This window comes from Callospermophilus lateralis, chromosome 12 (assembly GCF_048772815.1).
Source record: "Callospermophilus lateralis isolate mCalLat2 chromosome 12, mCalLat2.hap1, whole genome shotgun sequence".
In the NCBI taxonomy this organism is placed as follows: domain Eukaryota; kingdom Metazoa; phylum Chordata; class Mammalia; order Rodentia; family Sciuridae; genus Callospermophilus; species Callospermophilus lateralis.
Window position 1 is genome coordinate 42,989,527 of NC_135316.1, and position 72,089 is coordinate 43,061,615.

At 37.7% G+C, this 72,089-nt stretch overlaps 1 protein-coding gene across 1 annotated transcript; it reads left to right on the forward strand.

Annotated features, from left to right (window-relative positions):
* The first annotated feature begins 8,327 nt into the window (after nucleotides 1–8,327).
* On the forward strand, nucleotides 8,328–38,887 carry Ednrb (endothelin receptor type B). The gene is made up of 8 exons (XM_076872346.1): nucleotides 8,328–8,525; nucleotides 9,325–9,857; nucleotides 32,042–32,154; nucleotides 32,284–32,488; nucleotides 34,030–34,179; nucleotides 34,570–34,703; nucleotides 35,243–35,351; nucleotides 37,137–38,887. The coding sequence occupies exons 2-8, from the start codon at nucleotides 9,372–9,374 to the stop codon at nucleotides 37,269–37,271; spliced, it is 1,332 nt and encodes a 443-aa protein (XP_076728461.1). The 5' UTR covers nucleotides 8,328–8,525; nucleotides 9,325–9,371; the 3' UTR covers nucleotides 37,272–38,887.
* The last annotated feature ends 33,202 nt before the right edge of the window (nucleotides 38,888–72,089 follow it).

The following is a 72,089-nucleotide window of genomic DNA, read 5'->3' on the forward strand; positions in this document are numbered from 1 at the left end:
TTGGGAAAAATATCAGGAAAACATATGTACAAAGTTCCTGATTGTCAAATTCACCTAAATGTCAGGTGTACTTTCTTGACAAATTGTCAAAAAGAGGAAATGTCTTAGATTTGTCTTGAGTGCTCCCCTTGTTTGCCCCTGCCCTAGTTCTTAGACACAGTCTTCCTCAGTCTTCACATTCCCAGTGGGTCTGCTCACATTCTTCTTGTGCAATCGATGGACTGCCCAAGACCTTCATCAATCTAGAACAAGGCAGGATAAAGTTCAAGCCAGCCCTCAACCTGCCTCAACTTGAAGATTTCTGAATTTACTCTAGCTCCCAGATCTAGTACCTAATGGTTCCATGCTCCCAAAGTGATCCTTGAACCTCAGATTTCTACTACCAGAAGTGAAGGACCTGGTAATTATGGATAACTACTCTACTGATAGAAAAATAGGTAGATAGATAGATAAACAGATAAATACACATTTATCTGTTTTTCCATATACACATACACCTATATGAATATATATGTATTTTAATCTGTATGAAGCCATATGAAGTAATACATATGTTAGTTGGATTTAGTCATTCCACAGCATATGTATACTTAGAACACTTATATGGTTAAAAAAAAATACAGATTTATCTGTTGATTAAAAAAAAAAAGTTATTGCCAAGCTGCCAGAAGAATAAAAGTCCAGAGAAATGACACTGTCATTTTGAAACCCCCTTTACTGCTCTCAGCCATTCACAATCTAGTTCTAGGCATAGGCAACTTATTTTTCCAGTCTTGAATACCTAGGAGGACAAAAGCCAGACACACAGGTGAGAACCCATGTAAATTTCCCCCATTTGGGGTTGAGACTGAAAAGTGTTGTCTCTTAAGACATAACATGGAATTTACCATATTAACTAAAAGGCAATGAGTTCTCATATCTACTGGAACCCTACTGTAAGACATCTGCCAGAAACAGCATGTATGAAGGATACCAACGGCTCCCACTTCAACAAAAGGTACCTATATACCAGTTTTGGACCAAGGCTCTCTGCTTTCCAGACCCAACCTGTGGTTTCTACTTACCAGCCTCAGCCCATCGCCCCAACAGGAGGTTTCTACTCACCAGCCATGGTCTGCTGACTGGGGCAAGGTCACTCACCTCCCTTGGGTACTGTCCTTCAGTCCTACAGTAATAGCCTTTAGAGTTCCTTTTTTGTTTTTAAATCTTCTTTCAGGATTTCTAGTAGGTAGATTCTAAGGTGGCCTCAAGTCATCCTCACCTCCTTGATATCATACCTTTTTTGTAATCCCCTCTTTGCAAGTGGCTAGCACCATGACTTAATTTTAATTAATAGAATATGGGAAAAGTGATAGGTTGCTGCCCTCTCATTCTCCAGCTTGCTCAGGGGGAATCCAGTTGTTGGTTGTGAGCTGTACTACAGAGAAACCCAATTAGAAAGAAAATAATGTCTGGCCAATAAGTTTAAAGAGCCTGCCACCATCCATATGAGCAGGCTGAGAAATGGATCTTCTGAAGCCACCTGAGAAATCTGAGCAGATGCTCCCTTATTCAAGCCTCAAGAAGACTGTAGTTCCAGTTGACCCCTGATTGCTAGCACCATTCAGCTAAGGAACACCTGGATTCCTGACCCATGGAAATTATGACATAGCCAAAGTTTGTTGCTCAAAATTGCTAAATTCTTTCTGTCTAGTACTGATCATTACCATATTCCACTCTACTATCTCTTTCCTGTCCAACCATGTCTGGAAATTTCCTCTCCAACACCATTTTCACCTCGCCTGACAGCCTTCTGGAGACTGTGGCCACAGTGGAATACATATTTTCTGGGCCTGTTTCACCCTGATGATTCTCTCTGCTTTCCAAATAGGAAAAGACTGCTCTTAAGGAAGGAGCATGAGCACACTTGTTAATGGTTATAGAATTTCAAACACAAGGTAGTCAAAGGGAAGGTATGCATTTGGGTAGTGGTCATAAGAAGGCTTCTCAGAAGTCCCCAAGCCTTATTGTATCATATAGCTGAGCATATTCCACCCCACCCCACAGGAATCCCTTCCCTCTGCAAGGAACAGAAAATTTTCTTTTCTTTATGTAAACTCCAGAGGAACTGTGATATTGCAATTTAGGATTTGTAATATTGCAATTTACATTAGAAATTATTTGTTTCTCTGCTTGTTCGCTTGCTATCAGTACTCTCCACTATATCAGACTAAGAATGAGGGAAGGGCACTAAAATAGTTATTTAAATCCAAATATACAGAGAAAGAGATGTGTCATGACATATTATAATTTAACTACTCATATTTTTCTATTCTTGATATTAAAAGCTACTTAAATTCTGAAAGATGGTTGGTTTTAAGTATAAACAATTTAATTGAAAAATGTCATTTTTTAAGAAAATGTGGAATTGAAAAATGGTGTAACTGCTATGGAAAATAGTATGGTAGATTCTCATATAATCCAGGACTTCCATTTCTGGGTATATATGCAGAAGAATCAAATGCATGGTCTCAAAGAGATATTTATACACCCATGTTCAAAGCAGCAGTATTCATAACAGCTAAGAGGCAGAAGAAACCCAAACTTTCTACTGATGGATGAATGGATAAACCAAATGAATGTAGTATATACAAACAATGGAAGATTATTTGGTCATAAAGAGGAGGAAATCCCATGAAATGGTGCCATGTGTGGAGGTACCTTAATAGCACTATGCTAAGTGAAATAAGACAATCACCAAAAGACCAAGACTTTATATAGTCTATTCAGCTAAGGAATACCTGGATTCCTGATCCATGGAAATTATGACATACCTAAAGTTTGTTGCTTAAAGTAGCTAAATTCTTTATGCCCAGGACTGACCATCACCATACTCCTCTCTACTATCTCCTTCCTGCCTGACCATTTCTGGAAAATTCTGCTCCAACACCATTTTCACCTTGCCTGAATGCCTTCTAGAGAATGTACAGAATGCCTTCTGTACAGAATGTAGACTATATATAGTCCACTTATATGAGGTATCTAAAATAGTAAGAATCTCAGAAACAAAATTTAAAACCATGAATGCAAGGGACTAGGTGCAGGGAGAAATAGGGAATTGTCCCTCAGTAGGTGGTTAGTGTTTGCAAGATGAAATATTTATGGTCTGGTGCACAACGGCATTGGTGTTCTTAACACTACTAGATGGCATACTTAAAAATGCTTAACATGCTAAATTCTCCATTTTTTAATTTAACCACAATAAAAAACAGTATCTACACTATGCCATTGTTCAAAGGATTACCACCTTTTGAGTTCTCTATTCCTGTATCCTGCCTCCTTCTCTGCAGGCTTCTTGGTACCTGTTACTTGGGCAGTTTCCCTCTCAAAAGCCTGCCTTGCATCGCTTGACTGCTCTCAGAGGAAGTAAGTCTACTGTGAATTTCCTGTGAGATTATTGGAGTACTTTCATTTGGATACCCAGCTGCTGATACAACCATTTCAGAACCCCTTTCTCTGCAGGTAGTGATAACTGTTTTTCCTAACAAGGCTAAACTAAAGAGAAGAGGCAATTTCCTGTGCATACATCACTAAGAGGGAGATCAAAAACCACCTTATGACTTTGGGCACACTTTGAAAGTCCCATAATTCCTCCTCTTGACAAAGGTGTGTTGTCACTCTGGACTAATCATTTTAGATTGGTCTGGAGAACACAGGGATCATCCATTGAACAGCAAATAAACTCTCATAAAAAATCCTGTTTCCTTTAAATTTTGGTCCCCTACAACAAAATCTCAAAACATGATTGGAAAGCTTTTTTTTTTTTTTTTTTTTTGGTGGGGAGGGCGGTACTGGGGATTGAACTCAAGGGCACTTGACCACTGAGCCACATCTCCAGCCCTAATTTGTATTTTATTAGGACAGGGTCTCACTGAGTCACTGAGTTGCTTAGTGCCTCGATAAATTGCTGAGGCTGGCTTTGAATTCATGATCCTCCTGCCTAGCCTCCTGAGCCGATGGGATTACAGGCATGTGCCACCATACCTGGCATGATTGGAAACTTTTATGTGAAAAGATTTTCATTACTAAAATTTAATAATTAGCAAAAATGACATAGAACTATCTCATTGATAAAATGTAATTGTTAAAAAGAAAAAGACTACATTGGGAATTCTCCTTTTTGGTGTCTTTTTGGATACTCTGTAGAATACTGCAAAGGATTCTTCTTTGGTTAAAAGACAGCAGCTCTCCTTTACTCCCCACTGGACAGTTAAGGTCCTAAGTTTCTCTTTTTCTTCTTTCTAACTTCCTTTAATTTTTCACATCTCTTTGGACACTCCATTTGCATATCAAGAGAATGGAAACAGGGAAAGGGGAAAATTAAAGAAAACAATTGCAGAAGAAAGGCATATACTCATCATAAATTATACCCTATATGAAGAATGCCTTACACAGATAGGATTGTGCTAACAAAGTTACGACAGTGTTTACTCCATGACTAAATGGCCTAAAAATAAATTATGCAAATATCATATGCATTGACCATTTATAGGTCAGACTTCCTGCTTATATTGGAATTTCTAATATATTTTTAATTGTGCCAAACACTTCTGTGAAAAGTTTTAAGTTTGTAGACCCAGTTATACTTATTTTCTTTTACTGAGATTTGTATAGAAAAATATGTCAGAAAATAAATACAAAATTACTTACATAAAAGGGGAGAAAATCATTACCCTTTAATTAAAGTAGACCATAAAGAAGCTGAACTATGCTGTTCAAGAGCTGAACTATGTTGTTTTTCTTTTCCACAGACAAAAAAGGAAGTGTGGCCTTCCTGATCCTCATATTCTCTACAAACAGAAAAAAAAAAAAAAAGCAATTATGCATGATTTCTAATTACTTTTAGGTCTATCATTACATTAGGGATATGGATTATAGGTACTATTAATTAGTCACGGATAAAATTCAAATCTTATATTTTCTCATTTTAAGCATACTTCTAATTTATGAGCCAGATTTTAATTACAGAAGTTGATAATGTACATAAAATAAATTGGTAAAGCAGAAATAATGTCTTAGTGAAAGGTTTAGTAGAAACCAAAATATTTTTAGCCAAATCCAAAACATTCAGATTTTGTGACTTGGCAAAAATAAATGCATTTTCAAAAAGCCCTTTAGCTATGGGTCATGGGGTTGTATACAATTGCCAAAGCTCTTCAAACTGTGTACTTAAGTCTTGTTCATATGAGCTGTACATAAATTATACTTTAATTTTTAAAAAAATTCCTTAGACATAAGGCCCACATAGCTATAGTCACCTAACATAAGAGAAAAATCCAAGAAATAGAAATGTTCCTGCTGTTTGCTATTGATTTGTGCAGTCACTTTAAATCTTTTTTATGCTCTCACTTCAACCACTGTTTGATCATTGGATCTGATCCTCAGGGAATGTGTGGAAAAGCAATTGAATCAACTCTCTCTGCATTTTTCACACACCTTGTCCCTCAGCATTCATGAATTAGCAAGTTCAAGGTAGGTTTAGAAAAGCACATTCGTATCAAGAGGATTACATGAAAGTATTAGCCTTTTTGTGGCTAAAAGGGCTTTTCTTTTTTCTCTTACCAGGGGAAAAGGCTTGCTTTGGTGAGCTCCCCACGGCAAGCCTCTTTGAGGAATGAATTCTGAAGTGCATTCAAGCCTGTCTTAGGACTTCCTGGTGAAAGTATTTGAGGGAGATACTGAGATGTTGTCCATCACCACTTTTCTCACTTTGGAAGGTAGTCTGAGTCAATTTGGAATTTTGACAGATTTCCTAGAACACTTTGAAAAAGGGTCTTCAGAAAAGCAACTTTGTAAACGACTCCACATTTATGTAGCACCCCCAAAGTAAAATTTTCAGAAATGCAAAATTAGTCTACAATCCACAAGTTTTCAGGAAAGACTTCTTAAACTTTGATACAATATTTGGCTTATATATACAAATGAAATTTGCAAAGTATTTAACTTCTATTGAATTTAAAAATAAAGTTGATTAGTAAGAAACTTTTAAACATAGGGTGAAAAACCTGGTGATACCAGTATTATCCAAGGCATGAGAATAGAATGTAAAAAGAAAAAGGAAGTTGGCCAAAGATTCTTCTGTTCCCACTGTTCTGTACTCTTTCAAGGTGAGTCTTTCAAGGTCAGTTTGTCAATCTGACTGATTAATTAGAGCAGGAAACAAGTTAATCCTTTCCCTTTTTTTATAAAAGGGAAAAATGATACCCAATTTCTTATGACTTGATAATGAGGATCAAAGTGTTAATTTTATGTGATCACTTTTACACTTTAAAGTAAAATTTTTAAGGTTAAACTTCAATGAACTATTATTAATTTATAAAACACTGCTTTCTCAAAAATAAGAAAAAAAAAAGATTTAGTCTCTGTAATTAAGTTAATCTAAACTATATTTTCCATAATCAGATAATGTAGATTCAAATCCTAGCTCCAAATCCTGGTCTCACAACTAGTCTTGTGATTTTAAGTGAATTTTTGAGACCCAATTTCACCATTTATCAAATCATGAAAAATAATATCCAGTTCAACAACTACTCTAAGGAAGTAAATGAGCTTCTGTGGATGAGGTGCCTAATATAGACGGTAGTTCCCATACTGAATGTTTTCAATTCCACATTAGAAATATATGTTTATCTTAAAATTATTTGGCTTTGTTCTTGAGTATCACAACCAGAACTGCTAAAAGTACAATTAAATAGTGTAAATGGGATTGTCAATCTGTGAACACATTTCTTTCTTTTTTTTTTTTTTGTAGAACACATTTCTTAAGCTCAACAAAAAAGAAATTAATTCACATTAAATGAATAATAATTCACAGAAGTCCCTATGATTGAGTGCTAAGTAGTGGTTAACAGTCAAAAAGCGCAATGAGAAAAGGGAAGAGGTAACTCAGTGAGGACTGGAAAGACCATCCTGGAAACAGTAGAGGACAGGTGAATAGAGGTGGTGATAAAGATGAGGGGGGAATGGGGAAGAGACAGCCACCCTACAAGGGTCTGATGTACGCAGACAAGGCTGGCCTAAAAAGGACAGGTACAAAACTGCCCTTGGTGGAGCCAACTGAGCAACATATTCATACACCAAATGCACCCATACAATCCCTTATCCACACAAGGCTGTATATTGCTGCTGGGCTCTGGTATGAAACAACTGAATGTTGACCTTGTTTTAACTGAGACAGGGAGGATAAGGGCTGTGTTCAAAGCAGCCAGATTTGGAATTACTACTCACAACCCCAGACCATATTTCTCATTCCTTCCACCTTACTCTAATCATGTTCTTAACCATATTTCACACTGAAAGTTCACCTTTTAAAGTAGAAATTGATTTTTCTACTTCTAGTTTTGCATAAAGCATTTCACAAGAGCCCCAAATCCAAGATTCTCCTTCCACTCATTCCATTACTTAGCTAGGAAGCCAAGAACAAGCCACCTAGTCTCTGGGCCAAACGGCTACATGGAAGGGTTCCTTTGGGGCCTGAAATTTCACAGATTCTGCAAGGACTTTTTTGAGAACAAAGGAATATCATCCACTGCACCTCACAGCCTGAATTTTAGACAGGATTAGGCAGATCTGTCAGTCACTATTATTTCCCTCTGTGCCATAAAAATGGAGCGTAAGGATGGCAGGCAGAATCCACTTTATTGCTCTGCCTGGTAAATAAATACTACGTTGAATTTGCATGATAGCTTTTCATATCTCCTATATGTATCAGATCCGTTACAGGTGCAATATCAAAATCCCTGAAACGGCCTGGCAGTGACACTTCAGGACTTCAGAGAGAAAGAATTGTGCTAAACAAAAAGAGAGAGCCTTTTCTGGTGCAACGAGGGCCTGAGAAGAAAGGATCGCCCTCTTCCGTGCTGTGGCGTCTGTGGACTTGAAACTTAAGGATAAAACAAAAACACCGCGAAAAGTAGTACTCCTAAGCCAACCAGGTCTTACTATGGCCGCGGGACATTCATCTGAAAGAAAACTGAACTTGGCATTTAAAGTCCAAGTTAACACGTTTAATGCAGAAGCTCCTTCTAGTCTGGAGTCCCAGAGAATCACGCGTACGTGATTACTTGCTCGTGATTTAGTTCTTCTTTGGAAGAACTTAGTACTATGACAAATAAACAGCCTTTTAGGATGCGTCTCTGGCCGAGGACTGCCCTCTCCAGCCAGCAGCTCCGGCTGATGCTGTCCAGGCATCGCCCAAGGGGAAAGGTTGCCGCGGTCGGAAGGCGCGGGAGGAGTCTGCGGTGATGGATGGGGAAGAGACGAATGAATAAAAGTACTTGTCTGGGGACAATAGAGACCCTTAGCGAGCTGTGGAAGCTACAGAGTCTGGCATTCTCTCAAGGTTTCCTCAGAACCAGGCCCGCCTGCAGTACAGGGAGGCGTGGTCTCCTCCGGGAACCGGCTGGAACCTAGCTGCGAGCTGAGCGCGGCCCTTCTGCGTCTGGGCAACTAGGTCTGGGATGAACCTGGGGCGTCCGATCTTCAAGGTAAACGTTCTGACTTAGCGTCTAATTAAAATCAGTGACTGGATCTTGTTCTGGGGCTTCAGCTTGGTTTACTGGTTTGGGCGGGGGGGGGGGGGGCGCGGTTAAGTAACTAGATCCACATAACTTATAGATACAGCAAATTAAAATGAGGTTAAGGTAAAGGCAAGTAAGTGAATGCTGGAAGCCACTTGGAAGAGGCAGAACCTTCCAATTCAAAGCGGATATTCCCCTAAATTGGACTGAGCTGAGAAGTCTCAGATTTTTCTTAGTCCACAGGAGCATTCCAGGGCGGTGCCAGGGGTAACCTTCTTGCAGTCCACCAGGGAGTAGCACGCCCGGAGGTGTCTTTAAATTCAGACGCTGGGTGGTTGAAGTTCCCTTACAAAGCAAAATGTGGCAAATAGCATATGCCCTTGGCCTCCTGCTGCTTTGATGCCCTATTCCCCAGGTTTAACTAAAACATACTTGTCTTTCTCCCCGCACATCGAAGAGCTGTAAGCTTTGCTTGGGACACGCATCCTTCCCTCCCCGCCACACCCCTTCCAGAATGCCCCGCCCCACTGCCAGTGATTTACCCCTTGGCCGGACTTAGGAAATAACACTGGAAGAGGAGTCGGGAAGAAGAATCAACTCACGCGGGCGGGTGACGCTAGCCAAAGTTCCCCACTGGCGCGCAAACTTAAGTTATTTTTGCGCGCGGGTAGTGGAGACGCTTCTGAGCTCTGCGCTAGCGTTCGCAGAGTTGGGCTTGTGGTAGCTGATCCTAGTGTCCTGTCTTAATTCCCCTGCCGGAATCCAGACTAAAAGCAGCACCGCGGTCACCGGACGCCCACTGAAGCAAGCGGCATGCTGACGCCGCCAAGCCTGTGCGGATGCGCCCTGATGGCGCTGGTTCTTGCCTGCGGCGTAGCGGGGGTCAGGGGAGAGGAGAAAGGATTCCCGCCAGCCCGCGCCACTTCGTGGCTTCTGGGGACCCGAGAGATAATGACGCCGCCAACTAAGACCTCCTGGTCGGGAAGTTCCAACTCCAGCCTGCCACAGTCCTTAGCACCTGCACAGAAACCTAAAAGAGGGAGAGTGGCAGGACCCCCGCCACGCACTCCCTCCCTTCCCCCATGCCAAGGAAACATTGAAATCAAGGAGACATTCAAATACATCAACACGGTTGTATCCTGCCTAGTGTTCGTGCTAGGCATCATCGGGAACTCCACACTGTTGAGAATCATCTACAAGAACAAGTGCATGCGAAATGGTCCCAATATCTTGATTGCCAGCCTGGCCCTGGGAGACCTGCTGCACATCGTCATTGACATTCCTATCAATGTCTACAAGGTAAAGAAAGGCTCCTTGTTAATATCCTGGCGGGCTTCTGGGAGGGTCCCAGCTGGAAAGAGGGAGATGAGACAATCTTTAGAAAAAGATTCCTCAAGAATATTCTTCCCCACCTAACAGTAGTCTTTGGACCCAAATTATCTTCTGGTCTAAAATTCTCTCTGGTCTAGTAAACTTCTGCTAAACTTATTAAGACAAGTGTAGTCCCATGACCATCAGCATTATTATCATTGGAAACTTATTAGAAAAGGAGATTTTTTTTCCTACTCATCCCAGACCTACCAAATCAGAAACTCTGGGATGGAACAGAATGATTTGTATTTTTAAAAGCTGTCTGTGTGATTATGTCAAACTGTAAAGTTTGAAAACCACTAGTTCTGAACTCCAGTTATCTGAGTATATCCTCTCTGCTCAAAAGTGGAGTACACAAACTGGCAGTTGACATTACCCGACAGTTTGTTAGAAATGCAAATCTACCCCAGACTTCATCAGATTCTGCATCATAATGTGCTCTGGTGATTCATATGCATATTAACTTTGGGAACCATTGTTTCTGAGGACCCTGAAAGTGGGGGAGCTGAAGTAGGTTTTTAGGAAACAGATGGCCAAGAAGAAAGAAGCCCAGGCAGGTGAGTTGGAAAAACTTCATCTGTTGCAAGTGGCTCTTAGTTGAATGGTCACAACATATCTGGGTTAGATATGTTACTTCCCAGACTCCTTCCTGCAGCCTTCAAGTAGATATTTCCACCATTTTACAGATGAATGATAGGATGTTGAAAGTCTCACAATGAGCCAGAAGATCAGGCCAAAAGTTGTGAGGTTCCAAAGTACAAGACATATGACTGTACCCCGTTGATTATTTCAGGGACCAAGAAGCACTTAAAGTCTGCATTGGTTTCAGTAGTTAATATTGCTGTGTGATTACCACACACATATCAAAGGAAACAGACTTAAAGAACCAGGCAGAACATATGCACCCTTACTGTTTGACTCTAGGGTGTTTTGGAACTCTGGACACATCCCAACCCCTCTGGTCTCAGTTTCCACAACTCTATGATAAGGCTGCTAGTGCCCCCTTCAATGGATTTGTGGTGATAAGAGAACCCGTCTAAGTGAAAAAAGATGGAAAATTTTAAAGAGCTATGCAGATATCTAAAACTCAACCTTCTCATCACCAGCAGCAATAGAAGTTCTATATAAAAGCACAACCAAAGTGTAAGGAAATGAGAATGCACTTTCTGAAATTGCCAGAGGCCAACCCTAGCCTCAGTACAAGACAGAAAAAAATGGACTATAGGGCTGGGACTTGCTGTAAGGGATACTCTGACCTCTGTGGTAGAAATGGTTACCATAAGGCAGATTTATACATTTCCCTTCATGAATGGAAATCCTAACCCTAATAGCCATATTTTAAAAGAATTCCACACATTTCTGAGATTTAGAGATGAGACTCAGGTTATGATTCAGGATCTGGAGGGAAATGCTTTAGGAAATAGGGGATAAATTGAAGAAATCCCAAAATCCTTGATGGCAACTGGTTCTGATGAACTCTACAGGTTTTTTTGGAGAAGTGTGCAATGAACATAGTTGTTAATATGTAGTCACAACTCTAGCAGGACAAGAAGTGACCCATTTGTTCTTTAAGGAGTCCCATAGTCTAAGTCATACCACACCATTTGGCAGAGGCATTTCAATTCAATTCATCAAACTGGAACAGAGAAACTTTCAATACAAGGTATTGTGAGAAATTAAAAAGTGAAACAAGATCCCTCACAAAGGGGAGATTATAATCTAGTTTTGTTAGGTTTGCTCAGAATTTTATGGAAGTTCTGTTTAGGAAGATCTTAGTTTAAAAACTCACACATCTAGTCCCATTAGAAACCTCCCTAAAAAAGCCAGCAGCTGAAGTACAGTGTGAAAGGTGGGATTGAGAATATTTTTGTCTCTTGTGTTACCTCCAAATCAGATGTAAATCAGCTCTTCCAGGACCATCTTACTTTCTGTCTGATCAAATGAGTGTTTTCCGTAAGTGGGGAAATTATTATCTGACTAAGCACCTAGGTTTCCTTTCATTTCAAATTCCTTTACTCCTTCCCTAGGAAGTTACATCCTTTTCCCTGAAGCCATCCAGTCTGTCAAAATTATGTTTTCACTTTTTAAATAAACTAATGAGTCATTACATATCTAACCATCTAGCTCTCTACATTGGGCAGAAACAAATCCATTACATAAATTAGGTCCCATTGCTAAGTTTGAATAACATGGAACCAACCTACATTGTTGCCTTTGGTTTAATTTAAGGCTTAATCCAATGATGGTTAACACTCATTATGTACTAGATGAGTGTTTGTTTGTTTTTTCATTAAATCACTGCAACAACTTTATGGAAAAGGTATTATTATTATCATCCCTGTTTCAGGACAATGGAAACTACATATCAGAGAGGTGAAGTAACTTGCCTGATGTCACAGCACTAAAAAGTGATTAAACTGGGCATGAACCCAGGCCATCTGGCCCTAGAACCTGTGGTCCTCTCCATCCCACTGCACCAAGTGTAATCAGGCAGAGCATGGCTTCCAATGAGCATTGTTAGGACTTCATCTGAGTATATTAGTGGAATTATGTGACACGTGGCAAGTAGGATACTTGGTAAACAAGTACCAGGATTAATTTAATTTGTTTGAGGATTTCTATCTCTTGAAATCCCTTTCAGATAGTCTGCAGTGTATAATAACAATAATATCAGTGGATGTTACTCTAAAGACTTTATTCCATGAAATGCTTAACCCAGGACTGGTTAAAAGTCATCTATTCCTGTAAATAACTGTGGCACTATAGTAAGTTCTTTTAAAACGCATTTAGAATTTCGGAGTAGTCAGGTATAATGATTTCTAAAGAGAATCATTTCTAATTTAAGTGAATTATGAATGTCATTTAAATGTATCTCAAAGTGGGCAACTTGAATCTCTGAGCAAGTAATTTCTAATTTAGTGGGAGGGGGTAGTGCAGTGCTATAGTTCTCTTTGAGAATCCAACTTACACAGTTTCTGGAAGTTCATAGAGTCCCCCATAGCTTTTGTTGATACGTTCTGTGGGTGCAAAAATGTCTGCTGTTTTAATTTATTTAGTGTTGATTAATTTAATTTATTGGATTGCATGATTATTTAACACTAATCTGAAGTTCAGTAATTATAGTGTTCAATAAATTTACAAGCCAGAGAATGTCAGCTTTTGCTGGAAGCCACATCCTTGATGCAGCTATAAAATGGAGCAGGACTTCTCACAGGGGTGCTGCTATGAGGAGCTGACAACCTTGGGAGACATGACTGCCCTGCCCTGCCTGGCATCCCTACAGGAGCTGGGTCCCTAGAAATGTTCAGGTAGAGTCAGCCCACTCTGCAGCCTCCAGTGCCAGGAAATCCTGTATTGAAGATCAGGGAGAGTCTAAGGACACTGAACAAATTGTGGCTACTGAAGCATTTCAAATACTCTAGTGAACATGCTGAAAATCATAAGCCTCATTTACCTATCACATGAGTACACATAAGGCTGTGCCTATATTGCACAACACAATCCAGATGAAAATGGAAAATTCACACATGCAAAGTGGATATTTCAAAATAAATATAGATATGTGTGTATACACCCATACATACATGAAATATTCAATGTTATATGAATGTACAGATACATAAGTAGATACATGAATATCACTTGGCATGGGGCCTGGCATATAGATATCAAATGATAAATGTTATTAGAATGTGTGTGTGTATGTGTGTGTGTGTGTGTGTCTGAATAAGAATGGAAACTGATTTTTAAATTATTTTTAGCTGTTGTTATTACAAATATGACTACAAATAACATGTTTGTACATGTAGCTTTGCACACATAGATGACTATTTCTAGAAGGTAAATTTCTAAAAGTGGAGTTACCAATTCAGAGGTTGTATGCAGTTGTGATTTTGATGCGACTGACACATTGCATTCCAAAGTTATTATACTCTTAGTACTAGTCACTATTTTATATAACCTCTCCACATAAATGTATGTATATTAGTATCTGTTTCTAAAATGTCTATGAATCTTCATTGATTTCCAGTATTTACGAGGTCTTTATACACCTGAACCAGTGGCTAGTGTTTAACTATCTAATGCAGGGGTGACTCTCTCCTTGTTCACGAGCTTCTCACTGTGTTCTTCTTACAATGTGCTAAAATGAGTAGGGTCATCTAGATGTTTGTTCCACTTAAAACCTGTTATCTGACTACTAAACTGTGGTCACTCAGAGGTCAAGAAGCTATGAAGAAAGCAAAAGAGCCGAGTACACTTGTGTACTGAGTGTATTTGGGACAATTTTTATGTTGTTGCTTAGTTTGCTTTGGCAGCGATAATTAAATGACTTGGTTGCAGGTTGGAAAGAAATTTAAAATTCCTGAGCAAATAATGAGTTCTTAAATTATTTTTGGATTTTATTTAACAATATAACTCTCCTTATACTATATTTATATGGATAATTGAGTCAATATAATTCTCAAATGTAGTTTCTTTTATGTGTAAGCAAATTGAATTTGAAAAATAATCTGTAAACTAATAAGGCAGCTATCAGTATTGCATTAACTAGCTTGATAAGAATCCAAATGTAATCAGGTGTGCGATGCCAGTGAAAAGCTAAAACAGCCTCGTGACTCATTGGAGTACTCTTAGATGGTTTTGCTGTTAAGACTTTGCAGGCTGCCTGAAGAGGTAAGGAGGTCGCCTTCTTAGTTCTGAAAGGCCAAGTTGCTGATATTTAACATTTAACTAGTTATGATGGAATATACATAACATTAAAATGCTGGCATGTCAAAAGTGGAATTGCTTCACTGAGCCCACAAATGAGTTTTCAATGAAGTGACCCTGGCAGGTAATCAGATATTCTGTGCCAGAATTTCTCATCAAATTCATCTTCCTCATCCTGTCTTAGACTACTTCTAGTACTTAACAAGTTTGTTCATAATTAAACAGTTTCATAGTTAGAAGGAGAAGTTGATGAAACACCATCAAATTTAACTGTTGAAGTTATAATTTTCTCATCAATAAACTGCAGTATATGCATATGCAGAAATAAAAGACACACAGGTATCATTAGGGAGGGAGTCTAATTTCTTCTAGTTTAATAATATTATAATTAGTCAAATAACTAAGATATTTTAGTGACATTTAAAGATATCTTAATGGCAGAAGCATTTTATGCCAAAAATGGAAACTATATATCTTTGAGATTTACTTATTGATAGCAAAAAAAAAAAAAAAAAAAAAAAAAAAAATTAAGAGGCACCAAGTAAACACAAAGTATTATCTGTTTGTTAAAATGTGTTAAGAATAAGACTATTAGCTCTGGATGACCTGGAATAACAAATAAATACTCCCAACACCCATCCAACATAGTACCTAGAATGGTCAATAACAGATTAATGCTTGTGAAAAAAAATTATGTTATATACAACATATAACTCTATGGACTTTTTCTACTCATACTTTCACAAACATTCAAAAGAAAACAGGGGGAAAGCTTGGTCCCGTCTGTATGAGGGTATGTTAGTCATGACCAAATAACAGATCAATAGCAGAATTCAAATAACAAGAAAACTCCAGACTTGGTGTTTCCAATGCACTGTTTTGTATGTTAGCCATACATTCCTGTGACAAAGGGTTAGCAAACATTGGATCCTGGGCAATGAAAGTTTCCCTAGGTTGACTCTATGGAATTTGTTGTGTTTGCCTTTGATCTGACACTTGGTCACTCCATAAATCCAGGTCTCTAAAAATGTCAAGGTAATGTTTTCTTTCAATAGTGCAAGACTTACCTATCAAAGCATTTACATTTTTTTTTCTTTGCTCACTTAAAGTGAGTTGTTCAAGATTGTAGATATTTCCATACTTGTACAAACGGACAACATGGCCAAGACTCTGTTGTCTCAAGACCAGGCAGCCATGTTCTTCGTCTCACAAAGAAAACCATATAAGGTTCTCTGTGTGGCTCATATGCTATAGTTGATTATTTTTAGAGAAACATGTCAAATGTTAATAAGTGATTAAGTGCTTTCAAGGGTGTTGACAGATCAAGCCTGAGCTGAAATAAGATATGAGATGTAATTTATGATGTGAAACAGTTTCTTTCAGAAGTTTTCAAAGAAGAGGTTGGTTATGTTTGGGAGAAAGCTCAGTGTGGGCACGGGTATACCTTGGCCAACAACTTGTCTAATTTTGTTCCCAATGATTTTGTGTTAGAGTTATTTCTCTTTATCTATAGACCCTCTAATGAAAATATAAAAGAATAAGAAAATGGACGAGATGTGGTGGTAAAAGGCAGGAAGCGGGTAGAGGAGTGGGGACAGGAAGAGAGAGAGAACAGAAGAAAAGGATATAAAGATCATTCTTTCATGAATTTATTATCAAAGCTGACTGAAGCATTTTCCTAGCAATTCTCCTCTTTGAGGCTCCAAACCGTACTCATGCTTTTGGATCGGTTTCCCGTCTGTACTTCTCTCGCAGTTTCATGAAAGGAGGAAAACTATTCTTGGGTTGTTTACATTGTACACATCACTTGGTGTTTACAAACTATTTTAAGAGTTTTAAAATTCCATAGTAAACAGACATCTTCTGATACTAAGATGATCAATGTTCATTAATATATTCCACAGACAGAAATAGGTCTAAGTACGTTATGAGAAATTACTTAATGAAGATTTTTCAATTCATTCAGTTGGAGAATCTTATTCCAAGGCCATAGGTTTCTCATTCTCTAGTTTCTTCAGGTGTCCCCTGATCTTGAAAGATCTACCTCAGATAAATGAATCTAATGACTTTGTTGGATCTTTTCAAGATATACAATGTGTCAATGAAAGTTGTTGGGTTTTTTGTTTGTTTGTTTGTTTTGGGTACTGAAAACTGAACCCTCTGAGCCACATATCCACCCCCTTTTTACATTTGATTTTAACATCAGGTCTTACTAGGTTGCTAAGGGCCTTGCTAACTTGCTGAGGCTAGCTTTGAACTCATGATCCTCCTGCCTCAGCCTCCTGAGCCTCTGGGATTACAGTTGTGAGCTACCACACCTGGCTCAATGATAGTTTTTAAGCATAAACTGTGGGTATTCTTTTAAGTTCAGATAATAGGGGAGTAGCAATCCAGTTTCTTACCGGTCTATTACAGACTTAGAAATAAATTTTACTGTGATACTTATAGAGAAATATATTTGAGGTAAACTTCAATTTCTCCTAAGAAATATATTCAAAATATCTTTTCTGTCTCTGCTTCTCTTAGAGGTTTTGTTAGAAGAACTTTAATTCATCAACATAAAACCATTGTTCTATTTCAGTAAGTCATAGGAATCTTTCCAGAGCAATGGAGCACCCTATGTTTTGTGGGTGTGTATGAAAGAAACTCCCCAGGAACTCTGCCTGGCACAACTCCAGGGGGTACCAACTGCATCATGACCTATTTAAATGGAGCCCCTGGGGAATAGGTTGACATTATTTCTGACCCACATATTTCTAACCCACATATCACAATCTTTGAGTGATTAAGTGCATTTTGATGTTCACAGAGTAGAACTTGTAATTTATATTTTTCCCCCGAGGGCATGAATACAATGAATGTCAAAAAGATTTTCTATACACTTGACCGTAGCTTACTTTGAATTCTCTCTATGTATGAATTTAAAAAATAGGAGTTCTGACATGGAAATCCTTGAATGGGGATGTCCTATCTTATTCAAACACTGAAAAACTTATCTGCTATAGGAAACCTAGATAAAAAGAGAATACACCCTTAACTGGGCCGTGATGTGCAAGCACTCCATTATTTTCCTCTTCTGACTCTTTGTAAAAACACTTCTGTAACCGGTCCATTGAAACAAATGCTGCTAACAATTCATCACAAGATGGAACAGACCAGTGTCCTCCTTGATGAGCCGCTCACCCACCCTCTAAATTGTCATCTCTTACAATGTCCATGTTTATAGCAGCCACCTTCATCACACTTACAGTTCCCCAGGGACAGAAGTTTCTCACCAAGTCACATTAGATGGTGAGAAACAGTAGGATCTGTTTAGTATCAGTCATTTCCTTGACAAGTTCGAGTAGGAAAGAGAGTGGGGGATGAATTTTTGTCTTTCACCTTTTCCTGCCTGCTGGGAAGGACAGAAGTCCAACAAGAGTACAGCCTGCCCTCCAGCCCTGATCCCAGATTCCTGCCTCTGCATGTCAGGAAGACCTGATCATCCACCTGGACTACAAAATACAAAAAGCTAATGCACAGTCACCACATTTTTCCAAAGAATATATTTAGAAAATGAGAGTAAAAGGCTTCGGACAATTGTTTATCATTGGTTTTTGCCTTGTGCTCAAATGCATTCATTCATTCACTCATTCATTCATTTTTACTCAAAAAGCACTCAGTGTGCCTCTGTGGGCCAGGCTCTGTGCTAGGCATTATAAATCTGTAGAATATTCTGAAACAGTTAAAGCTCAGTATATACTCTCAAATTTAAAGATTAGAAAAAGCAAGTGGCGTGTTTGGTTAATGAGGCAAGTGAACATTTACTAGTGCAAGACGATTAGAGTTTCCTGTGGGAGCTTAATTCCTTTTGGCATGAACAGGGTATGTATTAACAGATTTAAAAAAAAAAATTGTTAGGAATGTAATTTTTAATTAAAGGAGAAATGAAAATGTAAATCTTTCAGTTGGAGAGATTTCGTATTTTTACAATATCTTTAAAGGAATGATATTTCCTATTCATGTTCTTATCCTTTTAGAAAAAAATTTAAAACTATGTCACATAAGAATAATTTTATGATGTAATATAAAAATAATTTATTTAAATTCTCCTTTTTTCTTTCTTGGTCATCCCAACACAAAGTTATGAAATGGTGGCTAGCCTCAAATAGGAACCCTAGAACCACTATGTTTATTTATTTGTTTGTTTTTATCATCCAAAAGAAATGTGCTAGGGAACAATATAAGCCTGAGGGGAAAAGGGAGCAGAACTAACATAAGCTACCACTTTGTCATGGGAACACGCACTGCCAGGAGGACCTAATGCTAACAAATCTGTTGAGTTAGATCGGACAGCATGATGTGAAAATCAGTGTCAGTTGCGGGAGAATCTGCTAACTGGTTCACTTTTGGTAAATATTAGGCGACAGATTTTTCAAACTTAATTTTAATCAGAACCTAAAAATTTAACTCATGGGAAAGGATACTGAACTCCAATTTCCTTTTAGTGGTAAGACTGACTTTTTTCTTTTTTGGTGCTGGGGATTGAACCCAGGGCCTAATGCACGCTAAGCATGCACTCACCACAGAGCTGTCCCCTAGCTCGGGACTGACTTTTTTGTTTACATGTTTGATTTGTCTTTGGCATTCAGACCTTGCCCTTAAGTTATCTAGTTAATGGGATAAAGTCCAAAGAAAAAACTAAAAATAGGGACTAAGAAATGTGTTAATGCTGGGTTTGAAGTTGCTTCCTCTTGCAATAAAGCAAATCAATTTCCTCTGCAGAGGGGGAAGTTGTCTTATTCGATTTGAAATTATAGATGGTGACTACTGTTATTTTTTTTCTAGTGAATGGTGAGAGAGTGAATGTCCAGGAATCATAAAAAATCTGTAAGAACATTCCCTCACACCAAATATTAAAAGATGGCACCTTGGATGAGAATGATTTTATTACGAAACTTCACAGCTTTCCCATAACCAAGACTTTGTTTTGCATTAAATAAGAAATTGATGTCTTTGCATTTAAATAAATTCCAAAGCCATGCACAGAGACTGCCTTGCTAGTGGCATTTCAGTGACAAAGATGAGCATCATCATAGTGGGCATGTTTTCTGTCATAGGGTATCAGGCTGTGCTGTGTCTCCACAGAGCCTTCTGATCAGAGAGAGGCAAAGGCTGAGCTTCTAGGAGGAAGAACACTTAAAGTCCTGCCACTACAAAATGTCCATCTCACTACAAAATAATGGAAGCAGCAGTGCAAACTCTTACCCTGTCTTCCTGGTTTCGCAGAACCAGTAGCATCCAGTTTTGAATCAAAAGCATGAAATTCTGAAAATTGATGAAGGATAAGGGTGCCTTCTGGATAGACCTTTTCCTTTCAATATTTAAGAGTGGAAAATTGTAATCTCTCAGTTATGAGTAGGTTTCTTACTATCTCTGTGTTGAATTTGAAGAGCATTGTTACAATTTTCAGTTTATGTTTCCCTATCTTCTGTGATAGCTTGGGTCAGAGGTTGGGCTGCAGGCCTCCCAGTGGTATGAAGAGCTGTAATCCAATTTCTAGGCTGAGCCAAAAACAATAGCAACCTCAAAACAGAGCTGGGATTCAGTGCAGAACTCATTTTCATTGGCTGGCCTGCTTCCCCTACAAAGGCCTGGACACTCAAGCGTTTTGATTCTTCTGATGGCTGTACCTACATGATATCAACATTAACATATTTGGAAATAATTTGAGAAGGAATATAATTTTTAAAAATAACCAACTGTTTGGATATTATATAAGTAAAGTAGCTAGGTATTTCTCCAGAGAAATAATAGAACCAGTACAATAAATAGATAAATGCAAGAGTGGATAATGAGGACTTGATTCAAGAGATTATGGAGTTCAAGGGGTCCCACTATCTGCCATCTACAACCTGGAAATCCAGGAGAAGCCAGTATAATTTAGTCCACCTCCAAACATCTGAGAACCAGGGGAGTGGATGGTCTAAATCCCAGTTCTGAGGAGCAGAGAAGATGAGATGAGGTGGAAAGCCAAAGGTGTCAATTCCTCCTGCCCCCATCTTTGTTCTGTTCTTCAACAGATTGGATGATGCCCACCCACTCTGGGGAGTCCCATTACTGAGTACCCAGATCAAATGCTGATCTCACAGACATACCCAAAAATATATAATCTGGGCCCCCCAGAGGCTGGTCAAATAAGCACATAAAGTTGACCATCATACTAGGTTATTAGGAAAAAAAATTACTCTGAGTTTAGACATTGTACCACTGTTTTTAACACATAGCTAAGGGTTTAGAAATATTTTATTTAATTCCAAGTATTATTTTTGTAAGATCAGTTCTTAAAAGCACTATCTTGCAGGTGTCATTGTGGTTATAAGCATAGATTCTGGAGTCGAACCAGCTGGGTACAAATGTGGATCTAATACTTAAGGGACTGACCCAAGACAGGTATATTGTTATCCAGGGAGGAACAATCACCCTACAGTTTTGTGGCTTAAAACAGTATAAACATTCACTATCTCCCACTGTGCCTGTAGGTCAGGTATTCATCAGTGGCCTAGTTGGGTGTCCTGACTTTGGGTCTTTCTGAGGGTGGACTCAAGTTACTGGCTGAGGCTATAGTCATCTGAAGGCTTGACGGGGACTAGAGGATCCTCTCATTCACACAAAGGGCAAATTCTTGCTCATTTTCAGGAGGCCTTAGTTCTTTGCATGTTGGCCTCTCCCAAGTAGTGCTTGAGTATCCTCATGACATAGCAGCTGGCCTCGCCCACACTGAGCAGTCCCAGAGAGAGCAAGGAGGATGCCATGATGCTTTTCATGAATTACTCGCAGACATTGCACATCATCACTTCGGCCACATCTTATTTGTTAAAAGCAAATCACTTAAGTCCAATCCATACTCAAGAAAGAGAAATTAGGCTTTGTCATTGGAAGGAAGAAATATATAAATATATAAAAGTGGACATATTTAAAACCAACACAGCAAACGAAAGTGCCTCAGCTTTCCTTTCTATAAGATGGGGATTACAGTAGCACTGCTTCACAGGATTGCCTTAAGAATTCGATAATACAGTATTTATAAAGTGCTTAGTATGGTGCCTAGACCAACATTGGTGGCATGTAAGTATAGTTATATTGTTTTTTGATTCATCTAAAGAAAATTAGAATAACTGGACAGAATATTGTTTGAATAATTTATACCAAACCAGGTCTTCCAGTATCCCTGCAACTAGTTGGAATATTTTTATTTTTAGTTCCCATGGTAATTGGCTGTTCTTTTAAAGCAAGTTCCAAGCTTATTCAGACTTGTAGGTCCCAGAGTTTATTCCATTTCTGTAAATGGCTTTGCTATTTACATGGTATAGCTCTGTGAGTGTACTGACGATTGGCATCTCTATGCTGAACCCATCAACAAGTTCTGCTAGCTAGCTTTACCTTTAAAATATACATGGTTCATCACCTGTTTCCCCCAGGCCAGCACACTGTTGAACCTCAGTCATATTTTTTATGCCTGATAACAGCAAACACCAAACACTGAACACTGATGCTCAGAATAAAGAAGTTTAAATTGAGAAGGTATTGCCCAAGATGGCAGGGGACAAGGCCTCAAATCCACCTTCTTCTAGCAAGCATTAGTATGGGTTATATAAGGGAAAAGGTTGCAGAACAGGGAATGCAGGGGTGAAATTGGTAGTTTCACAAGTTTCAATAAAATCAAGGTTCCCAGACTTCTTGATAATAGTGGACATCCGGTGGACCACCCAGCAAGCTATGGTTCTGCAAATCAAGCTTGTAAATCACCATGTGTTGCTGTTAGCTCATTTTCCTACAATAAAGATAACAAGGTTATCAATGATAATTGATACTTTTGGGAATGGGAACAGGAAGTATGTGCGAAAGTTTGGTCAGCTTAATTAGTGGAAAAAAAGAATGTTGACTTTGTTGTTGTTGTTGTTGTTGTTGTTGTTGTTTTAACTTTAGGGAGGAAAAATGATCCAAGCCTTTTACAAGAGAAAGTACTTTATTAATTCCCTTATAGAAACTCTATTACAAATCCCTACTGTCCATTTTATTATTCCTCAATCTTGAAGGACTACAGATGATAACCCATCTGGTACTTACTGCTGAGAAGGAGTGGAGGATAGGGGATGGAGAAATTAAATTGTTGCACCTAAAATTCAAAATATTTACAAGTTCCAAGGGTAAATTCAAGACTGTGGAAAAACCAAAGACTGTGCTTTTTTTTACAGAAGTTTTATTGAGACATTTTGAAGCACATTTAATCATAGCATAAATCACAAATAAGATCAGTAAAATGGACACTGAGAATTTAAGCATCCCAGAAAATACAGATTCATAGCCCTAGGGGGTCCAGGGAAACAATCCTGAATACCTGCCTTTTAATTTCTGGTGCTTCTGGGAATATTTTTTGAAGCCAGGATGCCTGTTTATGAACTTCTCAACATGAGTTCCAACTTCACCAATGGCATTAATGCAACACAGTAGGAAGTATTCTCCATAGCACAAACCCCACCTTACTTGGTTAAGGTATATTCTAGAGCAATGTGGTCATCAAGCACTACTCTAGCTAAGGATTCTGTTCCTTTTTGCTGAAGGGAAATGACCTAAGCAGTTTCATTAGCTATAATCTTCAGGGTGATAGACAGCTTTCTAATTATGTATTCATGGGCTTCTAACTCCCATCAGGGCAAGAAGGTACTGCCAAATGTGTACCAAAATCCATCTTCCTATTATCCAGTAAATAGTAATAAAATTCTCTGTTAGATTTTGAGAATAATTTTAGAGAGTTGGTCAAGTGCTTATTTTCTTGGAACCAGTGGATGAAAAGACATGTGACCAGATATCCCAGTAGACAACCCTCCCCCCCAATTCCAATCATGTATTTACTTCTTCAGAGAGTCCCCACAGACAAATAGGTATCCTGTCAGAGAACGTAAAATCCACAATAATTTTTAAAAATTGAACTCTGAGTCTCAGGGCAAAGCTTCCTAGACTAGATCAAATCATTCATCTGTAACCACTGGGGTTTGAACTTCTGATTGGTGTTTTATTTATTGAAAACCAAGATAAGAGTCTGGAGTTTTTGAAAAGATTCTTAAAGATATATTGTAGGAGGAGTGTTGACTCAGAGCATCCTGAATATTGAGCCCTCCATAGGTCAAAGAGGAAGAGTGTGATTATTTTGTTGGCAGACTTGATCAAGGTGGTTACAGGAGACAGGAGCCTAGTAATCAGGGTTTTCTCTTACACAGAATTTAGCTAAACTGTTACTGGTTAAGAGGATGTCTAAGTGGTCTGTTAATTTGGGTAATACTGAAAGGCTCAGGATAGGTCATAATCTCAGGGTATATGACAAAACTCAAGTTTTAGCATGGAGAGATTAAGAAAATACCAGGGGAGGTGATTCATGTGATCTTGGGTTGTCACCTAGGCTCTATATATCACTTTGGAGGGTCTTTTATGATATCTCACAGTAAAGTTAGTAACCATGGAAAGTTTAGTAAAGCCAAGGGATTGTTGTTATGGTCATAAACCAAGAGAGATTTGGGTAATATACCCAATAATCAGTTAAATGTCCTGCCTTACAGGGTTTGAGAGATCCTGATCATAAGAGTTATTTTTCTATATGAACAAGGGTGAGGAAAACAATAATATAAATAGAAATCATATTGGTTAGTTCCCAAGGAAATGACAAAAATGTAGCTAAGGAAAATAATGTCAGTAATAATACATGTGAAATCACATTTTGTCTTGGTCAGTTATTTTTAAAAGCAGTTATTTTAAAGAGAAGGTTTAAGTCTGTGATCAAGTTCTTTGTCCCCTGGTCTTTGGGTTCTTTGGAGTCAGACTAGGGTATGGTTAGCTTGAGTTGGGTGTGATATATCCCAGGTAGCCATCAGAACATCATAGGGTCTGTAGCACTTGACAGAAAGTTGGTCCTCAGATCATTCTTCTTTCCAGGATTTGAGAAAGACTCAGTCTCTAACCTTGAACTGGTAGAGAGGTACAATTGTGGGGGACAGCAACCTGTTGGAAACAAACTCATGAACAGAAGTCAAGACCTCATTTAAGGTTTCTAAATAACCAATGATTGTGATTCCCCTTCTAGAGTCAAGTCTCCCTCTGGTGGGGTGCCTGGACTAGTCTCCCACATATTAATTCATATGGGATGAACCAAAGTCTGCTTCTAGATGCCACCTTTACTCAAAGCAAAGCAATAGGCAACACCTTAGTCAAGTTGGTCTCTTGGCACATTTTTACAGTGGCTCTTTTTAAAGTGAGATTCATCTTCTCCAACTTTCTCGTAGATTGTGATGTCCATGAAGCGTGTATTTGCCAAGTTGAGGCCCAAGACTGAATACTTGAGTTATTTTAGCCACAAAGGAAGCCCCATTATCACTTTGTATAGACATAAATGGTATATATCTAGAAATTATTTCTTTTGATAAGGCTTTAGTTATTTCAGAAGCCTTGTATGTATGGGAGAAAATGAACTGATACTTAAAATTTCTAGAAGCCCTTGCATCATGGGTACTCTGTTTGCCAGTGTTCACCAAGGCTTCGCCCTTAGTGTTGCATTCCCTTTCACAAGTTTGAGGCTGAGTCTTTGAGGTACTTTTGGCATAGACTGAACATTGCTGAGCAATCTTGTTGGACAGGACTCTGTATGTTGGGGCCTATCTGGTATCTCTGGACCCACTGAAGGGTGGTGTTCCACTGGAATGGGTACTCCAGTGGAATTATCTTAAGAAGTCTTTTAGTATAGCCTCTGGCACAAAAGAAAGACATCTCAGACACCTACTCTTATGTCTTTTTAAGTCTCAAAGGGCATAATGAAGCTGGTATTGATTGAAACCAGTTTGTGACACAGGTAGAGTCAAAAGATCCTCAAAACTCAAGATTCGTGCAGCCTTTTTAGCAAGTTGGTCAGCTAGTGGGTTTTCTTCAGTCATTAATGTCCCCGGCAACGAATTATGATGACTATTTTCTTTGGTTCATTAATATCTTATCATAGAGCCAAAATTTCTGAAGTGTGTTTGATATCCTTATTACTTAAGGTGAGTAGGTCTTCTTTCTTCCAGATAACCCCTTGAATATGAACCATGGAGAATGCACAGCTGGAGTTGGTATAAATATTGACCACCTTATTTTTACACAAGTGTAGAGCTCTGCTGAGGGCAATGAATTCAGCCTTCTGTGCTAAGGTGCCAGAGGGTAGGTAGGGCCTTTGCTTCAGTGGTCTCTTGAAAGGTGACAGTGCCACATTTAATCTGGCACTATTCTTGATCCATGAAATGTACTGTCAGTGAAAAGCCTATGTCTGATGCTCCCAGTGGTTTGTTGGTCAGGTCTAGTCCAATGGAAAACATTTATTCAGTTACTGAACATAATCATCAAAGCCGATGGGCAATAAAGTGGCAGGATTTAGGGTGGAAACCACTTTTTTTATTAGGGCTATCTAACAGGATGGCTTGATATCCTCCCAGTCAACCTCAAGTCAGTCAATGACCTCTTTTTATTCTAACAGTGGAAGGACACCATGTGGGCTGTGGGTGGGTAGATGGGTGGGGTTCATGGTGCTGCATGCTCCAGAGTGAACATTTCAGCTTCCTGGAGAACATCACAAGTTGCTGCTACTGCCAAGAGGCAAGGAAGTCATCCTTTTGCAGTTTGATCCAATTGCTTTGACAAGTAAGCTAAGAGTGGTGAAAAGGACTAAGATTGTGATTTAGTACCCCAAGACTCAGTCCCTGCTTTTCATGTACAAAAAGGTTCAAAGTCTTTCTTAAATTGGAGAAACCCAGAGCTAAACCAACAAGCAGTTTATACTTTATCTGGTAGAAAGCAGATTGTCATCCCTCAGTCCATTGTAAGGATTCTTGGTGTCCTCCCTTTAAAGCCCAGAAAGAAATTTGACAATGAACATTTGAGTTAGGAATCCAGATAGGACAAAATCTGACCATCCCCAGAAAACCACACAATTGTCAACAGGTAGTGGGGCTGGCTACCCGGGCAATGATCTCTTCAGTTGCGGAGCTAATATCTTTAAGAGCTCAAATTTCAAGTTTTAACAGTCTCTTCGGTCTTTTTCTTGGAAATTGTATATTCCCTATAGCCAGGAAATTTAAGATCTGAACATTTTCAGTTAAAGCTACCTTGTTCTTACTTACAACCAAATGTTAGCTACATATTATGGGAGGATCCCTTCTTTTAGCTGAAGGTTCCTTAGGTCTCTGGCTAGTATTTCCCTAAAGATTGTGGGAGAGTTCTTAAACCCTTGTGGAAGCACAATGTAACAAATTTTTTGTTTGGCATGGGGTTTGGGATCTGCCATTCAAAGACCAATAACTCTTTAAGAGTTTTCTTCTAGTGGGATATAGAAAAAGGCATCCTTTCAGCCTGGTACAGTGAACCAAGAGAGTGCAAGGGTGGGGAACAACTGAGTATAGATTCTGCACCATGTTATTTTAGGCATTCTTCAGAATTCGGTCATTTCACTGGAAGGCTAGGCGTATTATATGGGGAACGGCATGGTCATATTAGACCTTAACTTAAAAAGGCCATCAGAAATAATCATATTACATTTTCCTCTTTTGTAAGGGATATTATTTGAAATTAGATGTTTCCTGGTCTTTCTTTAGGAGCACCCAGACATGTGTGTGATCAGGAACATTCTGACTTCCTGTCCAGCCATACTTCCTCTTTCATACCCAGTTCAAGATACCTTCTGGTACCTCCGAGGGGTCCTCAGGTTATTCTGTAGCAATAGTTGGTTATCCAGCCAGTTATCCATAGCAAGCATGTTCAGGTGAAATAGCTATTTCTAGCCCATCTTTTGAGAAAAATCACCTGTACATTCAGTTTTGCTAGGCATTCTGGCATAGATAGAAAGCTGTGCTTTAAGTTCATGTTGCCAAAGTGGCATTCCAGAGGCTACGAAAAAGGCTTCCCCTGATAGCCAGTTACAATCATATGGTTTTTTAAATCAGGAGATAGGCATGTGTTAATTACAGAATAAGTTTCCTTCTTTTATCTGTAAGATTAATTTGATCCTCCCTGTCATTTGTAGTTAAGGCTCCTCTAGAGATATAAGGAGAAATCATATTAAATCTAAGGGAGGGAGAGCGTGGACTTCTTAATTTGTGTGTGTGTGTGTGTGTGTGTGTGTGTGTGTGTGTGTGTGTGTTGCTAGGGATGGAACTCAGGACCTCACAAATGCAAGTGCTCTACCACTGAGTTACATCTCCAGGGTTAGGTGTGGGTTAGGCCAAATTAAGTGCCCTGACAGGTATAGGAGAGAAAACCATTATAGACTTTTCCTCCCTTCTGAATAATTTCTCTGCTGCTATATGCTCCCATTAGGGGATGGAGTGTCTGCAACCACCAGTTGAGGAGCCTGTGGTTGCAGAGCTATTTGTGGACTTAAAACATTTAAAGATTTTTCTCTATCTTTCTCCCATTCTGTATCAGCGACGACAAGCTTAAATTTTTTTGCCTGCTGAATGATGATTTTACATCTGCACCGAGCACTTTGATAAAGTAACAGGAAGCCTTCCCATTTGCCTTCTCTCTTACAAAATACTTCTAATTGTCAGATGGTATAATAACTTAGGGTCCTATTTATGGGCCATTTTTCTCCTAAGCCTAAAGCCTATTAAGCAAAGGTTTCTCTATTAAATTTTCCCAGGGGATCCTTATACATGAAATCCAAGAAATTGAATAAATATGGAAAGAAAGAATTTTGTAGCCACACGTCCCAAGGCAACTCACTCAACTGTTTCAAATTGAAACCAAGGGCTGGGGGTGTAGCATGCATAAGGCCTCATATTCCATCCCCAGCACCACAAAAAAAAATTTTCTCAAAGAAAAGAAAAAGGGACAAAAGTTATGAAACTCATGAGTTTCTCTGCTTCAAGTGGTTGTGCACCAAAAGTGACTAGTTGTTACCAAAGACAGTCTGGAGAAATCCCCTGGACAAACAGTACCTTAGCACTTGAGGGGCTCTCCAGATGTCCATAGTATCAGGGTCAGTTCACCATGGGTACAACACTCCTGGCTGGCTCAACAAAACTTGCCAGTGAACCCTCAAATCATATTCATGTGCACAATGTATAGCAAGCACCAAACATCAAACACCAGAGTTTGGAGTAGAGAAAGTTTAATTGAGAAGGTATCAATCAAAAAGGTTAAGGGAAAGTCAGATCTACCTTCCTCCAGCAAGTATAATTGTGAGTTATACAAGGGAAAAGAGCACAAAAGGCAGAAACTGGTACTTTTACAAGTTTCAATAAAACCAGGATGTGTAGTTTTCTTGACTCTAGTGGACATCTGGTGAACCGATGAGCAATCTATAGTTTGGCAAATCAAGTTTATAAAATCACTCTGTGACCCTGTTAGCTCATTCTTCTGCAGTAAAGATACCAAGCTTGTCAATGATAATTGATAATTGATAAGAATGGGAACAGAGAGTATGTGTTCAAGGTCTGATCAGCTGAAGAAAGGAAGAATATGCTCTGCCCAGTGCCTCAAAAACTGGTGTTTGATGTTTGGTGTTTGCTGCACATTGGGCACATGAATATGATTTGGGGATTCATTAACTAGGGAGGGAGAATGGACCAAGCCTCTTAAGAAAAAAAACATTCTATTAATTTCATTTTGGGGGCTCAGTTATAAAGGCACCACGTGGTCCAGCCTGCCACCAATGCTTCTTTTTTGACCCTACATTTTTTTTTCTATACTAAGCAGTCACAGTGACCATTTAAAAAGTGGAAATAATGTAATGCTATTTCCTTATTCCGAACATTATCATGAATTTCCTCAAAAAAGCACTCAGGGCTGGAGGCAGTGGTACAGGTCTCCAGAAACTCAGGAGGCTAAGGCAGGAGGATTGAAAAGATTGAGGCCAGCTTCAGTAAATTAGAGAGACCCTGTCTCAAAATGAAAAAGGACTGGGGTTGTAGCTTAGTGGTAAAGCACTCCTTTTCTTAATCCTCAGTTAAAAAAAAAAATTACAACTCCTTTTCTCTCTCCAACTTCATTTCTTAAGTACTTGGCCTGGGTCACTCTGTTTCAGCCTTGAGAACCTTCTTGCTTCTACCAGTCTTGTTTCACCCCAAGGGCCTTTGTACTTGCTCTGTCCGCTGCCTAGCACACCCTTTGCATGTCTTACTCTCTTATTTTGGTCAAGTCCCTACTCAGATGTTATCTCCTCCAAGAGACCTTACTGGGGAGCCTATCAAGAAAGCACCTCAAATCCCACCACCACTCTCTTGATATGACAGCTTCTGTGTGATATCATATCAAGTATTTGTTTTTTGTCTGCCACCCTCCCCAGGGGGTTTGCTGAGGGTGTGCCTTAATCACTGATACATATCCTGTATTCCAAATGCTCTTTGGCTCATAGTGAATACTCAATGAATATTAGTTGAGTGAATTAAGCAGAGTTATGAGTCAATTGCTTAATCTAAAAGTCATAAGATAGAAAATAGTCTGGCCCACGGTTCTATTTTGTTAATACAACAGTGTGTGACAGTGTTCCCAATTAGTTGAAATTAGTTAGGAATTAGTTGACAGATTTTATTAGTTGTGAAATTTCATATAAAAATTAAAACAACTTCTGGCTTCTTTTGAAAAATCAAGAGATTTTTGTATGGGGGGGGGGTCCCTTAGCAAAGAGGGACCTATTAGAGCTTGTCTATTAGAGTTGCTCCTCTCTGACCTGGATTACCCCAGACTCCACCACTCCCTGTTGCCTTCCTGACACTGATGGTATGCTTACACCTGGCTCTCTTTATTGCCTTGTGTTAACGTGCCTGGCCCTGCAGGTTGTCAGGGCCTACAGTAAGCACATATGTGGTAAGTCCTCCAACATCTGTCCCATGTATTTATGTAATCTTTCCTGTCTCATTTAGAAATGAAACTGATCCTGTATTCCACCTCCAAGCCACCTTCATAATTAGACATGCATATTAGCCTTTGGCCATTCTAGTTAAAGAGTAATCAACCTAGCTTGACAAACTCAGTTGAGTTTTCGTAACTGTTGAAAAGACAGAAACAACCAATTGTGTTTCAAAACAGTTTTCACTTTCAGAAGGTTATTTTGGAAAACCTTTTTTTTAAAAAAAAAAAACCTCATAGATTTGAAATATTTTCCTTTATTTTCAAAACCTCGTGAATATTCCATCCAGATGTTTACCAATTGTTAGCAGGGGACACACCCGTATCCTAAGAAAGAAAATAACCACATTTAATAATAGAAGTTACATAGTCTACAGTTAGTTTTTTGCTGTGCCTACATATTTTAGAGGCAAGGATATTTACTGAGTGGCTGCTGTGTATAGGGCACTATTCTAGGCAATTATGGAACTGATATTCTGACTTAGACTCTAGGGAATCAAACAGAAAAAACTATAGAAACATATAGGCAAATGTTATATGTAGTAATAGTTGGGAAGTTCTACGGATGAAAAAAAAAAAGTGGAGGGCCAGGGATGTGGCTCAAGCGGTAGCACGCTCACCTGGCATGTGTGCGGCCCGGGTTCGATCCTCAGCACCACATACAAACAAAGATATTGTGTCCACCAAGAACTAAAAAATAAATATTAAAATTCTTTCTCTTCTCTTCTCTCTCTCGCTCTCTCTCTCTCTCTCTCTCTCTCTCTCTAAAAAAAAAAAAAAAAAAAAGTGGAGTAGGTAAGGGACGTGGGGAGGCCCAGCTGGTTACTATAATAGTGTAGTGAGGGTCAGTCACATTGAAAAGAGCAGGTCCTAAAAGCAGGGCAAGGGTGGCATGTGATTTAGCCAAGTGGGTCTATGGGGAAAAAGCCTTCCAGGATAAGGAAAAATTTAGAGCAAACACCCTGAAGTAGGTAGGATTGTGCCTGAAGTGTCAAGGAACAGTGTGAATACTCTGTGAGCAGTCACTGGTAATGAACAAGTGCATGAATGAACACACTATTCTCCAAAGTACGTTTCCATGGGGGTAGTCTAGCCTCCTCAGCGTAAGAAAGTCTATCATTATTCTTAATTAACCTGTATTTTAATTGGCCATAACCTGAGCTTTGAGACTCTATGACAATATGCTGTTTCAATTTTCTAAGGGAAACTGAAGTAAGGACCCCCAGTTGGCCTTGCAGAGGGGATTCGGACCAAGCTACTGTGTATTCATGATGAATTCTCATAAGCTGGCTGCATTTTACTATTCCCCACACATTCTCCCCTTCCATATATCAAACACACGAGTGCTTTTCAAAGGCATAGTCGGTGAGAAAAAGAATGAGCGCTGAGATGTCTTATCTCCCTCTTGCATGTTAATTACTCTGCACTAAGTAATGTAGTTCAGAGGGCATCCTGTGAAAGCCTCCCTAACAGAGCTCCATGTTTCCCCAATGCAGCTGCTGGCAGAGGACTGGCCATTTGGAGCTGAGATGTGTAAGCTGGTGCCTTTCATACAGAAAGCCTCCGTGGGAATCACTGTGCTGAGTCTCTGTGCTCTAAGTATTGACAGGTAGGAATTTATTTTTAAGTCAAGTTTATCCTAAACACTATAATACTGTTGGCTAAGTTACTTAGACAATAAACTATGTAATTCAATAAAACCAACCAGCTTGAAAAACAATTCCATTTTCATCTTCAGATATCGAGCTGTTGCTTCTTGGAGCCGAATTAAAGGAATAGGAGTTCCAAAATGGACAGCAGTAGAAATTGTTTTAATTTGGGTGATCTCTGTGGTTCTGGCTATCCCTGAAGCCATAGGTTTTGATCTGATTACAATGGACTACAAAGGGAGTCGTCTGCGAATCTGCTTGCTTCATCCCATCCAGAAAACAACCTTCATGCAGGTAGATTTTACTCCAGCCTTATAAAATGTATGGATATTTCTGCTCCGGCCTTATAAAATGTATGGATATTTTCCCCAGTTCCCCTTCCTTGAGCAGCTATTGATTTATTACTATTCTTGGTATCAATTAAGAGTATAGATCCCAGTACTGTGGGTTAACATTGACTAATGACCCAAGTGCAAGAATTGAGATCAGTGCTTTTCTCAGGACACTCTAAATCTCAGAGATACAAATAAACCAAGTTCACATGAGAATTGATATGAGTTTATGGTGTTTCTACTTAAAACTATATAAGGGCTGACCACTTTACATATCTGCATAAGCGCTGGAGGAATGGATGATTCTGCAAATGTTCCAAAAGAAGATGCCTAATATGGGTGTGTTATGAACAGCAAACCTGCTCTCTGTCTTTGATGCTAAAGGGAAGCTACCTTTGCAAAGAATTTTTCATCTTGGCCATTTTTGAAGAATGCTTTGTAGTTTTAGTTTTCAGTCCTGGGGATTGAACCCAGGGCCTAAGCCTTCTAACGATGGAGCTACAGATTCAGAGCCCTTTTGCCATTTCTATTTTTTATTTTAAGACAAGGTCTCACTAAGTTGCCCAGGCTTGGCCTGGAGATTGTGATCCTTCTGCCTCAGCCTCCTGAGTACTGGGATTATAGGGATGTACCACCACACCCAGTTTAAAGAATGTTTGATTGGGAAATAGGAAAAGATTGATGACACCAGTCTCTAAAAGACAGATCCTAAGTATAAAGACCCTGTTCAACAGAATGGATTAAGAGTATATGCAAAGGGGCTCATCTAACCATAGCCAAAGATTATTTTCTATTTTACATACAATAATACTATATAAAATTTATCTTACTGTGTATATCATAGTAAATAAAATAATTTTAAAAGGATATTAATGTGAAATCGAGAAAAAGATTATTGCTTGTTTATTAGTAAAAAGAGGGGAAAGTGCTGTATCAGTTACATAAGATATTCTCCAACACAGGTATATGTGGAATATTAGTATTTTTTAAAAAAGATAACAGAGCAGAAAAAGAACAAGAGAAAACAACATTTCATAAGCACTTTGAGTTTTTGAGAGCTTTGATTTATACATTTTATTACCCAAATGGTTAACATAGACCTTTTCATGTCTGTTTTTTCCCATTAAACACACTAAAAAGTGAAAACTTCACCTAAATACTAGGATATAGTTCCACATTCAGATATAATATTTCACCGAATAATAATTATGTAAATATGAAATACTGAATCACCATTTATTTCAAATTTGGTCCAGCTGTTTAAATTTTATGCATAATCACACTATACTATGCCCAAAGAACTGAAATATTGTTCAGAAAAGTTTCACTTCATATATTACTTAATTATTTGTGGACTTAAAGATTCTATATAGCATTTATAAAGTGGATCTACTTTAGAAGGTAATCACCCCTTGATGAATTACTTTTTAGGTTTAACTTTGGGTATGTAATTTTTTTTTTAAAGAGGAATATTAACCATAGAAAATTCCCACTTCCCCATAGTTTTACAAGACAGCTAAAGATTGGTGGCTATTCAGTTTCTACTTCTGCTTACCACTGGCCATCACTGCACTTTTTTACACCCTGATGACCTGTGAAATGTTGAGAAAGAAGAGCGGCATGCAAATCGCATTGAATGACCACCTAAAGCAGGTAAGAAGGTGCCAAGGTTGGATGCTTGTGGCTGTCATTACCACTAGAGAGATGAAAACTGATTTCGATGAGAACAAACTAAAATTACATGCCGGAGCGCGTTACCATTTTCTTCCTTCAGGTATTTTTTATTATAAGGAATATTTTTATTTTATCTATTTAGAAGTAGTCTATATGATCTAAAAGAAGAGAAACCATTACTTTTGAAAGATGAATCCTTCATCATTTTAGTTCTGATTCATATTAACTATTCAAAAGAAGTATCGATGTTCTAAATTTTTACAAATATCGCTGATTTTAGTTGAGGGATATCAAATATGCTGTTTGGGAAGAGTGTATGCCGTATATATAAAAGGCTCATGTTTAAGGGTCTGACTGGTTTTATTTCAGAGACGAGAAGTGGCCAAAACAGTGTTTTGCCTGGTCCTTGTTTTTGCCCTCTGTTGGCTTCCCCTTCACCTCAGCAGGATCTTGAAGCTCACGATTTACGATCAGAATGATCCCAACAGATGTGAACTTTTGAGGTACGAAAGGTGGAATGGAAATCATTTTGTAAATAAATGCCACGCAGGAGTGTTTTCATCGATCCTTTTCATAGGCACACAAAATACCACTATTTCAGTCCATAGGGAGCAATTAAGACTCCCCATTTTACACTCCTGTTTTAGGGGGAGGAATTAAGGGGGCCTGGGACAACCCTGAGAACACACACATAGAGTGATGGGTGAGTGGCAAGACTGACAATATCAGAGCTGATTTTCCCTGACACTCGGAAATGCTTTCTTTCGGGCCATCCTCAGCACTTCCCAACGAAGTTGCATTTTAAAAAAGGAAAGTTGGGCTTGCGAGGGGACCATGGGGAAGGGCAGTGGAGATGAGAGACCAAACGAGTGACAGAGGGAAGGGACAGCAATCGTTACTAGCAAATTAGTGACAAATTCAGAACCACTGGATCTAGGCAATATTTTTTTTTTCCCCTCACAAAAACACAAAAGTCTGCAGTGAACACATACTCAGAGCAGCATCTTTCATAGACATGTTGTGGGTTTTTGTCTGTTTGCAGCTTTTTATTGGTATTGGATTATATTGGCATCAACATGGCCTCCTTGAATTCCTGCATTAATCCAATTGCTCTGTACTTGGTGAGCAAAAGATTCAAAAACTGCTTTAAGGTAAGAGACTATTTCAAAAGAAAAAGCTCTTTGTAACATGACATCAAGTATAACCCTTTGAAATCATCAATATTTCTATCTGGAGACATCTAGCAAATTGTTCTTTAGTTTTCCCTTGCATTACATCAAGGGTGATTTTTAAAATATGAATTTGGCTTATAAGTCACTCGAGTCAATTTTTTGCCTCTAAATCCTAGCCAGTCACACTCCCTGTTGCCAAAGCCAGTTATTCTCATGGAATTGCTCAGAAAATTAATAAAAGTTACACCCATTGATGTGGGACAGGTGTCACATGATAAATAAAAGCTGAACATAAGTAAATCTACCATTCTTCTATTCTTGGTAGATGTTGAACTATTTAGACATAATTCATATTATGATATGTTAGTTACTTTTTTTACATGGGCTATGAGAATAGCAAGTCAAACAAAGACATCTGAATCAAGTTCCAACTCTTCTTTTCCTCAGTTTTATACAACAGAGATGTGCTGCTCCTTTGGGGTGTCTCATTGTTCCTCATGTAGCTGCTTGCACTGTAACATCCATCCACCTAAACAACAATAAAAAATGCCCTCCTCTTGGATGGGCATGATCCATTGTCCCTGGTATTTCATTTTGGAAAGCCAAAAATTTGGCTTCCTTGTAAATAATAAAGCAGTCTATAAAACTCTTTGGCCACTCAGATTTTAGATCTGAAAAAGAACTTTTCTCAACTCCATTATTATACAGAACAGAAAAGAGTGAACCTCCCAATCTCCCAATTCCTTCCTTTCTTTCTCCTCAGCGTAACCACTGAGTCACATCCTCATCCCTTTTTATTTATTTTTCATTTTTTATTTTGAGACAAGGTCTTGCTGAATTGCTTAGGCCTCACTAAATTGCTAAAGCTGGCTTTGAACTTGCAATCCCACCTCCTTAGCCTCCCGAGCCACTGGGATTACTGGCGTGCACCACCATGCCCAGTCGACACAATTTCTTATACATATAGTTTCTCAGAAAACAAACAGAATGAACAAAGTTTTGGATTTTTAAAAAGTCCAAGGAAAACAAAACTAAATTAATACAACTGAGACGCTTGCAACTTCTCAGCTTTATTGTGTAACAACATTGAAAAGGTGTTTGAGGGGGCTGGGGTTGTGGCTCAGCGGAAAAGCACTCACCTAGCTCACATGAGGCCCTGGGTTCAATCCTCAGCACTACATAAAAATAAATAAATAAAATAAAGGTATTATGTCCAACTACAACTAAAAAATAAATATTAAAAAACAAAGAAACGGTGTTTGAGGATATGCAGTTGAAAAAATAACAAAGTAATAGTAAATTCATTGATTTAGAAAGATGTCTATAATACTGTCATGTAAGAAAAAGCAGGTTAGGGAGTACGCATATAGTACAATCTCATTAAAACAAAATACGCACTCATAAACACCTGCCGGCATCCAGTCGTGTATGTGATAATATTTCTGTTTGTAAGGGGAAAAGGTTTTAAATTCTACACTTATCAAATACTGTGTTTATCAAGTCATCAAGAGTATATATCAAGAATTACGAGTAGTTTTCTTTTGATGAAGAATTTTGATTATATAGGGTTTTTTTTCCTTTATATTTTTTAGTGAAAATTTTTATAAGAGTCCATAATTATATCTCATTAAGGGGGAATTAAAAGAGCATGGAAATAAAGGGCCCCAGAACTCCCAGTTCTTCAGAGAAAGTCCAACCCTAGAGAGCAGGAAGAGTAGGGACAGAGAGTCATGTGCACATATGACAAGCTGCTTTGTTTTGTAGTCTTGCTTGTGCTGCTGGTGCCAGTCATTTGAAGAAAAACAGTCCTTGGAGGAAAAGCAGTCGTGCTTAAAGTTCAAAGCCAATGATCATGGATACGACAACTTCCGTTCCAGTAATAAATACAGCTCGTCTTGAAAGAACGAATATTCACTTAATCTCATTTTCTTGATTTTGGACAGACGTCATTAAAACAAAATGAAACATTTGCCAAAACAAAACAAAAATCTGTACGTTGGTACAAAACCATGTAAAAACGTAAGCAGGGTTATTTTAACACTCATCGTTACACCTGACATTTTATGAGCTGTTTACAATATGAGAAGAAAACCAGTGAGAATTAAGGAAAGCCTCATTGTGAAAGCACTTAATTTTTTACAGTTAGCACTTCCAGGTAGTTCTTATTAGTCGTTTCTAGTATATTCATACACACCTTAGATTTGAAAACGAGCTCACTCATAATTCCTGGTAAAGAGGTTTATTTTTAAATCAGATTGGTCTGAATAAAGGAAAAATGTGCCACTTATTATGTAAGACATATTTTTAAGTAAAGTTTCAATTGCTCAATTTGAAAATTTAAAAAATCCTTTAATAAGCAACTTTCCAATGAATGGCATCACATCTTTGGTCAAACTGTAAGTGAATGCAAAATGAAAAGAGTTTAGCTAGTTTATTTTTTGCATGATAGAAACATTTAGGAGATCAGGAGAGAGTATCAGAGAGAGAGATCAAGGGTAAGTTTTTAAAAATCATTACATTCTTTGCATTGAAATGAAATCAAATGTCAGGAAAGAAAGAGAAGGCTTGAACTGTTATCACAGAAGACTTTAAAATCTCCCAATCACATGATCTACAAAGAAAATACCACCTACAGTTTTTTCAGGATTACTGCATATTCTTCCTTCGGTATGGTAGTTTATTTGTTTACTTTTGTCATCTGTAAATACTTAACTACACACACTACATGTAGATGATTAAACAAGGGGCAGGCCCCTGTGTTCATAGCTTTACAATGGAGATTCCAGTGACCCCAAAACGGACAAAATGTGAATTGCCTGGCGCAGTGTCCACACAGCAAAAGAGCAAGGCGCACCCTCCCTCCTTGCTTTGGTCAAAATGATCTCTAGCACTAAGTATACTTAGAATACTACTTTCTAAAATCATACAAATTAACCAATTTAACAGCTACCTGTGAGGCTTATTACTAACTTTTTAATTTTTTTTTTTTTTTTAAATAACCAACAGAAAGGTGTTCTTGACGTGGTGCTTTTCTATCACCAGAAGGCAAAACTTCTTTTTAGGAGCGTAAAAAAAACCTTCACTTTGTGCATTCTGATCTAATTTTTTAATCTCTGCAGCAAAGTGCCTTAGATTAATTTGGGATGAGATGCGTTTGAAAGTATGTACAAGAGAAAATGGCAGAGAGAGGAAATGAGATGGGGTGGGAGGAAACCCATGGGGACCGATTCCCATTCTGAGCCTGGAGTTCGTCATGGCCCCGTCACATCAATGCAAAAGGTCCTGATTCTGTTCCAGCAGAACACAGTTCAGTGTTCTCAGAGCGACTTCAGGAACAAATTGGGCCCAAGAGCTTTCTGTCTTAAAATATAACAGAATTTCCAATTTATTTCTTTTAGGAAGTCAGGACACATGTTGGAAATAAGCTAGGAATGTTGTTTTCTGCCAGAATGCAATGTGACAATACAATAAGCCGAAACTCAAATAATGTGGCAAAAAAAAAGAAAGGTAGTAATTAAATAATTAGTTCAATGCCACATGGATTATCTTTGCAAATCTTGTTTATTAATTTCTTCTCAATCACTTTTTCAAATGCCTGTCATCATAAAAGACATTTCAGATTTTCAACTTTAAATCAACTTTGGGCCATTTAATTGTCTTCACAGTTTATGAATAGATCTTTTTTTTCCTGTTTCAATTTTAGATCATTTTATTACCATTTACTGAGATTTTATATCCTAATACCCTTCTCGTTTACACTCCAATGCTGTTCCTTCTCTGTCAGAATCCCAATTGTATCATCTTGCCTAGTCTTAAAGCTGAAACTAAGAAGACTTATGCACTATTTGTAATAAAATGATATTCAGTAGCTTTTCAAAAAAATTGTTCAAAATTTTGACATGCTGATAAAGGATGGTTACAAACAATCATGATTTCTTTGCATGATGAAAACTAAGATAGAAAAGTGCTACTCTGACTTTAAAGCAAATTTCCTAGTACAAAGAGCTATTTAATATAACAACAAAAATGGTGTTAACATGGATCTTATAGCTAAGAGATTTGCAAGTGATTTTAACCTGTTTTCTTCCTTATTACTCACTGCTAACATGGGTATAATTTCAGACACCTTTTAATATTAACAGCTTACACATGGCCAAAGGAATACAGTTTATAGCAGAACATGGGTATGCTGTAGCTAACTTTATAAAATTGTAATATAACCATGTAAAATAATTATATATTTTGTTTGTTCCCCCCTGTGGTCACTTAAAGTGGCAACTATTGTAGTTGCTGTTTCCTTATTATGTAAACAAAACCAATAAAATTTGTTTAAAAAAATAGCTTATCTTTCACTGTGCAGGCACTAACTCATTAGATATTGAATAAGTATTTAAAGGAAATAGAGATGTTACAATGGATATTATTTATGTTAAACATACAATTATCAAAGAAATATGAAAGTTATTAAAATGCTACATTTCTAGTCTTTAGACTATGTTGTTGGTATGTTTCATTGTGTGAAGAACCAAATGTACAGACAGACATTGAAGTTCCCAAGGTCAATTATCTGGATGGTAACTGCCATGGCCTCTTAATGTCTGTCTTTCTCTGGTTGCTACTTTGGGAGCATTTCACTCTTTAACCATTATTGTACCATAAACAAAGGGGAAAGACTGAAACGATATTTGAGGATTATCCATTTCATTTCCAAAGCTTATTTTAGTGTTTACTATATGCAAGGCAGAATGAAATTATTACAGGTTAAGCATCCCTCATTAGAAAAGTTGAAATACAAAATGCTCCAAAATCCAAAACTTTTGGGGCACTGACATCATTCCACAAATGGAAAACTCCATACTTGATCTCATGTAGCAGGTTGCAGTCAAAACTCAGACCACCAAATATACTACTATATATGCTACTATAAAATGATCTTCAAGTTATGTGTATGAGGTGTAAATGAAACATAAACAGGTCTCCTGCTTGAACTGGGGCCCTAAACCCAAGAATTTGTATTATGTATATGCAAGTATTCCAAAATCCAAGAGAGGTGCTCAAAGAAAAGCTAGAATAGGAAAAAAGAAAGAAGAGATAGTGAATAAAATATTATAGATCACAAATGCAAAAGGAATGGACAGAGAAGAGTTCAGAAGAGACTAGATGTCAAGAGATTTGTAAGGTTTTGAACAACCAATAAAAAAAAAAAAAAAAAAAAAGAAGAGACTAGAAGAAACAAAGAAGACCAGTGTCATTAAAGCCAAGGGGGAAGGAGAAGCAAATCAAAGGTGTAGGCTGAGAATCTGAGTACAATGGTAACAGAAACGTGATGTTGAAAGGTGGTGACTAGACAAACAATGGGGACCTTACCTGGAGCAGATTGTGAGATACACATGTGGTATGAATGCGTGTGTCACCTTAGTGCTAGAGAAGAACTAACTTCTATAAAGACAGTGAATTAAACATATTTTTTATTCACCTGCTATAACTCCACTAAAATGAGGGAAAAAAGTAAAAGGTATAAACTCACAAGGACAGGGATGAAAGAGAAGACACCAGCCAAGCAGAAATGCTAGCCAAATTCTGTAAGAGGACAACCAGATAGATAAGGGACAGCTATTCTGGCTTCTGCTTTCCTCTACTAGGTGTCCACCTGTGAGTTAGGCTAACATGTTCCATGATCCAGAATACACTCAGGAACCAGATGCAGCAGACATCTTTGAACACACCAGACTGACGTGGGGTCAAAAATAAAAGGACTTAATTAAAAGTTTAACATATACTTAAAAAAAAAAAAAAGACAGGTGTTTTTTTTTTATTTCCAGATAATCTGTACCAGATTATATATGATTGGACTTGGTCACAGCAAGGATAGCAGAAGGTAGAAATGTGGCCCCTTACTGGAACCAGGCAATCAGCAAAGACCTGACTCATAGACAGTGAGATCTCCAGCTCTGATCCATACTATCAATGATTAGTAGCCTTGTATGTCCCAGGCAAGAAAATGAAGATTCTGTTCCAAGGACATAAAAAAATCCAAGGGGAAAAAAATCCTACAGATGTCAACACTGAGGATAAGGGGAATTTTCACCAAAATGAGTTATGCCCTGTCCCATTCCACCCACATACATAGAATTTCCAATTTGTCCCTTAATGCCATATTTTTAAAGATAAATAAGTAGGTAAAAGCCAAGAGACATTTTAGGAAACTTTAAAATGGAAGACAGAAGCTGAAACAAACGGGGGAAAAAGTGGGGGAGATTGAGGAAACAGAAAAAGTGCCGGAGCAAAAGAAAAAAAAAATCAACAAAACTATCATTAATTTTCTCAGAGCAATAAGAAACAAGAAGCAAAACCAGATGCTGAATGAACAAAAGAAGCACTCCAGAATCGAGAAGCTGCTTAAAATGTGCTTGGGGCAGCAAATTTAAACACAATAAAAAAGTTTTTCAAAGGTCAAAATTGAGGAAATTAGAATGTGAAATTACTGTACCAAAGTGTGCTTTAGCACACAAGGAAGGAAGTTAAGGAATCCAGGAAACAGGGGAGGCCAGTGGAGGAAAGAATCAAAATCAGTTCCCAAGATGACAGGGGAAAGTTCTCTTTAGCCTACGAGACTGTCAGTCTGGCTAGGAGCAGAAAAGCAGAGGAAGTCTATCTCTAAGAAGAAAACAGAACAGACATTGCCTGGTACATTGGATCATATTCGTGGGAATATGTAGCTGTAATATATATATACATATATATATATATATATATATACACACACACACACACATATATAGATAAATAGATGGATATGTTCATAGCTATATGACTTGGATATGTTACATATCTATGCTAAATAAGATTATTTTAACCAAAACTATGATGCATATAAATTGGAAGGAAAAGTATGCTTGATGGGAATGGGGCAAAACAACTAAATCTGTTTTTCCCATAGTAAATATTCTAACACCCATTTTGGAAAATATTTGGGAACTAATCCAGGGAAGATGAAGGTATGCTTCACCTAAGACCAGAAAATTCTATTTGTAGACAAACTGCTGATGCGACCAGCACATATATACTAAAATGTTCACAGAAACATTGTTTGTTTCAGCCAGAAAAACAAATAACAAATTTGGTGAAATGCTCTACAGTATTTCATACAGTGGCAAGTTCTTCTATGGGTTACTAGTAGACCTCAGAGCTATTGACATTTTGGGCCAGAAAACTGTTTGTTGTAGGGATGGTCCTGTACATTGTAGGATATTTAGCCACATCTTTGGCCCCTAACTGCTGGATTCCAAAAGCATCCTCCCACATTGTGGAAATCAAAATGTTTCCAGACATTGTCAGACACCTCCTGAGAGGAAGCACTCCCACTGAGAACTGCTGTATTTCAGTGTGATTCCACTGATATGAAGTTCAAAATGTGGCAAAATTGACCTATATTTTAAGGGAATAATTATAGTTGATAAAAATCAATAAGGGAAAGCAAGGAAATTATCCTGCAAACAAGGATAATTGCCATTCTTGGGAGACAAGGGAATGTTGGGACTTGGAAGAGATGCATGAAGATCTTTAGGCCTTGGAGAAGTATTCTTGTAAGTATTAATGATTACTTATTACATTATTTATTCATATAATTATTTTACATATAGATATTCACAATAGTATAAAACATTATTATGCTAATATATCATACAACATATTTTATATAATACTTGAACTTTTATAATTATTTCAAGTATATATATGTATATGTATGTGCTGCATATATTTTGAGTATATGTATCTCATGCCCTTTTCTTTATTTGCATTTCACAATTTAAAAAATAAACAAAACATGGAAAGTAAAAAGCTAACCTATAATTGAAGAATTAAGAAATAGTAGTAAAAGCATGTTATTTTAAAATATGGAAAGGAAAGCATGAAAAAGCAAAGGGAAAAAAAAAAGAAAGTTATCATTTTCCGGGTGTGGAATTCATGACAGCCAACGCTGGTGGTCCAGGAGGATGCTATTTATTCATGATGAGCTTCATTGCACTGAACAAGGAGTGTGTTTGTATATCTGATTAATAAAGATTAAAAAAGTAACTTTGAAAATAGAATAGTGGTGGAGTGGGGCATGTGGTCACATTTCCATCCAGGCTAGATTATTTATCCTGCTTTTTAATCACAATGGTGTTTATTAATTATAATGATGCTGAGTGTCTGATTCTTTTGAGTTGAGAAAAGTATAAGCAGATTATTTTACTAAATAAGCAATATAGAGGCATTAAGTAATGTTAATTAAAGATTTATTATCCAAGCAAACCCTAAAGAAGACTTTAAAACCATGATATGTTCAAGACAATATCCAAGTCAATTAAAAATGCTTTACTAAATTAATTCCTGAAAGTTTAAAATTTTTGGCAAAATCAGAGGAAAAAAACAATTATGGGTAGCGGAAAGTGAGTTTTGTTTAGTGATATTACAGCTAGTACTTGAAAAATTATTTTTTACATTAGGCATGGCGGCATATGCCTATAATCCCAGGAATTCAGGAGGCTGAGGCAAAGAGGATTTCAAGTTCAATACTAGTCTCAGCAACTTAGCAAGGCCTTGTCTCAAAATAAAAAATAAAAGGCCTGGGGATATAACTCAGTTTTAAAGTGCCCTTGGATTCAATGCCTAGTACTCCCACTACAATCCCTCCCCGACCCCCCCCCCCAAAAAAAAAGTTGAGGAGAAAGCCATTAACTTTTGGGATTAGGTCACAATGTTCATTTATTCCCATGAGCAGAGCAAAAATTAATCATACAACATAGAGTGTGGTAAGAACTCTGACAGGAATAGCACTGTGGTACCTAGAATCTATGCCACCTAGAAGAGGTTTCCCAAGGTGAGTAACATTTAAGCTAAAGTCAGAATGAATAAATTAGCCAGAGAGGAGGACAAGAGCAGAGAAGTTCCTCCTTGGCAGCATATGCACAGCCCAGAGCAGAGGATGTCCTCAACACACCCAGACAAGTCACAGGCTATTCAGCTCACAACAGCAACTGCTAACAAACAGATCCTGATGGTCTCCACCCAAAGAACTCACCACTGTGTCACAATAAACTCCCTCTAACACAAATGACCATACACGGACAATACAGGGGGATAGCCCAAAGTTCTTTTCTTAAATGTCCACTCCAAAATGCAGCATCTCTGAAAAAGTGCTTCCCGGAAATAATCCAGATGCGATATTTTAACTCTATTACTTAAAGAATTATAAATCAGAAGGATTTCTAGTGTATCTTTCCAAATATTGTGTTTCCTAAGAAACTGTGCCCAAAGTAAGGAAAAGCAATAAAATCATACACAATGATTTATGTAGCTATTTTTGCATTAGTATAAAATATAATTATATCATTATATTATAACATTTTATATGATTAAACTTTTAAAATAGTTTAACTATATATATTTTGCCCTTCTCTGTATAAGTTATACTTCATAGTTTAAAAAGTAAAGAAAATACAAGAAGTATAATTCTCAAATCTAGGAGAAAAAATAAGAAATAGCAGTAAAAGAATGTTCTTTAAAAATATGAAAAGAAAGGGCTAGAGTTATAGCTCAGTAGTAGAGCGATTGCCTAGCAAGTGTGAGGCACTGGGTTCGATCCTCAGTACCACATAAAAATAAATAAAATAAAAGTAATGTATCCATCTACAACCAAAAAGATATTTTAAAAAATATGAAAGGAAAGGTTTGAAAAAGCTGGGGTGAGGGGAATTATCAAAAGGAGAAAACAAAATCAGAATATAGCATGCTTTCATTCCTACTGAAAGATTGCTAATAAATATGTAGTGCAGAAATGGAGCTAATAAGTGGTGGGTATGAAAAAATCAGTCCCTTCGGTCATGTGCAAATATGAATAAACTGACCTCACACAACTATTAACTGTATACAACCTATAGCCAGGGTCTACATATAATCATGTACTTACATCACATTACTTGTAAGTTGAGCAATGAGGGAAGTTTTTCTAACCATCTATTCCACCCTATTTCTAGCCTAACACATACAAACACTCACATATACACAGACTCCCCATCTCCAACTCCAGAGAGCATTTTTAAAACTCAACACTGGATTGGAAACTAAAATCTCCATTCCTTTCCCCCAGAAGCAGCCTCCTTTATCTAACAGGTTATAGCATGTTTTTCAGTCTGGTTTTCTGAAACAAAAATACCTCTTGAAAATCCTGTAAAACCCCCAATACAGGATAAGTAGTAAATGTCTCCTAGTTTCCATTAATTCAAATCAAGGCTCTTTCTTTTGAGGTAACCCATGAAATTTTACAATTATACTTGCATAAGAATGCATTTGCATCTAAATCACATGAAGAAGCTCATATTGATCTGGACTTGTGTCATCTAAAATTCTTGTTCTTATTGCCCACACTCAGAGCACTGTCTCCTTTTGCATGCCAAACAGGGCTGTGCTCCCTAGGATGCCCCACAAGCCTGAACTTCACAGTGACTTATAGAAAGAAGGCCCTTTTAGCTCTACTTTACAACTTGGATTCTTAATTCCCTACTGTGGATGTCACTAGAAACCAAGAATTTTCATCAGTACAGATATTAAAGAAGTTAAATGAGGGCTAGAATTGTGGTTCAGCACTTGCTTAGCATGTGTGAGGCACTGGGTTTGATCCTCAGCACCATCTAAAAATAAATAAAGGTAGTGTATCTATCTGCAACTAAAGTAAAAAAAAAAAGAAGTAAAAACTCTGTAATTCTATATTGAAATTGAAAATATCAATATGAATTCACAAAGTGTTTTCTCTGAGAAATATGTATTTTCTATTTCTGTCCATTAAAAAGGCCTAAGACAAATGGCCAACATGGTAGCAAGATATACCTCAATTTCCTCAAAGTTTGATTTCTAAATAACATTTGCCATTAGAATCAGGCCCCCTTGGAGAATGCTCCAGCTCTGGAGCAAGAAATGTACAAGATAGGTCTGGAACCTGTTTTAATACCTGAGAACAAGGAAACGACAATGATTAGTGGTATATGAAGACATAGGAAAAAAACTTGAAAGGGGTCCTACTGGCTAGAGAAATGACATTTAAAGAATGAGGAAATAATGACTGCAATGAATCAAAATATACTAAATAGGTTAAAAATCAACAAGTTCAGTGGCAGAGTGCTTGCCTAACATGAATGAAACCCTGGGTTCGATCCTTACCACTGCTTAAAAAAATAAGCAAATAAAATAAAAGTATACTGTCCATCTACAACTATAAATTTTTTTTAAAAAAATCAACAAATTCAAAATAATAAACAAAAAACATAAATGGTTTTTTATTGTACTTTGTAACTATTTCTATGGTAGCATTCAATCATATGAATGCTTATGTAAATGTCTCCCAATTAAACAGCAATTTCTTAAAGTACCCTATTATATTCATTATAGTCATACCGAAAGAATATAAACATCACATCTCTGTAGATAATGTTATTTGTATAGTGTCTAGCAGCTGGTTAGAATTTTTTTTTTCTTTTTTTTTTTTTTGCCCCCTGATGTCTCTTACCAAGGTCACCTATGGATGGTCAGTTTTCTGTATTATTCTTTGATTTTTGATAGGTTAGTATAAGAAGCACTTGCCATATAGGATCACTTCCTCCTTCTTAAAACAGTCTCTTCCCTTAGTTTTTAAAGATAGTGTTCTCTCTGCCCTTCTTATTTTCCTTCAAAGGATATTCTTCATCTTTCTAAATTCTAAATACTGGAGTACTCCAGAACTCAATACTCCAATCTGTTATTTTCTCTCCACTCCTTAAGTAATCTCCTGCTCTGGTTTTAAATCCCATCTAACTCCCAAAGCTCTAGTGCTTGCCTGAATGGCTTGTAAGAATTTCAAGATTCACATAGTCAACTTCTTATCTGACAAAGGCACATGGATGTTTATCAAACTCCTGATATTGCCTATCCAGCTGTCCTTCAAAGCCTATCCTTTGCATAGTTTCCTCATCTCCAATGATGACAACTCCATTCTTTTAGCTGCTTGGGACAAAAGTCTTAAAACCATCATGTTTGTGGCCTCTCTCTCTCTCTCTCTCACCCAACATATTCTCCATCAGTATTGTATTTACCTTCAAAATATATCTTTAATCCAATGACCACCCCTTTCTAAATCCACTCCTACTACCGTGGTCTAGAACACTATCATTCTTCCCCTTAATTTCTACACTAAATTCTCTGTTGTTTTTTTATTATTATTATTAGAACCCCTTGTCAAGAGTAAATCAGATCATTTTTTTTCTTTTTTCTGCATAAAACTTTGCTTCCAACCTCAAAAGCTTTCTATTTCAAAGTAAAAGCCAAAATACAATTTTCATCCCTTGACCTTCACTAAGACTGTTCTTATTAACGTTGCCCATGACCACTATATTGTTAAACCCAATGCTCAGTTTTCCATCCTACAAGACAATGCAATACCTGGCATCTTGCTACTTCCATGTTTTCAATTGCTCTCTCCCTTCTCACTCACTCCTCACTCAGTCCACATTGACTTCTTTCCTGTTCTTTGAACATGCTCACAACACTCCTTCCCAGCAAGGCCTTTATACCTGTTGTCTTTGATTGTTCTCCATTGCTTCTCTGAGGAATCTACTCAAATACCAACTTTCCCAAACCACCCTATATAAAAGAGCAATCCCTCCTTGCCTGGTATTTCCTATCTCCATTCCTCTGCTTCATTGTTTCCTCTTTATCAGATCTGTACCTCTATGGATCTGCTTCTTTGTTGTTGTTGTTATCTTCTACTAGATTTAATCTCAATTCCATGAAGGCAGAAACTATGAATCTTCAACTCACGACACCAAACCCAGAACCACAAAAGGTGCCTAGAATATAAAGATATGCAATAAGTATTGACTGGGTTAACCCATTTACTCACCATCTACTTATTATGTGCTTATTAGGTTCCAGGTTAATTACATACTGTTGTCCAGGATCCAGAATGAGTGCTCAGATCTCTCTACTGTCTCTCCTATACTCTCCTCCAGAGAGATTTTATTGCAAAAACTAGGCATTTCTATCCCAAACTAAGTTGGGCTAAAATCTCTTAACCCTTTATTGTATGATTTCTGCCTTACAAAATACTCTGGATTCCCAGTAGCATTTAAGTTCTTTATAAATTCTATGTGAAATATTATTAATAAACTGCCTAGAGCTTCCCTAATGCCAACTGTTTACTAGCAGTGGTGAAATCTCTGCAATTTTTCCTAGAACCAAAAACTGATTTGCGGATAGACTCCATGTTACTGAATGGGGAATGAGGATATAGTCAATGATTTCCTCACTGCAGATTCCTGAAGAATCTGATTGTGAAATCATGAGAAAGGGAAATAGCCACCAAGAGAAAACCAAATTTTAGGAGTCCTCTTTGCATTCCATTTCCACCAAGGCAAATCCTCAATATGTTGGGGCTCTAAGTAAATGAGTTCTACTTAAAAAAAAAAAAAAAAAAAAAAAATTGTGTGTGTGTGGGGTAAAATTCTCTGATTATTTCACCATTTCTATTTTATTCTATGCCTAAGGTATTTAAAGTACCTGAACGTAGACAATAACCCAAGTATTCTAACTTCCAACCCAAAATTCATTTGATTACACCAATTTCCCTTCCCATTAAAAAAAATACATTTTGAAACACAAATAATATGGTCTATGTCTACCTTCTGCTAGACCAAGGATTTCATAGGGAAATCCTTCTCAGTTGTCCCACAAGTAGAACTTAGCTGTTCTGAAGCAATCCCCTTTCTCAGATTCCTCAGTCCTGGAATCAAATGGCTTTGCTTGAGACTGGGGAACATGATAGGGGGAAATATCTTCATCTCAAGATATAGAAGATTCACTCTGATGTTATCTGCAGGAAAGATACATTGCAAACATACTATCAATACCAACATTTGTTTATACATCCCTGTAAAACAGCTAAAAAGACAGATGAGAATGTGTATTGGTAAAGATTTTTCATATCATGAAACATGAGAACCCTCATAAGATTGATGGAGGGATCATAAGTGAAACTTAGGCTGCCTTTGATGACAGCACTGGCTTTTTTTTTTTTTTTAAAGAAAGAGTGAGAGAGAGAGAATTTTTTAATATTTATTTTTTAGTATTTGGCGGACACAACATCTTTGTTTGTACGTGGTGCTGAGGATCCAACCCGGGTCGCACGCATGCCAGGCGAGCGCGCTACCACTTGAGCCACATCCCTAGCCCCAGCACTGGCTCTTTACCTAGACCTGCAGATGCCCTGTAGGTAACTGAAGGCAGGATAAAGCTTGGTAACTCTGCCTTTACTTTATATCTGTCTTCATTATCTTAAACCTTGTGACACTGCTCAGCTCTGCACTTAGGTATGTTAATCATTTAAGGCATGTTAATTATTCAAGGAGCGTTTATCTAAAATCTAGTATAAGAGCAAAGCATGAGGGTACATTCCTATAATCCCAGCAGCTTGGGAGGTTGAGGACCATGGATTTCAAAGTCTCAGCAACTTAGCAAGGCCCCAAGTAACTCAGTGAGACCCTATCTCTAACTAAAATATTAAAAAGGGCTGAGGATGTGGTTCAGTGGTTAAGTCCCCTGGATTCAATCCTCACTACCAAAAAATTTAAATTTAAAAAAAATCTAGTAATGCAAGGCTTATTATCTCTAAATTTACCTAACCTATCTTGTCCCCCTTGAAGTCTGAGGCAAAATTTGTAGCATCCTGTTTCAGACCCTTGGAGTGGTACATAGAAGTTTCCAGGTATTGCCCCCTACAGGATCAAAGGTCTGAATGACAAGTCTTAGCAGCAAGTGGAGACTGCCCCCTCAAGTGATAAGGACCCCCTGGAGCCACCTCACAGAACCAGAATGAAGAGAATAATCAACTAAACCACAGTTTGGCAAAGATGGCTTAATTATGCATACTGCACCACCCAACTCTTCCTCTGTTTGAACCTCAAGTTCCAGAAACAGACTGAATTTGTGCCTGCTCCCCTAAAATTGAGAGCAACTTCAAAGGCTGACAGAGTACAGATTCCACCCCATCCCATCCTGTCTTTACAAGAGTCATGGAAGCTGAGAGAGGAGACTATCCCCTCCCCAGACCTGCCTAGCATAGGGCTAACTAAATCTGCATAGGTATATTTCCTACCTCTTGTCTTACTTTACCGTCTATTCCCCTTTAAAAATTTTGCTCACCCTAAGAGATTCAAAAGATGGATTTTTTTTTCTTTTTTTAATTTATTCTAATTTGTTATATATGACAGCAGAATGCATTTCAATTCATATTACACATATAGAACACGATTTTTCATATCTCTGGTTATACACAACATTGAGCCACACCATTTGTGTCTTCATAAATGTACTTAATGATGTCCCTCTCATTCCACTTCCTTTCCTACCCCAAACCCTGACACTTGCCCTCCCTCCCCTTTGCCTTATCTAAAGTTCATCTATTCCTCCCGTGTTCCCCAACCCAATACCCTTATGAATCAGCATCCTTATATCAGAGAAAACATTCAGCATTTGGTTTTTTGGGATTGGCTTACTTCACTTAGCATTATATTCTCCAACTGTATCCATTTACCTGCAAATGCCATGGGTTTTATTGTATTTTAATGCTGAATAATATTCTATTGTGTTTATACACCACGTTTTCTTCATTCATTCATCTACTAAAGGGCACTTGGGTTGGATCCACAGGTTTAACTATTGTAAATTGTGCTGCTATAAACATTGATGTGGCTGTGTTCCTATAGTATGCTGTTTTTGAGTCTTTTGTGTATAGACCAAGGAGTGCAATAGCTAGGTTAAATGGTGGTTCCTTTCCAAGTTTTCCAAGGAATCTCCATACTGCTTTCCATATTGGCTGCACGAATTTGCAGTCCCACCAGCAATATATGAGTGTGCCTTTTCCCCCACATCCTCACCAACACTTATTGTTGTCTGTATTCTTAATAGCTGCCATTCTGACTGGAGTGAGATGATATCTTAAGAGTAGTTTTGATTTGCATTTCTCTAATTGCTAGAGATGTTGAACGTTTTTTCATATATTTGTTGACTGATTGTATATCAACTGAGAAGTGTCTGTTCAGGTCCTTGGCCCATTTATTGATTAGGTTATTTGTTTATTGTTGTTGTTGTTGTTGTTGTTTGTTTGTTTGTTTCAGTGTTAAGATTTTTGAGTTCTTTATATATCCTAGAGATTAGTGCTCTGATGTGCATGTGGTAGAAATTTGCTCCCAAGATGTAGGCTCTCTATTTACCTCACTGATTGTTTCTTTTGCTGAGAAGAAGCTTTTTAGTTTGAATCCATCCCAATTATTGATTCTTGATTTTAATCATTGCACTATTATAGTCTTATTAAAGAAGCAGGAGCCTAATTTGACATGATGAAGATTTGGGCCTACTTTTTCTTTTATTAGGTGCATGCAGAGACTCTGATTTAATTCCTAGGTCCTTGATCCACTTTGAATTTTGTGCATGGTGGGAGATAGGGGTTTACTTTCATTTCATTGCATATGGATTTACAGTTTTCCCAGCACCATTTGTTGAAGAGGCTATCTTTTCTCCAATATATGTTCTTGGTGCCTTTGGCTAAAATAACTGTCATTATGTGGGTTTGTCTCTGTGTCCTCTATTCTGTACCATTCGTCTTCAGTGCATTTTGGTGCCAATACCATGCCTTTTTTATTACTATTGCTCTGTACTACAGTTTAAGGAATGATATTGTGATGTCTCCTGCTTCACTCTTCTAGATTGCTTTAGCTATTCTGGGTCTCTTATTTTCTAGATGAATTTCATGACTGCTTTTTCTATTTCTATGAGGAATGTCATTGGGGTTTTGATTGGGATTGCATTAAATCTGTATAGTGCTTTTGGTAGTACGGTATTTTGACAATGTTAATTCTGCCTATCCAGGAATAAGGAATCTCTTTCTTTAGCATTTTGTAGTTGTCATTGTAGAGGTCTTTCACTTCTTTCATTATGTTGATTCCTAAGGTTCTTTTTTTTTTTTTTTTTTTTGAGGCTATTGTAAATGGGATAGTTTTCCTTATTTCCCTTTCTGAGGATTTGTCACTAATATATAGAAATGTCTTTGATTTATGGGTGTTGTTTTTATATCCTGCTATTTTGCTGAATTCATTTATTCTAGAAGTTCTCTGGTGAAATTTTTGAGGAAAAGATGGAATTTTTGAAAAAATAAGTTTCTTCTATTTTCCTTCAGAGGTGGCTTTGGATAAAACCCATTTTCCTATCCATTTGACTCCAAATATTTCTGAAGCATTGAGCTATGTGTCCTACCCTCTTCCTGGCCAGCATTAGTGCCACAGGTAACACTTGAGATCTCTCTACTGCCTCTACAGAGACAGGGCTGAGATGATAGACCTCACTTTGCCATCCCAATACAGCCATATTGATTATAATTTTCTTTCCTGCTCCTCACCATGCCCTTTTCTGTGTGGTTTTTTGAGGTAAGTCACTGGACCTGAGTAGTTGGCGATTCCCAGAGTCAGGTCTCTGGCCTAAGATGCCAGTAACACAGCTACTCCGAAAAAATAGTCCAGTACTTTCTTAAAAAGTTGCATATGCATGTAAAATATGTCTAAGTGATTCTACTTCTATGTACCTACTCAAGTGCTCACACAGAAGAAGACTTGTTCATAAACACTCATAGCAGCTTCACTCATAATATCCCCAAACTGCAAACAACCCAACTGTCTACCAACTGCTCAAAAGATTAAAAAATATGTGATATATCCAGGCAGTGAAATCCTGTTCATCAATGGAAAGGAATAAAGTACTGATTAATGCTTCAACATGGATGAATCTCAACATTAGATTTAATCAAACCAGACACAAAATACAGATACAAAGACCACTTATTATAAAATTCCATTTATATGAAATGTCCAGAAAAGGCAAATATATGTAGGAAAAAAAGAATTCACAATAGTTAAACTGTGGAGCCAACCTAGATGTCCTTCAGTGGATGAATGGATAAAAAAAAAAAATGTGACATTTATACACAATGGAATATTACTTAGCACTAAAAAAGAATAAGATCATGGCATTTGCAGGAAAACGGATGGCATTAGAGAAGATCATGCTAAGTGAAGTTTGCCGATCGCCCCCCCCCAAAAAAATGCCAAATGTTTTCTCTGATATAAGGGGGGGTGACACAAAGTGGGGTAGGGAGGGAGAACATGGTGGAAAATTACCTATAGATAGGGAATAGGGGTGGGAGGGAAAGGGAGGGAGAAGGGGAATAGCAAGGATAGTGGAAGGAGACAGTCATCATTATACAAAATACATGTATGAAAATGTGAATTTGGTGTCAACCTACCTTATACTCAAATAGAGATATGATAAATTATGGTATAAAGGTGTATTAAGAATTGTAATGCAAAAAAATAAGAGAGCTCATGTGTAATGGCATAATTTGGCGTGAACATACTTTATATACAGAGTTATATAAAAAATTGTGCTGTGAGTGGATAATTATGAATGTAATGCACTCCACTATTGTCATGTATGTAAGAAATAAGTTAAAAAAAAAAAAGAAAGAATAAGACCCCTCTAGGGCCAGGGTTGTGCATGAGGCACTGGGTGCAATCTGCAGCACCACATAAACTAAATAAATAAAATAAAGAATAATAATAAAAAAAACACAAAGAAGTATACTGGTGGTTGCCTAGGGTTGGGAATTGGAAAAGGGATGTATGGCAATGGATACATGTATCTTCCTAAGATGATGGGAATGCTCCAAAAATAGATTACAGCAATAGATACAAAATTCTTTTAATTTACTAAAAGATTGTTAAGTTATATACTTAAATCAGATAAATTTTATAACATTTACATTGTATCATAGTAAAATTGTTTTTTTTTTAAGAAAAAGAAGAAATAAACAGTCACAAGAAATTAGTAAAGTTTTCAGAGAGACATACAGCCTCTAGAAACTTTGGAATGGGACCAGTAATCTAGAGCAGGCTCAAATAAGCTTTAAGGTAAGTAAAGCTGGGAAAAAGCAAATGTTATATTAGAAAAAGATTACTTGAGCAGCATTTTTGAACCAGAGTCCAAGGATACTCTTATTGTGCAATTTGCAAAACATCTGTGTGTAAATGAGAATTTGGTCCTGCCAGGAACCAGATTTATATTGGAGCTTCTTTCATAGCAGTATGTCTTCCCACACATCTCTATAACATAAACCTTGCCAGGCCCAAGCACAATGCTGGACATAGGTATTTGTTTTTTAATCTGTATTGACCTAGTTTTCAGGCCATATTAAATCCATTTCCCAACCACTTCTCTTATTCTCATCCCCCACCTCATCTAATAGCCCTAATTGCCCTAGGGCCAGGTACCAGACAATTAGGAAAAATCCTATGCCCTGGATCTTGAAATTATTCAAATTAGCCAACCCATAGGGAGCCCAGAATCTACAGCTGTATTCATAGCTCCACCTGTTATCCTGCCCCTAGAGAAATTCAGGCCCTTGTTGGTGGCTCCTTTACAGCTCTATATAAGAAAGTGCCTTCTTTCATTTAGCCAAGGGTCAATGTATTAAGCATCTTTAAACAATATTAACAATAGAAAAGATGTTTGATGGCTAAGGAAGGAGAAATCCCACACTGGGACACTGGAATAAACTTACAGAAATTTCTCATGTGTTAAGATATTTGTAAAATCAATTCCATTGGCCTGGAAGTATCTGTCCTTGATTTTCCCTCCAAGGTCTATGTATCCAACATTTGTTTACTCTCATTAAAAAAAAAAAAAAAAAAAAAAAGAGCAAGTAATCACAGAACTGATTTTGACAAAGAGCCAAAAATGTGTTTAAAAATAAAAAGGAAAAAACAGTTACTACTTTCCCAAGATGATACTTATGTCCTATGAGACTTTGACAAAATGAGAAGTCACTAATATTGTGACAGTTCAATAACCTCTTTTGTGATACAACTGGAAACAAAGTATGTTCATGCTCATAAAATTTAAAATTGAATTATAGTCTTAAAACTTGCTAAACCTCATTGATTCCCTTCAAGACTGACTGGTGTGCCTGCTATTTACAGGGACTTCAGTTAATTAAAAATACTCTTCATCCTTCTTTCTTCCAAAGAGCTAGATGTTATAGTCACAGGGTACTGGTTAAGCAAGCAGCATTTAGTGGTTCCAGATTGTCTTTGGTAAACTCTTACACACAAAAAAACTCAGCACAGTGACGTACTTTACTGAAGAGGAATGCTTTGTTTATTCTCCTTTCAAGTTTGTCTGGAAGACAGTATCATTCTCCCTGCTCAGAGGCCAACTATTCAGACTGCTCACTCTTGCAGGATGTATACCTATCACAAGTGCGTCTTACCCACCACATCTTATTCCTTGCAATCTCTACCATTGATTTGGAATTGTTTTTAAACTACTCTTGAGCTCGCTTCCCAACATTCATGGTGACTCCAGAAGATATGGGTTAAGACTGGATGTAAGACCTCTCAAAGAGCAAAGAGGTTAAATATGGAAAGTCTGTTCACATGAGAATGAGATTTATAGAGATTTATTTTTTCCACCAGACAAAATTCATTGCATTTCTATGGACATCTGAATGTTCATATAATTAAGTCATTGAATTATATATTGGGAGAAAACAGCCTATGGAGATGATGTAAAACCCCCTAGTCCTGATATATCCCCTTCACTAGTTTTGCAGTATTAAGTGATTTTTTTTGCAATGGGGATGGGTTTTAGATATAATTATTGAATAGAGTTCAAAATTTCCTTAATAAAGGGCACCACTGTCCAACAGGAAGAATATAACATAGTAGCACAGATGAGTTTATTAAATTTCCTTGTGAGAGACAGTAAGTCCTGAAAGAATATGGCTCAGCACAGCTTCTAAAACTTTTAACAGGGCTAAAAACTTCTTTAAGAGTTGCAAACATTAAAAGATTTTATTCTTGTATGTATTCACTTATTCACATAAACATTAGTGCTTTACTGGAACTGAGCCAGCTATTGTCAAAAACTTGGTAAAAGGAAGAGAAGATGCTGAGTAGAAGCAGATTGCAGATCCCAGCTCTTCAAGAGTCTGGAATTCAAACAGGGAGACAATAGCTACTCAGGGAGATGGGTGACAGAGGAAATGCATTGAAGTACAGTATTATGCTGTCAGTGGAGAGACTTGGAGAAACTCAGATATCCAGCAAATTCACAATAGCCAAGTTGTGATTCAGCATAGATGACAGTCAATACAATACATGGGTGAATGAATAAAGAAAACATGATATATATATGAAAATTCATGGAACTGGAGATTATAACGTTGGGCAAAGTAAGTCAGACTCAGAGAGAAAAGCATCATATGTTTTCTCTGACATGCAGAAATCAGAAGGAATCAAAGGTTTCCATGAAAATAGAGGGGAAACCATCAGGTACAGGAAAGGATGGGGTGGGGGAGGTACGGGGAGTGATTTTATACATGTATAATATACTACAGTGAGATCCACCATTCTGCATGATTAATATGCACCACCTAAAAATGCTAAATGGTTAAGAAAATGGTTATATTCTCAACACTTCCCAGAGCTAACAATGATAAAAGGGAAATACTTACCAAATAAAAAGTTCTAATTTTGAGAAAAAGCAGTCTGAGCACTCAAGAAAGTAGAGAATCTTACTAGGAGGGTCAAGTCTTTCTTTTTTAACAGTTTTAAACAATTAGAGGAAATCTGTGAAACACGGATTTTCTTGTTTATCTAATCAAATTGATTCATTAATTACCCTAAGAAGTAAAAGTGGGGTTGGCACAGGGAATGAATCAGCTCAGGTCTCAGGCCCTACAGGGACTCACCTGGACTCGTCACAGTCAGGAACGAAGTCACTAGGTCCTCACTCGCCTGCTATGTTCGTCAGTTTTTCTTTGCAGTGACTGAAGTACCTGCCAAGAAGCACATAGTCCTGGAAAAGTTTATTTTGCACATACAGCTTCAGAGGTTTCAGCCCCCTGCCTACTCACTACTGACTCCATTGCTCTGGGCCACAGTTGGGGTACAACATCATGGTGGAAGGGTCAGTAAGTAGCACTGCTGAGACTGAAGTAAGGAGAAGTTTTGTTGCCATATCCATGTCACTGTAAAATGACTTTTGTCCTGTCATGTACAGCAAATTTTTATTTGGGATGAAATTATTAGAGTTGTGTATTTCATAGAAGGAGACCCACATGTTAAGCCTTAGGGTATAGAAATTCATATTTTGTCTAGTCATCTTAAGCACACTTGAGCCAAAAAATCATTTACCTATTTCATTTTAGACATTCGTTGCAATCCTTGGTTAAAATAACAGGATATTACTCAGATTCTTTTGATCTAAAACAAAAGAGCTCACTGCAAATCAGAATTTCTTTCCATGGCATTTTGTGGACTTAAATTTCCTTTCCATTCAGTTACTAGTCTTTATTGGAAATATAAAGTGGATAAATGCAACTTGAATATTTATACAAGTTCATTTAACAGATGCTCAAATAATTCATATAATGATGACCCTAGTAACTATAATGTAAATGAGTCAGAATCACGGGACTTCAAGGAGGGACACAAGCCCTGTGGACAGGCTGCTGCTACAAGGGTGTTTTAAAAGACTATATCATACCTATATAAGCACAAGTGGTTCAGAAGTACAAACCTCTGATAAAAATTCTGGATCCACTTCTACTTAAGACAGCAGAAATGAGCCATCCTTCTGTGGGTCACAAGTAAGGGATTAATTTGACATCCTCTCAGTGTGGCTGACCTTTAAATCAACATAAAATATCTGCTCTACCAAACTCAGAAAGAGAATGCAACCTTATCCAGCATCTGATGAAGTGCCAAATAGCTGAGAGTTGAGAGAGACTAATCCTGGCATCACTTAGCAACTCTAGCTTTTTACGAGTCCTCCTCCCTGAGACACCAGCACTTTGGTTGCCTGTTACTATTAGGTCTCTTTAATTTGGATCAAGGGTCCATCCTAAATTCCCAGGCATCCAGTCCCACTGGATTAATCCCTGTCCTCAATAATGATGAAGGGAAAACATCACTTCCCACAAATCCCAATATAATTTTAACTTTCCCTCCGTCCCCTCCTTTGCACATATACCACACACACACATACACACTCACTTCCTCCTTCAAGTGATTCATTCTGAAGTAATAGAGACATGTGGAGAATCCCTATCTGCTGCTTCCCATGGCCACTTGGTCCAGCAGGGTAGCAGCTGCTGTCCTGGAGGTGAGCCCCAGGGCTCAGTGTTTTCTCCCAGCTGTTCTTAGGAAGACAGAGAACCAGTAGCCATCTCCCTACAGCAGTTCTTGTCAACATGCAGGGTTTTGCATGTGTTTCCCAGTGCTTCAGCTATTTCTTGAGTTGACCCCTCAACTACCATGTCAACACCACCATCACAGCCTTAGTTCATTATTACTTAGTTCATTATTACAAGAGTATACAACTCTTCCAGAGAAAGGATTTATTTATGATGCAATTGACCCTAAAGTTTTTCTATACTATGGAACTTTCCAAATTTTCCAGAAAAATTCCACTGGTAACAGAGGAAAAAGGATATGTAACATCTAGAGATTTGAGGCTTTCTAGCATAAAGTTGCTCAGATATGGGCAACTCTGCAGGCACACATTGCTTTGATGTCGCATTTCAGCCTAAAACTTCATGTGATTTTTGAAATTTATTTCATAACACAATTAAGTTTTTCTTAATATCTCTCTCTATATCCCAACCCTTCAATATCTTAGTAATATTAACATTCCCTGTATAGGTATTTCACCTCTCACTTCCCTTGCCTACCTGAGAGATCATGGTATTTCAACTCAAGGAGTGATGGTGATGGTGAAGATAAAGAAAATGACTACGTTAGCTAGGCACAGCGGTGGAAACCTATAATCCCAGTGACTTAGGAGGAAGGCAGGAGGATTGCAAGCTGAAGGCTTGGGCAACTTGGCAAGGCCTTAAGCAACTTAGCAAGACCTTGTCTCAAGACCCAGTAGTAAAGCACCCTTGAGTTTAACCATCAGTACAAAAACAAAACAAAACCAAAGGAAAGAAAGCAACTATTCAGACCACAACAGCTAGTTTTTATTGAGAAATTACTGTGTATCAGGAGTTGTGCAAAGCAACCTTGGCAAGCATTATCTGAGTTCTTAAAGCAACCTTATCAGTTAGGACAATTGTTAACTCTCATTTTGCAGATGAGCTATACGAGACACCAAGGAATTAAGTAACTTGCCACTTACAAACTTTCATCTAGAAAGTTGAGGGTTCACAATATGAATCCTAACAGTGGTAGAATTTATTCTTTTTCTTATTCATCCTTAGAAAAGGGTCTAACAGCTTCCTACCATGAATCTCAATGAGACTAGGCACCCAGAAACTCAGGAATATCTTGCATAAATGAATATAAATCCAAGAGTAAGTAGGCTGACAGAGTGTTCCCAACAGAGCTACTTAGGCACAGAACATGAGAAACTAAATAATGCCTAGATAAATTTGTCTGTTAAATTCCTTGCTGCTTCTCAGGTATTTCTTTATGCCCAGACATAAGTCACTACACATGTTCAAGATGGAAGTTATTTCATGAATGAATTCTCTTTCTGGGAGCTATAGAGCAGACATTCTGTATGGGTCACAATGAGAGACATATGCTCTAAGGCACATATGCCCTACTAGGTTTAGTGTCACGCTTCTGGATGGCCTCTGAGCTCTGTTTTCTTTATGCCTTAAGGCAAGACTCAGGTTCTTACCTGTCTTGTGTCTCAGAAATAGCTTTTCCCTTAAAGCTCTTCACTGCACTCCCATCAGAATTCCCCAGGCAATGAATGAACTATAAGCAACTAAGAAACTTCGCCCAAATTGAGACAGATCATTATAACTATCTCTTCCGGGAACACTGAAGTACCTGTGTGAATGAAGTCTCAGGAGTATTCTGGCCTGTCTATGATTCCAAGCTAGATATGAAAACTAATTCTAAAGGGTACCTGAGTTATATCTAAAATAGGTTAACAATAAAAGACTTTCTCTCAGATCTCCTTATTTTTTTTTAGCTAACCACACACTATTTCACTTACTTTAAAGATGTAGCTTCTGCTTTCATAACAGGTCTCTACAAGAACTGTTTGCTTTTGCAGTAAGCCAGTGTCTCCTGTAAGGCTTTGGCTAAAGCTCTAAGTCACTATTTCAAGAGCTTACCTGAGGGTCAACCTGGGAAATTTCCATTTTAATTTTGGTTCCAGAGATATATCTTTTTTAAAGAAGAGTTTCATAGACTTTTTCATCCAGAAAATGGAAGCCTTCTCATGTGTTTGCCAAGGACTTTGAACTCAATTTAATATTCAAATGAGGTAATAAGTTTAAGGGCTTGCTAGCATCTTACAAATACTCCAGGTTGCTTCTGAAACTACCAACTCTAGTTGCACATTAGAAATTTTCCCTGTTTCAGATGTCTTCAATGGAGCCTAGGGTTTGGGAGCCAGGTACTGGAATATCTCAAATATATTCCAAGGGGATTCAAGGGAAAGCCAAGAACCACCTGTCAGGCTGAATTACCACTTATAAGTGAATTATTTTGGTCTTTATTTTAATTTCAGTTGTCTTATTTGTATACTAAGTTATTTATCCCAACTCATGTTGTTTTAAAAGGAAAAAAAACCCATAAACTCATAAACCATCAATTTTATAATACTGGACAGATTTATATCTAACCAGTCTTTCTCAACCTTGCCAGTCCATTAATTCACGTGGGGAACTGCTAAAACTCCTGTTGCCCAGACCTTACCTTGATTCAAGTAAGTCATCATCTCTGAGATTGAGGCACTGATAATTTTTAAATCTCATCAGCTGATCTTACTGTGCAGAAAATTAACCTTTCTATACTTTCTCCCCACTCTTATCAATGTCTTAAAACAAGCACTGTTCATGGATGAAATTATTAAACAAGTCAAGTTTATGTTCAGTTTCTAACCAAAGCTTACTGCGGCCCTTCTTTGCCTCTGATGCCTCTGAGCATCTGGTACCCTTCAAGCCTGTTTCTAGATACACTTTAAGCCTGCCCCAGGGGCACTTCCCCACTTCACCATATATCTCCTTCTTTCTCAGAGAGTATGTTCCAAGCCCACAGAAACTGCTAGTTTTTCTAGTCTCTTAAGATCTGACTAAATGAGTGCATCTCTTTTCAATTTTCTTTTATTTTTTCCAAATTTGCAACCCCTCCTGATAGCTTTGGAGGAGGTATATAAACATCTTTTTAGCTAAGTTTGGTCTGACTCATGAATTTTGCTATTCAATTCACTTATTCACTTTTCAATTCACTTATTCAATTCACATTATAGTTTTCAATTTTCTAATTTACTGACAGCTGGATATTAAGACTTTTCTATATTATTTGATATCATTTAACTAGTATTGGTCCAATTGTGTAAGTTTTTTTGACATCTCTACCTACCACAAAACATCTACTTGGAAAATTAATTGCTTTTCAAACTCTACCATCTCACAATGCAAACATTGCAATGATTTGCCATTGCTCTTAGGGAAATGAAGCACAGATTAGTGTTTTCCTGGGGATAAGAAAGAGGTGGGAAGCTGGGCACTGTGGCACATGCCTGTAATCCCAGTGGCTTAGGAGGCTGTGAGGAGAGGATTGAGAGTTCAAAGCCAACCTCAGCAAAAGTGAGGTGCTAAGCAATTTAGTGAGACCCTGTCTCTAAAGAAAATACAAAATAAGGCTGGGGTTGTGGATCAGTTGTCGAGAGCCCTGAGTTCAATCCCATGTATCTCCTGAAAAAAAGAAAGAGGTAGGAGCAAGAGGAAAGTGGGTGCAGCTCTATAAGGACTTGTTAAGGGAAATATTTTGTACATTAACTCTATTAATGTTGAGTTATGGTTTTAATATTCTGAATGTACTACAGTTTTGCAAGAAATTTCCATTGGGGAAAATGGGGTAAAGGGTAAATAGGTATTCTGTTATTTCTCACAAACACAAGTGAATCTACAGTTATCTCCAAATGAAAGGGGGTTTTTGTTTGTTTGTTTTTGAGAAGAAGTAAAAAGAAGGTTTATTGCTTTGCTAGCAAAGGAGAAACACAGGGGACTCCTGTCCCTGAGGCTGTGATTCTCAAATCCATAGGAACAGGGGGCTTTTGAAGAGGTGATTCAAAGTCTACATTCCATATATTCTCTGTTGGAGTTGTAAATCACTTGTTAATTTGGGAGATGGTCATTTCTGAGATCTGCTGGTACCAGCCCCAAAGTCTGGATTACTTCATTCCTATAGTGGGTGTGTGCACGGACAGATAAATCTGCCTAAAATGGGGGAGAAAGGTAATCCTGTTTCCCTTGAAATTGTGGGGAAGATGAAGGAGGGGTAGGGAGAGAGGAAGAGAAAGAAACATGTCCATTTTAAAAATAAATTGCAGTAGCAGAGCAACAAGGGCAATATCCAAAGCATAAAATGGACCACTGTTACATTTCTGGATTGTCAATTTCTATATTCCATTTCTATGGAAATATGGGTGACAATATCTCCAAGGTCCTTCCTGTTGAAATAGGGTGAAGTTGGAGGAAGTAACCCAAAGTCTTTGTTCTCTATCATGTGGGGCATGGATAGTTAAGAGTATTCAGCATCAGAGCAGTCCAGAGGACCACAGTGGCAGATGGTAGATGACTGGACAAGGCATACATAGGGCAAGGATCATGCTAAGAGTAAACAAGGCAAAGCATTACGTTTTTGTGAACAATTCACCAATTCACAAAGAAGCAATTAGTATTTCATCTAGTCTCTGAAAACCTGAAGACCGCTAACTCATAATCATACCAGTAAAAACAGATTGAGTTTATCAATGTAGGAGGTTAGGAAGATTTGTAAGTCCATGACATCAGGCTCAAATTAACTCAGGACAAATTTGAAACTCTAAGGTCCTTTGTGATCATTATTAGGCACTTCCACACAAGAACCCTTCCTTTATAGTCTCCAGCTTTACTTACTTTAGGTAGGGCTGACCCAAGTGTACATTTTAAGGTACAGTAAACACACACAACATTGTTTTTCCTTTTAAATGTCCATATAGGACTGTGCTTAGGCTAAACTTTTCTACCAGGTGTTTAAGACCAAGTTGGTCAAAACCAACCTTGTTCCTATCTACTGTTAAAAGTCAGCTGAGATTCCTCAGAGATCATTCTTGGGGACATGTGTAAAGCCTCTTGGTCCCTTTAGCTCTCCTCTACCAGTGGTGCCATCTGCCAGAATGGGGTCAGGGTCTTGCTGACCATATGTGACTTCTCTTGGAATCACCAGGGATATTTCCATCTCCAGTGACCCGCCTCTTTGCAGAATGTGCCCTGGTTGGCTTCCTGTTCTCTAGGGTCCTCTCAATCCTCTGATGGCAGACTGGATGACTCACCAGAGCTGCAGGGCCCAGAGAGGGCCCAGAGGGGTCATTGTCTGAGTCCTGGCTAACTATAGAGGGCAAGGGCCAAAATGTTGACTGTTTTTTCCTTGGAACTTTTACTTCCTTGAATTTGGTCTCCAAGTTTTTGGTTTTAAACACCCAGAGGTCAGGATCAGCACTGTAGGTCAGAATTACATCTTATCTGTTCTATAGGTGATGGATCATTATCTCAAATTGACTCAGGTTGTTTTATCATAAGCAGCACCTCTGTAAAATACTAACAGGCCTGATATTGTGATGCTTCCTGCTTCACTTTTCTTCCTAAGGATTGCTTTGGCTATTCTGGGTCTCTTATTTTTCCAAATGAAATTCATGATTGCTATTTCTATTTCTATGAAGAATGGCATTGGAATTTTAATAAGAATTGCATTAAATCTGTATAACGCTTTTGGTAGTATGGCCATTTTGACAACACTGATTCTGCCTATTCAAGAGCATGGGAGATCCTTCCATCTTCTAAGGTCTTCTTCAATTTCTTTCTTTAGTGTGCAGTAGTTTTCATTGTAGAAGTCTTTCACTTCTTTTATGAGGTTGATTCACATTTTTTTTAAGCTATTGTGAATGAGGTAGTTTTACTAATGTCTCTTGGAGTGGATTATACTACAGAGCTATAGTAACAAAAATGGCATGATATTGGTACCAAAACAGACACATAAACCAATGGTACAGAATAGGAGACACAGAGACAAACCCACATAACTACCACTATCTCATACTAGACAAAGGCACCAAGAACATATGGAGAAAAAATAGCCTCTTCACCAAATGGTGCTAGGAAAATTGGAAATCCATATATAGCAAAATGAAATCTCTCACCCTATACAAAACTCAATTCAAAGTGGATCAAGGACTTAGGCATTAGAACAGAGACCCTGCACCTAATAGAAGAAAAAGTAGACCCAAATCTCTATCATATTGGCTTATGAACTGACTTCCTTAACAAGACTCCTAGTGTGCAAGAAGTAAAATCAAAAATCAATATATGGAATGGGTTCAAATTAAAAAGCTTCTTTTCAGCAAAGGAAACAATTAATAATGTGAAGAGAGAGCCTACAGAACAGGAGAAAATCTTTTACCACATGCACCTCAGATAAAGCATTAATCTCAGGATATATAAGAACTCAAAAAACTTAACATTAAAAAAAATTAGCCCAATCAATAAATAGGCTAAGGAACTAAACAGATAATTCACAGAAGAAGAAATGCAATCAATCAACAAATATATGAAAAAATGTTCAACATCTCTAGCAATTACATAAATGCAAATTAAAACTACACTGTTTTCATCTCACTCCAGTCAGAATGGCAATTTTTAAGAATATAAGCAACAATAAGTGCTGGTGAGGATGTAGGGGAAAAGGTTCACTCATAAATTTCTGCATATTGGTGCAACCATTATGGAAAGAGGTATAGATATTCCTCAGAAAACTTGGAATGGAACCACCATTTGACCCAGTTATCCCACTTCTTGGTTTACACCCAAAGGACCTAAAATTAGCATACTACAGTGACACAGCCACATCAATGTTTATAGTAGCTTAATTCACAACAGCTAAACTATAGAACCAACCTTGGTGCCCTGCAACAGAAGAATGGATAAAGAAAATGTGATATATATATACACCATGGAATATTCCTCAGCCTTAAAGAAGACTGAAATTACGGCATTTGCCCATAAATGGATGGAGCTGGAGAATATTATGCTAAGTGAAATAAGCCAATCCCAAAAAACCAAAGGCTGAATGTTTTCTCTGATGTTCAGATGCTAATTCACAACAACAGGGCAGGGGGCTAGAGAAGAATAGAGGTACTTTGGATTAGACAGAGGGAAATAAAGGGAGGGGAGCAGGTATGGGGATAGGAAGGATAGTAGAATGAATCAGTTATTATCACCCTATGTACATTGATGGTTACATGACTGGTGTAATTCTGCATCATGTAAAATCAGAAGAATGAGAAGTTATATTCCATTTATGTATACAGTCATGTATAACTAATTAGAACAAATTTAAAGAAGAGTTTAACTATGATGCTGTAATAAAAATAAATTAAAAAATTTTAAAACACTAACAGGCAGCAGTTACAAAGTTTATAAGGAAAATACAAAATGAAATTAACAGAGAAAAAAACATATTCAGTTTGTGTAATAGCTATGAGCCAAGTAAAATGATTTTTATAATCTTTGACCTTTACTTAGTTTTGTACTATATCTCCTGTTATTTTGAGATCCCAGTAATCTTTACAACAAAATTCGGTCTTTTGAACACAACTCTTAAGTGAACTCAAGTCTAGCCTATTTTGGAGCCATTCTAACATGGAATAAGGTGGAAGGCAAAGGCAAAGCCTTACCTCAGGTAAGGAGAGGCTATTGACAAATAACACAATACACATTACATCTAAAACACAAATCAAACAAAGGCCAAGAGAGCTTTTAAGTTTCTTTTTGTGGAAAAAGTGGCAAATGCTTTCAAACATTTTATAATGTAACCTTTAAACTTATCAGGCTGTTTTTATTAGCTTCCAAAAATACATTTAAATTCCTATACCAGTGTGAAAAGTCACACAAAATTGTATATATATAACTTAACAACAGGTTATTTTATCCAGCTATAAAACATCAAATGACATAAATAAATAAATACCAACCAAATCTGTTATTTCTATTCAAATCTGAGACTATTGCTACAGATGATTTTAGTTTGGAAAAAAGCTACTTGGTAAGATGCTCTCTCCTAAGCTTTACACTTAACTAAGTTTAACTTTTAAAGTACAATTTAGAACACTGAGTGTGTGGTAACAATAAATCACAGGTTTGCATGGGTTAGCAGTGCTAGCAAAAATCAAAGGATAGGGGCAGGGTTGTGGCTCAGCAGTGGAGCTCTCACCTAGCATGTTCAAGGTCCTGGGTTAGATCCTCAGTACCACATAAAAATAAAAAATGAGGGTATTATGTACAACTAGGAAATAAATACTTAAAAAATCAAAGTATATCCTTAATTCTATTATACATTAATTTCTATTCTATTCTATTATACAGAAAACACTGTTAATGATCAGAAATGGACTTAGTCAAAGCAAACAAATATAAGACAGGTCTTCAAATGACAATGTACCCCTTCCATGTCAGGTATCACGCATAAAAGAGAACACTTATTGGTTATCTTGCCAGTAAACTTACATAAACTTTCATTTTATAAACTTTTACATGACACTTAGACAAGGCCTACAGACAGGTTCAGTTCTCAGGCATACATACACCAAGTGACATATATTTAGGGTGTCAACAATATTGTTACAGCCTAAAATAAGTTATTTATTTAACTTGTTACAGAGTAATCATTTAAAAGGCTTTAAAACGGGTACAACTCTAATTCCTTTAAGACTTATCTTCCCAAAATGATAAAACCTTTGCTTCATATCAATACATTCAAATAATTCAAATAATTTTGACTGACTGCTAATTATAGCCAATGTAATTGCAAACACAAACTTTTTGAGATTACCTAGTACAAACCTTCTGTGACTTATTTAGACATTCACAACTTGTAACCATCTCAGTTTTATCCACTCTTTCATATTGGACTTTAGCACAAGAATATTACTTTGCCAGACAAAATACTTTCTCATCCAGAAATATCTCTTTTACCTTCTAATTTTCTATCCCAAAACATATTTCCAAACCTATAACTTTCTTTTATCTTTTCTAGTTTTGGACCCTTTCTTAAATTCATATTCTAAAACAGTCCTTGTGAATAGTATCTGTGCATTTAATTTACAAACAGGAGAGCAAATACAAAACTTGGGTCTTAACCCCTTTTCTCCCAGGTTACATTCAAGGGGTTGGAGCACAGAATATCTTTGAGCCTGACCTGTCCCAGTGAGAAGATTTTTTGAAATCCTTGCATGGGCTGATATCAGCATACCCTCAACCTCACTTGGGACTCTCTTCCCAGCACTCTCTACATTCACACAATTCTCCATTCTGTTTCAGAGAAATAGCACCTAGTCCCTCTGTCCTAAGTGGGGGCACAAATGCATACTGTTCTGCTGTGATCCCAATGGTTCAGCTCTCCTTTTCAATGTCATTTCTTCTAGGATGTAAGCTAGTTCCCGTACCAATGGAAGCCAAGTCAGAAGAACTGCCAGCATCCAGCATGCTGAGCCTTGAGCCAGCCTTCTCAAGAAAACGTAAGACTTGGTTTTGGGTCCAGAATGTCAGTCAAAGCCGGGCATGGTGGTGCACGCCTGTAATACCAGTAATTGGGAAGGCTGAGGCAGGAAGATTGCAACTTCAAAGCCAGTCTCAGCTACTCAGCGAGCCCCTCAGCAACTTAGCAAGACCCTGTCTCAAAATAAAACATAAAAAGGGCCGGGGATATGGCTCAGTGGTAAAACACCCCTGGGTTCAAACCCTGGTACCAAAGAACAAAAAAGAATGCCAGCCCAGGTCTGACTCCCTCATGGAAAGTCTCCCTGGGGAGTTCATGGGTATATTCCTCATATTTCAGCCTTGAATTCTTTTAAAATATTTTCAATTCTCCTTTCTTTCTCTCCTGGTATTTCTACTACGTGTATATGACAGCGTGCTTACTAGGGTCTCACACTTCTCTGAGAATCTATTCATTTTTCTTTGATTTTTTTTTGTCTTTATTCTTCATATTATGTCATTTCTATTGATTTATTATTAAGTTAGCTGATTCTTTGGCCAGTTTATATCTACTATTAAGCAACTGTAAGGATCTTTCTTTTCAGTTACTATACCTTTCAACTTTAGAATTTCCATTTGGTACTGTACCCCCCAAAAAAAAAAAATCTGTCATTGATTGTTATTCTCTGTTTGATGAGACATCATCATCATACCTTTCATTGCATTTTTTAATTTATTTCTTCTTTTTGGTTATACATGACAGTAGAATGTATTTTGATATATTATACATACATGTAGAGTATAACTTCCTATTCTTGTGGTTGTACATGGGAATAGAAAAAGCAGTAGAATGAATCAGACATTACTTTCCTATGTTCAGATACGAAAACACAACTAGTCTAACTCCAGTGCATTTTTAAAGCATGATTTCCTTTCATTTTTAGACCAATTTTATAATGGCTGCTCTGAAGTTTCTGATAAATCCAACGTCTGATGCTTCTTACAGGTGGATCCTATTGCTTACTTTATTCCTAATTATGAGTACTTTAGGTTATAATTATAGCAAATCTGGGTGATGATCCCCAAGTGCTTTTTACTGCTAGCCTAGTTATTTTTTTAATTGATGTGGCTATACCATTTTAGTGAAGTCTTCTGCCCCACACTGAAACCTCTGACATTTCTCCTCAGAGGATAATGCCTTAGGCAAGACGCAACCGCTCTGAAATGATGGTGGTTTTACTGGCTCTTTCAACCATCTTTTCTCCTGATCTCTTTGTTAAGCTATTTGCCTCTGTTAGGCTCCTGTAGATGCTGACTGATTGCTCGACTATTCAGATTACATGTTAGGGCATAAATTTCTCCATGGTCTGATCCAATTAAATGTAAGCCCCTTTGCAGAGGCAGTTTTTAAGGCTAGTTTTTTATGTTTGTTCCCTCCTTAGAAGAGCCCTTACCTTTTTCTCTGGTTCCCTCTAATAAAGTAGCTAACCTAAAATTTATCTTGCTGTTCTTATGAAGCCAACAGGCTCCTCCTGTCTACCATCAAACTGCCCATTGTTTTCAAGATCACTGTTAGATTTGAATTCTTGCCCTGTTTTACCTAAATCGATCACTTTGGGGGAGACTGTCAGTCCCCTCTGTTTTACAAACCACTTCTCTACCTAGGCAAAATCTCTGAAGCACCAGAGCTCAAGGCAGGCATAATGCCTGCTGCTCTCAGAGATACGCCTGCTTCATGATCAAGGCAGTAGGCAGGACTGTAGTCTTTGGTTTCTACTTGCCTCTCCAGGGGGGTCTCCTCCACCCTATGAGCAAGTTTAGGCAAGGGGCATGGGAAACCCAGTATTCCAGTTTGCCATTCCTGGTTTAGAGCCTTGACCATATAGATTAACCTTTCAGCCACAGGTTGCTAAAGTTTCAACCTCCGTAATAAAGTACTGGGAAGAATGAAAAAACTGCTGATGGCTTATCCCTTCTGGGAAAAACACAATACCCCTTGAGTGGTACTAGAGTTGGGGCTGGGAGCAGCAAAGGTGGCCTCTCTTCCTGGCAACACCCACCAAGACTGAAGATTCCATCATGATGAGGAACTCGGGGAGAAGGAACAGGTTCTAGTTCAAGTGCCACAGACTCTGACTATTCTTACTGAGACAGGTTTTCTTGAATAAATGTGTCTCCATTTTCTGTAGGCTCTTAAGGCCATTTCCAGAAACTTTATTTTATGTGTGAAAGTATTATAAATTTTAGGTAATAAATTCTCTACACTTATTAATAGTTTTCACCCCAGAGGAACAGGACTGTGGTACTCCTAAGACTGCCATGGGAAGCCACTCAAAATACAGCTGTTCATAATGAGCTGTGTGGAATGCAAACCAATAATGCATCAGGGCCCAAGTTTCTTTCAATTGCCTTTAATGAATTATCAGTAATTTGTAGAAAAACAACCCTGAGAGTAAACAGGTGGAAACAAAGGGAGCCAATTAAGAAATGTGTCCAGAAGGAAAATTAAATGGGACTAAATACTAACAGGGTCTCCTGGGATCATTGTAAAGTTAAGATTTGTGGCCACAAGTTTTTAAACATATTTCAGAAGGGAAATTTCATTGGTAGCATAGGTGTCCTAAGATAAGTATGTCTGGTCACTGACCCTACCACCCACATGAAGGAAGGATTGACTTGTAGATGAAGCTCCATCCCTAATGGAATGGTTTCCATGACAGTTCCAGAAAAGACCAACTAGGATCAAACACTTCTCTTACCCAAAGTGAAGGAGGAGTTAAACTCTGTATTGATGAAGACTGCAGAAGGTGCACCCTAGTTTTCCTGGATAACACCAAACAATAATGAATTTGGAAGTAGTACTAGGTTTCCTTTGTTGTTCTCTTCTCAGAGACAATCCACTCTCTCTCTCTCTTAAGAGTGTTCTTTGCTTGAGCTTTACTTTCACTTATAGTAAAATTCTCTTGCTCAGCTTTTCATGTCTAACTTTAAGTTTTCTTTGATTGGGACATAAGAACCACAGCTTGGAGCTTCAGCTCTGCATTTACCTGTGACAGAAACATCTTGATTCATTAGCTAGGACTGAGTCTCAGAAAAGGAATCTTTCACTTTCCCTGAAGATTCTTAGACCTGTATGCAAATTCTCAGTAGCTTTGATACTATATACCAAGAATAGGAGAAGTGGCTTTGTCAAACCAAAAGTAAATATATTTTTCTGTGTTTCCACCAAATAATAAGTATCTTTTCCTCATTATATCACATAAGCAAAATTTTATATATTCCCTCCATAACAAAAAATTTTGAGAAATCAAATGAGATTGCCATCACTAGACATAAACCTGGCAGGCAAGACTTGAACCGCAGTTTTTCTTCATATTTATCACGTTCCACATTTAACCTTGGAACTCTATTGCCATAGTCTGGCTGGGCTAAATAACCGAGAGGTGACAAGCAACTTGAAGGTTGAAGTGGGAACTACTTTATTGCGAGTGAACTCAGCAGAAACTGAGCGAGAACTCAAAGTAGCGGGCACCCGAAGTAGCAGGAGCTGCTTCATTACGGGACAGCAGAGGTATATATACCCAACTGATTAGACACAGCTTGACTCAATTAACATCATCTAGATACAGCAGTCAGCCAATAAGGAATCCTCACCATCTTAATTGCTCGCTGGTGTTGCTTCACAAACCAGTCCTCCTGGCAAGCTGCCAAGCGCCATTTTGACTTGAATTTCATCCCCAACACTCTATCAATCTGACTACAGTGGTTTAATACTAGTCTTCTCATCCAGAGCATAAGCTCCATGGATGTAGGTGCCATTTGTCTTCAGCACCTATCACAGACTACGCACATGGGATGCAGCCAAACTACTAGATGAATGAACACTCACTGAGAGTAAGAACTGGTATCAGCACATTAATATAGTTGGAGGCTTTAGAGAAAATTGAAAATCCTGAGTGAACATCTGATTTGAAATTAGCTTAAAGATTAGGCCTTCCTTAGGACTGAATGCAAATCTAAAATATCTATCAAGAAATCAAACTACAATTACTATAAATGTCTGT

Coding starts and splice junctions, on each gene's coding strand:
- Ednrb (XM_076872346.1), top strand. CDS start 9,372: ATGCTGACGCCGCCAAGCCTGTGCGGATGCGCCCTGATGGCGCTGGTT. Junction 34,180..34,569: donor TGAATGACCACCTAAAGCAG/GTAAGAAGGTGC, acceptor GTTTTATTTCAG/AGACGAGAAGTGGCCAAAAC. Junction 35,352..37,136: donor GATTCAAAAACTGCTTTAAG/GTAAGAGACTAT, acceptor TTTGTTTTGTAG/TCTTGCTTGTGCTGCTGGTG.